General features: G+C 49.2%; 1 protein-coding gene and 1 non-coding gene across 2 annotated transcripts; one reads left to right on the forward strand and one right to left on the reverse strand.

Annotated features, from left to right (window-relative positions):
* Positions 1–5,278: 5,278 nt before the first annotated feature.
* Positions 5,279–42,690, forward strand: WIPF2 (WAS/WASL interacting protein family member 2). The gene is made up of 9 exons (XM_078865984.1): positions 5,279–5,598; positions 26,746–26,938; positions 28,196–28,325; positions 29,365–29,481; positions 30,155–30,851; positions 33,501–33,745; positions 34,537–34,794; positions 36,345–36,449; positions 36,861–42,690. The coding sequence occupies exons 2-9, from the start codon at positions 26,876–26,878 to the stop codon at positions 36,914–36,916; spliced, it is 1,671 nt and encodes a 556-aa protein (XP_078722110.1). The 5' UTR covers positions 5,279–5,598; positions 26,746–26,875; the 3' UTR covers positions 36,917–42,690.
* A 15,761-nt stretch (positions 42,691–58,451) lies between these two features.
* On the reverse strand, positions 58,452–58,524 carry TRNAR-CCU (transfer RNA arginine (anticodon CCU)). Its single transcript has one exon. It is a non-coding gene; the product is annotated as a tRNA-Arg (tRNA).
* Positions 58,525–72,089: the final 13,565 nt, after the last annotated feature.

Below are 72,089 nucleotides of genomic sequence, written 5' to 3' on the forward strand. Positions count from 1 at the left end.
TCTCTATTGACGTGATCCGAAGAAGGGCGTTGACTTAAAACGTCGCCCATTAAATATTTTTTTTGTTTTAAGCCAACAATGTTATTGATGAATGTGTTGAGTTTATTTTATTGATATAATAACCGTGCACCACTTTCAACACGGCAACAGCAGCACTGCCATCTAGCGTGTACTTCTCCACACTGCAAAGGTGGCTGAGCGCAAAGCAGAGGTCGCAACCGGGTACCCGATACCCGTACCCTACCCGATACCCGGCTACCCGTACCCGGCCGGGTACGGGTACCCGTTTGCGACCCTGGTGCGGCCGGGTACGGGTAGGCCGTGAGTCACCGGTGAGTAACCGTTTGTCACTCATTTCGGGTAGGGTACGGGTAGCGTACGGGTACCCGTACCCGGCCGGGTATGGGTACCCGTTTGCGACCCTGGTGCGGCCGGGTACGGGTAAGGACTCAAAACCCGTTTGCGACCTCTGGCGCAAAGGGACAGCTTGGGTTGGCACCGCGATGTTCTGTCCAACATTCGACGTTTAAGGTCCACGTGCTGATTAAGCTGGCCCGGCGCGTGGAGGGAGGGAGGGGGGTGGGGCGAAACGCGACAGCACAAAAAACGTTACGTATTGGAATGTTTTTTGTTGACACTATATTCGATTTAAACAAATTATTTGGTGACGCTGCTCTTGCTGCTTGAGCAGTGGTGCACAAGTACAGATAACAGCGATTACACTCGACGCACTCGTCACTGCGCGTGGCCCGAAAAGCAAAATGACATGACAGGCGACGTTTCGGGCAACGACCCTTCGTCACAGCACGCACGTAGAGAAGCCAAGAGAGAGGGAGGTTAAAATGTACGATCGATAACATGTCACCGAGTGACGGGTAACGCACATCGATATTCAGCAGTTCGCGATTCGCTGGTGAAAATTCCACGTGACCATGACGGGAGCCAGAACAGTAGAACCCCTCTTCACGATCACCCCTGTTCACGACTAATCGATTAACGATTGGCCTCCATAGAGCCCAAATTGTAGTGCATAGTGTAGTGTATAGTAGTGTAGTGTATAGTAGTGTATATTAGGATAGTGTATTGTAGTGTATAGTGTAGTGTATAGTGTAGTGTATAGTAGTGTATAGTGTAGAGTAGAACCCCTCTTAACAAGCAACCTTGTTAATGATTAATCATTTAACGACGGGCCTCCATAGAGCCCCATGTGTTCGCTTACCGACCATTCCCCTGTTAACGACGGGCTGTTGTAGGTACTGTAAATATGAATGAATGCATTGAATAACCGTGCTTATTTTAATATCACGTTTATAATGTTGTCAATATCTTTATGTGTTAATATACATTGTTTAAATATGATCAAGTACGTGTTTTGGGTGAAAAGGGTCGTAATTTTGATGCTATCGCAACGAATTAAGCCTTTAACGTGTATCACCTACTATAATCACCCAGAAATGTCTGTCCGTCCCGCGCGTGACGTCACTCCACATTAGGTTCACCCCCCGCGTGACGTCACTCCACATGAGGCCCACCCCCCCCCCTCATTAATATTCATGAGTGGGTGGAAATTTACACTAACGCACAAGAAGGTGGCGCAATCCACATGCCGCACCCCTCCCCTCATTAATAATCATGAGCGGGTGACGTCACTCCACATGCCGCACCCCTCCCCAATAACCATTAGCGGGTGACGTCACTCCACATGGGGCAACCCCTACTGCAATATACGTCCGTCCTTAGGGGCCGTCCATAAATGACGTCACGCACCTGGGGGGCGTCAGACATTTGTGACGATGTGTGACGAGGGGGGGGGGGGGTTGAGAAATGTGACGTCACATCAAAATGCGCAACTATAAATATAGACAACACGTTCTACTTAATTAAATATACTTTTTAATAAATGTTTTCTCCTACAACATCAGAGTGCAGCGCCACATTAAATACGCACTACAATGACAACAGTTTAACGCGATTTGAAGCATGTTTTATTTGGGGGGGGGCAGAGCTTTGTGACGTCATATTTGAGGAGGGGTCTGACTTTTGTGACGCCGTGTGACGAGGGGGGGGGGTCAAAAATCGTCTAAAATCGCGTGACGAAATTTATGGACGGCCCCCAATATAGTTTCCATGACTTTGCCCTGCCCAAGCCAAACATACATTTTAGATCATTTCATGACCAGGTCGCTAATGAAAAACAAGGCAATGCCTCAGTGGGCTTTTACTGGCAAGATAAAACAATATATAGTTTAGTTTTATTTGTGTGTATATTGTAAGTGATTTCATTACCCTTCCTATACTTTGCACTCCTATCGTGTCTTTGCATTGTTTGTTGTTGTGACGTTCTGACCCGCCCCTCCATTGGGCATCAATGACAAAGAGTTTCATAGCTCATAAGATTTCTCCAGTATAAATATTTTGACTTTAATCCCAAACCGTCTTATGTGATCCAATCCACGTGTCCTCTTTTTCTGTGCTTTTGTGCAATAAACACGTTCCTGAGGAGGGAGCTGGTAGGAACGTTGGGTTGCTCGGTCAATGGCCAGGGTCAACGGCGGCGTGGTGTATTCCGCAAATATGCCCTACTGTGAGAGCGGGCACAAGCCGGCGTGAGTAGGTTAAACGTTGAGTTTTATAAGGGCACCACGGGGTGACCAGCCCCTCCCCACCCAGCCCCACCCCTCCCACCCCCACCCAGCCCACCCTCCCTACCCAGCCCTCCACTAGATATTACACAACTAGGAACGCATACATTTGATACGTAGAGTGTGTGCAAAAAATTACAATTCACAGATGTTTTCTCGCTTATTTGAACTATTTACATCCCAGTGGTGGAAATTCCTCGTTCCTATGACGGGTACCAGTATTGACGGGGGGGGGGGTCTGAAGCCTTCATCCAGCAGTGGATTATTCATGGCTGATTATGAGAAGGTGCATAGTGCAAGTGTATGTTGGACAGACAAATAATAAGATGGCACGCACACACGTTTCACAAGAGAGGTTTAATGCGAGTTGTTCTTAACGACTGCCAAACTTGTAAACTTTTGAGCGTTTATCATAATTGCAATAAGTACGGTGCGTTTCCTTCCTTCAAAAACATCAGATTAAAACTAGAGTCCACTCCCCTCTCCATAATCACTGCGTGACTACGGCCAACCCACCAAATCACTCCTCACCTCTTCCAACCGACTCAACGGACGTGTCATCGGACATGCTGTTCAAGTAAACTTCAATATCCAGAATAATTAAAAGGAAATTTGTGAATATGCGTGTCTGAAATGTTTAGCATACTTCCCAACATGCAACAAACTTGAGATTTGGCATGTGAGTAGCTTCCAGACTGTACACAATGCAAAAAGTATAAAAATTGACTTTTGCATTTTGGGGGGAGGGGGGGGCAATAATGGATATAATGTATTGCACGGCAAGTGAGCGGTGACGTCACATTTGTGACGTCACATCTGTGATGTCACCGCACGCGGTAGCGTTACGCAGTGTGCCTGCTGACGTGTCGTTAAATGTGTCGTCAAACCCGTCACCACCTGACACAGCCAACGAGTAAGGTTTGTCGCGTAAACTAAACGTGCCAATTCGTTACTTCAGCACACCGGTGCGTTTGGAGAGTAAACCCAGAACGTTGACGATTCGAGTTCGACGTTTCGGCGGTGATTACAACAACCAGCTTCATCAGGCGATGAGCCGGAATTGTGAAGAAGTCCTCCTGCTTCGATCTTAAATTAGAGCAAAAAGTAACATTCTTTTTAAACACGCTTTAATGAAATGTACCGTGCTAGTAATGTAAGAACTCCACGACTCCAGGAAGTAGCCCCGAAGCTTGCCATAACGTACGGGACCGTGGGCAATTACAGCCAACGTCAGTTTACCGTGGACAATTAGAGCCAAGCCGAAACATAACATATAAAAAAATGATGTTTAAAATATATATTTTAGTATTGTCATCAGTATGACATAAGTATACCAAGTTTGCAGTCGATACCACATTGGGAAATGGGTTAAAATTTAGTTACAATATTTCAGGATACGACAACAACAAAGCGTGTAATTAAAAAGTAATGTCATCAGTGTGAAGTAGTTCAGGGACTGCTCTACTTACGAACATTTGACTCACGAACTTTCAAAGATACGAACAAAGCTGTCCGTATGTCCAGTTGCCTGTTCGGACCGAGAGTCGTAAGTTCAACCACCGAGCAATAAATTATGGCGGTGGTGGCATCTACATCTTGCAGAACATGAAGGACCAGTGCCATCTATATCTGCAAGACACGAAAAACCAGTGGCATCAACATCTACATATTATACAAACCTTAAACGCCATTCCCAATGTTTTGTGTACATGCCGTACAACCTGTTTGGAATCTACAAAGTTGGACTTACGAAGAAATCGACTTGAGAACAGACCTCTGTAACCTACTCTTAGGTTTTTTTCGGTAAAGTCACGTAGGTAAAAAATAAATAATAATAAATAATATTTTTTATTTTTAGAAATAAAATAACCTAACTCGTTCGTAGGTCGAGGAGTCTGCATCAAGTCATTGGAACGTTTCGTTTCTGTGACAAACCTTACTGATTGGCTGTGCCGGGTGGGTGGCAGGTTTAACAACACATTTTTATTTACGCTAACACCCCCCCCCCCCCCCCCAAAAGAAAAACTTTATTATGGATAATATTGATCGTGAACGCCTTACTATCACTAACTAGCACGTGTTAAACGGGTAAATGAAAAGTAACCTTAACCAAGATGGCCGTCCCTGTGCTTGGGGGCGGGGGTGGGGGCTTTGGGGGGGGTTGGAAGATGGTTAGAGGGTGGGGTGGGGGTTTTGTGGGGTTGGGGTTTGGGGGGTGAGGTGGGGGTTTGGGGGGGTGGGGTGGGGGTTTGAGGGGGGTGGGGTGGGGGTTTGGGGGGGTGGGGTGGAGGTTTGGGGGGGGTGGGGTGGGGGTTTGGGGGGGTGGGGTGGGGGTTTGAGGGGGGTGGGGTGGGGGTTTGGGGGGGTGGGGTGGGGGTTTGGGGGGGGTGGGGTGGAGGTTTGGGGGGTGGGGTGGAGGTTTGGGGGGTGGGGTGGGGGTTTGGGGGGTGAGGTGGGGGTTTGGGGGGATGAGGTGGGGGTTTGGGGGGGAAGTGGGAGGGGGGGTGAGGTGGAGGTTTGGGGGGTGAGGTGGGGGTTTGGGGGGATGAGGTGGGGGTTTGGGGGGGAAGTGGGAGGGGGATGGGGGGTGAGGTGGGGGTTTCGGGGGGAGTGGGGGGTGTTGGAGGGGTGGGGGGCGTCCTCGGCCCCCGGAGCTCTTCCGGGTTCGCGCAGCCGAACCGAACGAGGCAGCGGTTTCGTGTCCACGGGTTCGCGTCCCAGGCTCGGCGTTTATATTTTATTCTTAAAGGTTATTATTTTCTTCAACAATGAAATCGATTAATCATTACAGTTAATCTCGTCGTCGTCACCGCCTTTAAGAATTTGTTTAGGAGGGGTTTTTTTTGCGCGTTTGTTTATCCGTAAAAGGGGTGGTGGTGGAGTTGTTTTCGTTTGTTGAGGCGCGTAGCTGAGGCCGCGCTGATGGTTGACGCCTCCCGCCTAGGCCCGACTTAAGGTGAGTTCACCCACCACGAGCGTTCCAAACAATGCAATGTAAGAAGGAGGAGGATGTTTTATATTTTTTTTATCGCTATTAATCTGCGATTAATAAGCAATTGACGTCGGTTGGCGCTTGCCGTGTCTTTAAGGAGATGCGATGTGGTCAATTTGTGTGCGCGTTCGCCTTGGGAGAAACCCAAGTCGCACTGTTGCACGTTACGGTGTTCGCCTTATAACTATGGCAGTGCTGTTATTATCCACGTGCGAATAGTCGCGTTAAGTTCTCGACGGTACTTGTGTTGAACGCAAGTGATAGAATGTGGTTTTAGCCCCTCTAATGTTTGATGTGTACAGTGCCGTGCGTGGTTTGTGTGGGGAGCGGTGGTGCAGCGGTTAGCGCGCCGCGCTACGAACCTGGCGATCCGTGGTTCGATTCCCACTCACGATCATCTGAACCGGTACTAGGCCTCTAATGAGTACCCCTCGGTGTTTAAACATCACCACCGGGGAGACAAAGGTGGCCGGGCGTTGTGCTGGCCACCCCACCACCACCACCCCCTCGTGTGCCGTGCCGGGCTTCGTAGATATTCAGTAACAGCACTTATTATCATAAACAACACTTGGCCATAGAGTGTGTTACAGGCTACACGTGGCGTCTTCTTGTCTGTTGTTTGTCGATGTGTATAGAGTGTTTACGTGCACGCTGCGTACGTTGTGTGCGCATCATCTCGTGTGTAAACATCGGCACTAGGGAGACGATGCTGACCACCTCGTGTTGTTGACCTTCTTAGGTTCTCGCTAACAGCGCTTGCCCCAATAGTCTGTTCAAGATAAATGTTTATTTGTTTTTATATATATGAATCGACGCATACAACGCACACGTACATTTGTAGCTTTGTGTATATGTGGCCTGCATAGGAGCTCTCTTAACAGCGCTTAACCCCGAGTCTGTTAATACATATGTGTGCTTATGCGGGTATACATTTGCTTGACCTTAACATGTACTAGGTAACAGCACTTGCCATGGCCTACAAGACTCTAATCGGGTTATATATATTCAGTAACAGCACTTGCCATGGCCTACAAGACTCTAATCGGGGTATAGATATTCAGTAACAGCACTTGCCATGGCCTTACAAGACTCTAATCGGGTTATAGATATTCAGTAACAGCACTTGCCATGGCCTACAAGGCTATAATCGGGTTATAGATATTCAGTAACAGCACTTGCCATGGCCTACAAGGCTATAATCGGGTTATAGATATTCAGTAACAGCACTTGCAATGGCTAGAAGGCTCTAATCGGGGTATAGATATTCAGTAACAGCACTTGCCATGGCTACAAGGCTCTAATTGGGTTATAGATATTCAGTAACAGCACTTGCCATGGCCTACAAGACTCTAATCGGGTTATAGATATTCAGTAACAGCACTTGCCATGGCTACAAGGCTCTAATCGGGGTATAGATATTCAGTAACAGCACTTGCCATGGCTACAAGGCTCTAATTGGGTTATAGATATTCAGTAACAGCACTTGCCATGGCCTACAAGACTCTAATCGGGTTATAGATATTCAGTAACAGCACTTGCCATGGCCTACAAGGCTATAATCGGGTTATAGATATTCAGTAACAGCACTTGCAATGGCTACAAGGCTCTAATCGGGGTATAGATATTCAGTAACAGCACTTGCCATGGCTACAAGGCTCTAATTGGGTTATAGATATTCAGTAACAGCACTTGCCATGGCCTACAAGACTCTAATCGGGTTATAGATATTCAGTGACAGCACCTGCCATGGCCTACAAGGCTATAATCGGGTGATAGATATCACTGTGTTCCACATTTTGTTTTGTTCCTGGGTTGTAAGTGTTATTTCCTAATTGCTTATACCTCAAAAGTACAGAACATGGCTATTGTTCCCCACAAAGTTTGCTTTTGTGACCAGGACGCAAAAGCAAAGTTAATAATCCACTATTAATAACACTGTGTAACAAATTAATGTATTTTTTGTTTCTGTGTAGCAAGTGTTATTTCCTTATTGCTTATGCCTCAAAGGTACAGAACGTGGCTTTTATTCCCCACAAACTTTGCTTTTGTGACCAGGACAGTGATATTTTGAAATTTACCTATTTTTCAATGAGAAAACGTGGTGTGCATTTGTGTCATTCCTTCACGTAAAGTCCTGGTCACAAAAGGCAAAGTTTGTGGGGAATAATAGCCATTTTATATTCTTTAGAGGCATAAGCAATTCGAATATAACACTTACTACCAAGGAACAAAAAGAGTTATATAATGTATTCAGTAACAGTACTTGCCATGGCCTACAAGGCTATAATCGTGGGATAGATACTCTGTAACAGAACTTCCCATGGCCATAAAGGCTGTAATCGGTGGGATAAATACTCCGTAACAGCACTTGTCCTGCCCTTCACGGCTATAAACGGTGAATAGGTCGGTAACAACACTTGATTTGGCCTACAAAGCTTTAAACAGGAGATATTACTCGTCTTTGCACCGTGTATTATATTCACGGCTACAGTTTTTTTTAACTTGCATACGTTGCTTTATTGAAATATGTGAGTGCGGATATGTTAGTATCTGTATTTGTCGTGTGCGTGCATTCTGTTGATAATGATTTTGAGATCCTTTGTCAAGCCATTGGTCAAAGAACGACTTCCCCATACCATGCCGCTCGTGGGAGATTGTTTGACCATACTTCGCTAGGCTGGTCAGTGCATGTTGAGCGGGGAGGAGAGGGACCCATGACCGGTTCATCTATCACTCTCTACTGACGTTGAGCCGTGGTTGAGAATTGAACTCACGTGGGCAGTGGTCACAACCCCATTGCCGCGGCTCCACCATTTCCCGTACGGTGCAAACGAAGCTCAACATACATAGCATCGTATGCTAAAAGTTGATTTATTTATGTTGAGGTTCATGAAATATCATTCACGTTCAAAGTGTAGATGTTTTTCCAAACCCGTGAGGGTCCTCTTCTAGGTCGACTCAGCCTAAAATGAGCACCAGGTGATGGCCTCACGAGCCCCTTGCACATTAAGTCTGTGGCTTACCACCACCCCTCAATAGGTGCTCACTAACAACACTTGCTCTAAAAGACTGCTATTCAGGCTCAGCTGCTGTTTGTGTTGTGTACACGATCTTTTAATTACACACGTGCATGTTGATGTTCAGCACATAAAAACTTCGTGTGTGTTGTTTATGAAAGAGTGGTGTTTGTGTTATGTAACTTAGTACATGGGTAAGCGTGTGATATGTGTGTTGGGAAGTAGTGGTCAAAGCGGGTACCTCGGTAGAATTTCTGGCCCTTTGCACAACTGAACAGAAACTTTCTGTATATTAGGGGACACCTCATTTAAGAACTTCAAGTGTCTTTCCCATGAGAGATCTGAATTACGAAAGAAAACCGGCACATTGCATCATTTGGTAGCCCATTCTAGATTTGAAGTTTTCGTGACTGCAAGGATCCATACTCTTTGGTTTTTTCGGTAAAGTCACGTAGGTAGAATATATAAAACAAATTTAAATGAAAAACAAATGAAATCACGACGTTTCGTAAGCAACACAAGCAACCGTCATCAGGCGTTGACTGCTCCAGCAAAATTACTGAGGCGTATGAAGAGAATTATTAAGAGACAACTTGTTTTTTCATTTTAATTCATTTTATATTTTTTATCTACGTGACATTACCGAAAAAAACAAAGTGAATTGGTAGCCCCTTTGTAAATCCACTGCTTGGTGAACTTCTTCCCCAAGCCATGCCGGTCTTGTGGGTGCTATTTGACCATACTTCATGCTTGGTCACTGTAGGTTGGTGGCTTAGATGGGGGGGAGCATAGACATAGAAGCACTGTACAGTACAACAGTTAATATTGCTGCGGTACGGTCTGCTGCCTACCACATCGCCCCACAGTCTCCAACAACCTGCTGTGTGTGATGGCCACCTATTGTCCAAGTGCTTTCCAGACTCTTCAGCTTATCTTCTGATAATCTGATGAGATCGGCCACATTCTGTGATTTTCCTTAGTACAAAGTGGGATCAGCAATAGTGGAAGAATTTTTAAACACAATGTCAAATACCAAAACTATATTTATTGCAGATAACATTTTTCTACACATCAGAATGTTGATAAATTCAATGCTTTTTATATATCAATGGCAAGACTATATGCGGAATTATCCAAAACATGTACTTGGAAATTAAGCCATTTTATCCGTGGCAAGTGGGATGTAAACTGAGCGTTGAGCCTGCTTTAGGTCGACTCAGCCCTGAATAAGGTCACAGGTGCAGTGTATGAACGTGAGCCATTGCAAATACACGGTTGGTCATGTGCTGCGCTGTCCTTTATAGGTGCTTGCTAACTGCCCTTTCTGTCTACAAGTCTGTCGTGTTTCTGAATGTGCGCATATTTGCTTTATGGAATGCTATAGTGTTGAGTGGAATCTGGGGTTGACAGTGAAAGAAAACAAATTCTTTGTTTGAATGCCACAGTTTGATGGAATTTGCGATATTTTGTCCAACAATAGGGGTAATTGCTTTTTTTAACACGTGGGTTGTGACTGCACTTTTTGCTGACTGGCCATTTAAAAACCATTTTGGGTACTATCTGAATGCGCCGTGGCCCGTTAAAGAGAACTGTTTATACCTCGACTAGTTTATCGGTTTATTTAATTGAGAACGGTGTTAATACGTTCATTGTAATGTCTAGTTATTACAGGGGCAGTTGTGTGTTATATGCGAAAGGAACAGGCAACTGAAAAACAAGTAGCCCGTGTAGTTATGTAATCGGACAGTGTGCCCTATGGAACTCTGAATCATGGGAAACAGGACACTAAAATCACAGCCAGGAGGAGGTGGCTGGGTGGCTCAAGAGATCAGAGCACTGAGCTGGCACAACTTTACATTTTGGGTTGAGCAACTGTCGTTAGACCAGGTTTTCAAGTGAAGTGAGTTGCTGTTCCCATCTGTTACCAATGACTGCCACGATTGTGGCCACACAATCCAAACTAAACTATGAACTAAACAATTTTTTTTTTATTTTACCAGGTAAGGCTTACTTAGCTATATAGCTCTTTTTCAGAAGCGACCTGGCCACAAGTGATAGCCCAATTAAGTGGTTTATCACATGGGAATTCATAGCAGCGAGCATAATTTGTTCCAGAAATGTGCTTGTAATCCAAAGCACTCGTATATCAGTTGTGATCACGTGACGCTCGCCAGACAAAACGTACTACTCGTATTGCAAGACCTCACTCGTTTATCAAATTAATATTTATTTAAAATTTTGCTCGTCTTGCAAAACACTCGCAGACCAAGTTTACTCGCAATCCAAGGTTTTACTGTACTCTAAACGCATGTTTCTAAATGTGGAGGGAAAATCCGGAGGACCCAGAGAAAAATCCACGCGACCACGGGGAGAACATGCAAACTTCAAATATACGGGTGTTGGGATCGAACCCACAACCTCCTGTATACCAGGCGATGATCTTTCCCGAAAGCGAAGGACTCTGCTGTTCTGCGAGAGATCCCATTGAATAATTTGTATCGTGACATGACGTAGATGACACATTTTTTTTTCATTGATGAAGATGCAAGCGTTTGCCAGGACAGCCAGGGACACACAAGTAATCTTACTTTCTAATAACCATAAAGCGGTTATTTATTTACCCATAAATATATCACGCTGTCTCAATACTCTGTAGCGGTAGGGTGGGTCCTGCGTAGGAATGCTTAGCCCGTTTTTTAACGAGTGCTGTGCTTGTTGGAGCAAACCAGCGCACGCGAAGCAACCACTTATGTGTCTGCAGACTACGAGTGGATCCCTGGCAAGAATGGATTGTAAAAAGTACCACTGCGCAAAGATGAGCATAAATATAAAAAAAATCCATCACGCACATTCTTCGTCTGGTCTCCTCGCTGCCCCGAGGCTTACATACGCCTGCAAGTCTCGTGTAGTCTTCTTCCATCTGATTTGCGGTACGAGTCGGCCTCATCGACCCTGACGAGAGATTTCGAGACCCGACGAGCTTGGTAGCACGTTCATGGCGACTTTGCTGGCAAGCTGTCAACTCGAAATCTCACGGCTGTGTTGCGCGCTTTCTTCTATTGGTCGGGCATCGTTGTGCCGAGCGGTTTTTGCAATCGAGTCGCTTTGCCTTTGTGTTGTGCCATGGTGGCGATATGATAACTACCTCACCTGACATATAGGAGGTCGTTGGTTCGATCCCGACCCTGACGCCTGTATATTTAGAGGTTGCATGTTCTGCCCGTGGTCGCGTGGATTTTTTCTCCAGGTCCTCCGGTTTTTCCCTCCACATTTAGAATAAATGTTACGTGTTCAGAGTATTTGGCTGCTATATATTTCCACTTCCGTTGAGCTATCATTTGTCATTGCCAGGTGGCTTCAACAAAAATAGCTACAGAGGCTCAGTGGGGCCTAACCTGGTACAATAAAAAAATATTTGTAAATCTTGACTTAAAGCTTTCGTGACTGCAGGAATTCATCTTCTTTGGGTCTTTCGGTAAAGTCACGTAGATAGGTTGAAATTAATAAAAATAAACATAGACCCAAAGAATAAAAATATTTGTAATTAGTAATATACCCGCCCAACTTTGTCTATCTGTGTTGAACATTATGAACGCTTTGAGAGAGAGAGAGAGAACGAGGCGATTCGGTCTTGATTCCCAGAATCGATTCCCCGACATCGATTCCCAGAATCGACTTGGCCCCCACCGATACGACTTTGCCATTTGTTTTGCGATGACGACAATTTCCCATTCTCCCCGCATACGCCATCACAATCAACAAGTCGCAGGGACAGACGTTCGATTGCGTTGGAATCGATCTGCAGACGGCGGTCTTCTCGCACGGCCAGCTCTGTGTCACCTTATCTCGATCCCGCAATCCCAAACAGGTGAAAGTCCGCATCGAACCGAAACCCCCAGCAAGGCCCCATCTACTTAACGACGAGAGAAAATTCACACGAAATGTCGTTTTCAATGAAGTCTTCTAGATGTCAAATGATATAAGCTTTTAATGAAGAAATACAATTCTCTAATTCAAAACATAACACAATTCAAAGATGTTTCATTTCAAAACGGAGCATCGGATGCTTGCGTGAATGCGTCGCGTTGGTGTGCAAATTTTGTGACTTTCCTGGCCGAAGGCCGGAAATGGTTTTGAGGGGCGCTATAGGTGCCCCCAAACAACCGAGTTGTAAACTATTTCAGATGCCGTCCACCACCAGCTCCCACTTTTGCATTAGACGATAAGCCCGGTGTGCCCCGGTGGAACAGTAAGCCCCTCTGGGTATTTGCCGAGTGCTAAAGTGGGCCGATGGCAGCGGGAAGCGGTGGTGCAACGGTTACCGCGCAGAGTTTGAATCCTCTGCAATGGTTAACGTCAGTGGTGACGGCGTATCTGAATCTGTCCTCACCCCCCTCCCCCCGCTGGTATTTTTCCAACCATCACACTGACTCACCGTGGTGAAATATGGTTAAACGACTCATGATGACAAGGCGTGGGGAGGCCTTTGTCCGTCCGCTTGATTGACAAAGGGTTGTAAATCATCACAATTATTGTATATTGTAATGTGAGCCAGCGGACTTGCTGGGCTGGTGAGAAATTATTTTCCGGGAGCGTCACAGTGGCGTTGCTTGTGTTTGGTGACCTCAATGCAAACAGCAAAGCTACAGAAGGGTCCCTTTTGAAAGTCTGGTTGACGGGCTGTATCATTGTACGGTGTTACCACAGACGCGTCTGTTAGGTGTGCGGTTACCACGTACTGAATGCCCCCGTTGCCCTGGGTAGGCGTGCGATGGCAAATATGGAGTTGTTTGTCACATGTTGTCCATTGACCCGGACGTGATGCTTTAGTTTGTTGGTACCACGTGAAGTGGCAAAACTATAGTCTCCGTTAAGTGTCGAGTGTGTGTGGTAGTGTGTGTCGTGGGGAGCGGTAGTGTAGCCGGGAGCGGTAGTGTAGCGGTTAGCGCGCTGCGCTATGAACCCGGCGATCCGGGTTCGATTCCCGCTCACGGCCAAGACCAGTGACGATTATCTGAACCGGTCCTGGGCCTCCCCTCGGTCGACTCAGCCTCAAATGAGTACCTGGTGCGGTGTGTAAACATCGCCACTGGGGAGACAAAGGCGGTCGGGCGTGGTGCTGGCCACCCACCCCCTCGTGTACCGTTCCGGCCTTCATAGGTGCTCGATAACAGCACTTGCCCCAAAAGTCTTACCGGCTATACGGGGCATCTTTGTCTTTGTTAAGTAAAGGGTGATTGTTAGCTAAGTGGTAATAGGTGTGAGTGTTGGTGAGTGCATCAAATGATTGGTAATTGTCTGGTGAGTGAGGAGAGAGTGGTGAATGTCAGGTAAGTGGTTATTTTCAGTGGAGCGTTAGGAAAAATGAGTGAGTGTTACGATTGAGTGCATGGTGAATGACAGGTGAATAGTGAGTGGTGAGTTTTTTTTTCCCGTTATGTGGTGAGTGTCAGTTGAGTGTTGCACCCCTCGTCCATAGGACCGTCTGCCCACGAGTTTACATCGATAATTACCAGACAGCAGCATGACAATGGATTCCTGAATCCATCCACGTGGAGCTTTAAGTGGTGTTCCCTCATGCTCGTAGGTTTTCTCCAGGTTTTCACTCCACTTAACAAACTCCGTTTGAGAGAATTAACCAAACATTCCAATGTGGCAGGACCAGCCTTAAAAATAGATTCGACTCGCTGAGCAAATAAATGCCATTGTTATTGTAATTTAATGAAAACGTGGAAATGTGACCTCTCCCCTTTCCGTATATTAAATGTTCAGTCATGTTAATTAAACTTGGCTAATTAAACCATTGCCGATCAATCAATGCCTTTATTTAACACGAGGCAAGAGTCCATTGAGATGAAACGTCTTCTTTTTCAAAGGAGATCTGACACCGAGCAATGCGTAACATATTTGATAGAAACAAGTGTTTTTTCCCCTCTCTTCGTACGTATGTTGTTGGTGTAGCACAACGACTATAACCTCACGCTGCGGTGTTCGAGCCAGATAATTGCGTCTGGGGTAGCGGAGAAAAAAAAATAGAAGCGTGTTATCACGCACAATTCAAATGTCAGCCGCCTTCTTTCTTTCTCAAGGCCATTGATTGTAATTAGTTGTAAGTAGATTGCCCCCCCCTTCTCTTTTGCATGTCCACGCCACACAATATCTGCATGGGAGTTTCCCGATGGCCTTCTTTCTTAATACTAGAATTATTTTTTTGTAAAATTATCAAAGTGCGTGGGTTCGATCCTGATGCCTGTATATTTGGGGTTTGCACGTCTCTCTTGCTGTGGTCACGTGGATTTCTCTCCAGGTCCTCTGGTTTTTCCACATTTAGAATCAACATGCGAGTCTTTAGCTGCTATACAATTCCACGTGATAATTAACCTGGTTGAGGTATCATTTGTGGCCAGGTCGATTCTGAAAAAGAGCTACATCGCTCAGTGGGCCTTACTTGGTAAATAAAAAAGTTTCTACTTTTTCAGTTGAGCCAGGTTGTCTACAGTTTAACACGTAGGCTTTCGCGACCAGTATTCATAATAAAGGTGTTTTTGGGTTAGATCGCGTTATTTATAAATGTGTCGCAACCCTCCACCACCCGACATGGCCAATCAGCAAAATATGTGTCACGTTGACAAAAGACAAATAGTTCACTAATTTAGCCCACCGGCGTGTTGAATAGTGGATCCATAACATTTACAATTTGAGTAGGACGACTTTTCGCTGGAACGTCATCGGGCGATTTGCCAGAATAGTGAAGCCATCCACCTGCTTCCGGTCTTAGATAGTGCAGGATGACGTGATCATTGTTGAAACCCATCAGGATACGAGATCCGAAGCTGTGGTGTCGGTGGGGGTGTATGCAATTATGTAATAGATCAGTAATCAGCCACTTAGCATGTGACTCACCTGTAATGAATTGCAATGTGTGTTGTGTATTCCTTAATAATACGCTTCCAGGCTGCGCTGAGTTTATAGGGTGGAAGCATGTCACTGGTTAAATCAGTGTTAGTTAAGTTCATTACAGTTTTGTTTTTAAATTGTTCGTTATTATTTGGGACTTGTTTGCTGTGGAATCTGGAGAATTAATCAATTTGCTTAGTTTTAGTTAGATTAAATATACAGTAGAACCTCGGAGATCGAACGCACCAGGACTCTAACAAATTGGTGTTCGAACGATATTTCCGAACATTTATTGCCCCGGCAACCAAACGAAATTCGGAGGTCGAACGGTCAATCGCGACTTGAAAGAACCTGTATGGCAGAGACGCGTATGGCCCAGCGTGCATGACGCTTGCCCAGACCAAGGTTTTACCTCCTCCTCCTCCTCACCACCTTCCACTCAAGCCATCAGCTCTCCTTGCGACAGGTAAAGTGAAGTTCAATGTTCATTTATTTAATTTATTCCATATATTTATTCATTTACTCCATTTATTCATTGTGTTTCTTGTTTTTTAAAATAATTTTATGCATGTAATTACTGTAAACTTCGTGTAAAAATACTTTATAATGAGAGATTTCTTGTGTCTGGAACCAATTAATGTCATTTACATTAAATCTTATGGGGAAAATTAATTTGGTGTTCGAACAAATCGGTGTTCGAATGGCCTTCTGGAACGAAATAAGTTCGATCTCCGGGGTACCACTGTATTATCAACCGAAGTTATCAACAGATCGTATCAATTCCTTATGTGCTAAGTGTTTTTTGGACAGACGGGACGTAACATTAGCGTAAAACGAAAAGAACACCACAGGAATATTAAATTCTCCAAAACACAGCTGTCAGCAGTGGCAGAGCATGCTTGCCAACGAGGACATTCAATTCCTTTTGATAACGTTGAAGTGGTATGCAAAACTAATCATTATTGGCCAAGATTAGTTAGAGAATCAATTGAATTTGAGAAGAATTCAAATAATTTAAATCGCTGTGATATCTATAGACCCAGTGCAGCCTGGAAGCGTGTTATTAAGGAATACACAACACACATTGCAATTCCTTACAGGTGAGTCACATGCTAAGTGGCTGATTACTGATCTTTTATATAATTGCAAACACCCCCACCTACACCCCGACTTCGGATCTCGAATCCTGATGGGCTTCACTATTCTGGCAAATCGCCCGAAGATGCTGGATGTAATTTACAGCGAAACGTCGTCCTACTCAAATTGTAAACGTTGAGGATCCACTATTCAACACAGCAGTGGGCTATATTAGTGAACTATTTGTCTTTTGTCAACGTGACACATTTTTTTACTGATTGGCCATGTCGGGTGGTGGAGGGTTGTGACATATTTATAAATAACGCGATCTAACCAAAAACCCTTATTATGAATGGGTTTTCTACATATTCCTGGTTCTCTCGGTAAAGTCACGTAGAAGGGAAACAATAAAATATAAAACAATAAAATTATCTACAGTTCGCTAAAAACGGACAGTTGCACGCAGCCTTGGCTCAAGCCCCTCGGTTGCTTGAGAGACATCGTCTTGAAGAGAGGGAGAAAAGAACAACAAGCCAGGAGACGAGGTGGTTACTGTGTCGACCGGTGAAGCTGGATCTCAGCGGTGTGTGCGGGCGTGTGATCTTCAGTGGAAGGGTGTGTGTCATTCAAACGCTGATCGATCGTACCAACCGTGTTAATATGCCAAAGGATTACTGACTCCCGATGGAAGAGAGGTCATCGCCCTTTGAGGACGGACTGCGTGATGTACGGTTCAGCAACTTGGAAATATTTCTGCATCGAGTGTACCTTTCACTGTTATGGCTGTGGCGACACATCACGTGGACTACTCGAGTCTAGCTGCGTCCGCGGAAAAGAGACAGTGAGAAATAGAGCCCTGTCAGTATGGTTCAATAAGCACTCGCATTCATATAAGTTTTGTTTTGAGCAACGGGTATGGTTGCTCATACAATACTGATTGGCAGATAATTATTTTAAACTATAAAGGGGTTGCGGTTAGTATGCGGAACGGCAATAATTTTGTGCAGTTGGTGTTTGCGCCATTCATATCGCGCAAGGCTATCACGAAGAAGCTGTGTTTCATGGACACAGTCCGCAGGAGTTTCACAGTTGGGGGCGATGTTGCTCTCTGTAATCTCAAATTTCTCAAAGTTGGACCGTGGAAGCCGTTACGCATTGAAAAGTCTACTCATTTTGAATGACCACCAGCTGATGTTTCACGTCCATTGTGAAACGGACGGCCACGTATTTTGTGGTTAATAAACCCGCGGCAATAACCAGGGTGGGCTGCCGGATTCGAACCTATAGCCTCTGCAACAATCGAGCGAATGCGCTTACCACTGGGGCCACGTCACCTTCCCCGAATTACTTGTGTTGCCGTGCGTAGCATATGGGGGGGGGGGGGGGGGCGCACTTTGTTTCTTGCTTGAGCGTAGTCCAAAACAACACCTCCATGGGAATCCACGCACATGGTGCTGAGTGTGGGGTTGCGTGTGACAACGTTGGAAGGTGGTGTGGCCGTTGTTCGTGGGCGCGTGAAGGGTTTGCCAGCTTGTTCATTGTTTTTGCGCTTTGGCAAGTACTGTATGAGTCAGAGCGGTGAGCATGTTGATGATGATGATGAAACTCGTGATGTGTAATGGCATTAAGAGCGCGTGTGACCTGGGTGTGACCTGAGAGTGCGTGTGATGATCGCTGTGTACCTTGGACCCACGTTTCTCTCAGCAGTGTATTTGACAGCAGTCTGCCAAAGTGCGATACGGAAAGTAAGACTCGTTTCTTATTTGTGTCCGATGTCGGTACATTTAGACAAATCTGGTCACGCAACACACACACACCGACTGTATTATAACACTCATCCCCTCCTCCCCAACTCTTTCCTTAAGATACGGCAAAATAAAAGAAAAAAAACGTCGTTTCATCCGGAGACTTAAGTTATGACTAGTTTTACATGGCTTGTGACCAAATCACCTGGAGAGCACCTGAATTCCTTCAGTCTTGGATATTTCTCAGATTGGGCCGACCACTGCGTTAAACAGGCCTTACACGCTGGGGGGGGGCACGGTGGGGGGAGCTACATTATGTGTGATCAAAAGTAATTGTTACGCTGCCACGTTCACGCTCCTGTTCGCTTTCTCCAGGCCCCCCGCACTCGATGAAGCGTGGTCAAATAACCCCCGTGACCTGCTTGGTGAGGGTATGCCTTCATCCAGCAGTTGACTGACAGGAGGCCTGTTTAGCTTCGGGTTTCTTCTTATCACAGTGATTCTCAATCTTTTGGGGGTGGAATGGTCACCGATGCGTGGATTAATAACGATATGTGCACTGAACCTCGCGTGTGTAAGACATTTTATGTTTTTTAAAATTTGTGTATGTTGTATGGGTGCGTGATGGGTTCACATGGCTCCTGCAGCCACTGGAGGCCACTACGTTAATTCCGCATGTCCAATTGGCACGGTTGGCTACGTACGGTGCAAAATAAGTTCAACATACATACATTCACCATCACGTTAAAGAGAGAATCGATTGTGGACCCGGAACTGTGGCCATGATTTGCAAAATATAATCACTCCTAACATCTGTATAGTGGTCGAGACTAACGACGGAGTTGCAGCCAAAGGAGGAAATGCAGCCGGAATGTTTCAACCACGGAGACGGAGCGATAAAATCAGCTTGTGTGCAGGTCAGGGGTCGGCGACCCAAGTAACAAGAAGAGCCATTTTTTTCTAATTGGGGAAAAAAACCCCCCTCACTATTTCAAGAGCCGCAATGCACGTGAATTCGAGATGGCGGTCCTTAATCACAAGACCGCGAGAGATGGCGATGACTTGGTGGGGGGGGAGGCCTTCAATTGAGCAGTGGATAGATTGTGGCTTATGACGACGGTTATTTTTTGCTCCAAAAGGCAAGCCACACTGTACCATCGCGGGCACGGCATTGTGAGAATGAAGGCGCTCGACTTGCGTAACTCCGCATGGAGCGACACTGAATTCCTCTCGTGTTTGTTTGGCCCTTTGAAATTAAACGTGCATAAACTAAACATCCAGCTGAGCTCGTTTGAGCCCAAAGGCTGTCCTTGTGACAATCGCTGAGAGTGGGCCGTCTGCTTTGAATAGTTTCACCTACAGTACCAAAGATAAAAAAAATGTAAACTAAACTATGAATTAAGCTAAACTATTTTATATTACCAGGTAAATCCCACTGAACTTTACAGCTCTTTTTAGGAAAAGGCCTGGCCACAAATGATAGCTCAACGAAGCGGCTTACGTGGAAATTTATAGCAACCAAATACTCTAAAACTAATTTTTCTAAATGTGGAGGGAAAAATCGGAGGACCTGGAGAAAAATCCACGTGACCATGGGGAGAACATGGAAACTCCAAATATATAAGCGTCAGGGTCGGGATCGAAGCCACGACCTCCTGTATACAGAGTGAGGTAGTTAACATTACGCCAACATCGTGAGATGTTTGATTGGTCTTCTTTCGTGTAACGTACATGTCAATCCACTGCTGAATGAGGGTCTCATGCTGTGTGTCTCACGCAGGGTCATTCGACCATACCATTCTGGACAATGCGGGTTGGTGAAGCTGGGGGAGTGTTAGCGTTGCAGCAAAGTACAATGCAAAAATATTTGTTTTCTCCGCTGTCCTCTCTGAATGAAGTAACAAACTGCCGTTTTAACCTTCCACAGCTCTGGATGGAAGCGTTTATGTGTTAGCACCGTCCGTTCGTCGGTAACTGTTTGTGGCGGGGGGGGGGTGGCGGGGTTACCCATAACTTGTATAGACTCGCTCCAAAGTGAATTAAGCTTTAGTATAAAGCCGTGTTGCTATTAGGGTCTTACCCGAGTGAAAACTGTCCATATTTGCTCCAAAGATGGTTGCTCTAAGCTTGAGAGGCCCGAAAACAGGGCAAAAAAACCCCCCCTACAATTTGCAAACGTGCAAACTAATTTTAAAATCTATTTTACTCTTCGTATTTTACCAGCTAAGACCCCCCCCCCCCAACCTGAGCTGTGTAGCTCTTTTTCAGAAGCGACCTCGCCACAAATGATAGCAGCCCAATGACAAGTGGCTTATTGCGTGGACATTTATAGCGGCAGCCAAATACTCTTAAACGCACAATTCTCTGACGCCCGCCCGTCGGCTTCCGTGCACCGCGAATTAAATACTCGTGGAGAGAAACGCACGTGCCACCATGATCGTTGCGCGCGACCTGTTTGTTTCCTTCATGCGCAAATGCGTCCCGCTTGAGGAACGGCGAAATTTATTTTGGAAACGCATCTGCGTTTTGTGTTTCCCCCCCCTGCCGCCGCAGAGAAACGCGATGCTAATTGTATCGACGGTCGTTTGAACACGTTGCCTTGTTTTGTTCCCAAAATTGCGGGAGTCCCGTTTTTAATTTGACCGTGTGGGTTTGCTTTTTTTTTACCGCGTGGGTTTTATTTATTTTTTGACCGCATAGATTCGCTATTTTTTTTTAAGCGTGGCCGAGGATGGCGGTGGGGTGGTGGTAGGGGAGAGAAAACAGAATGCTGTTTGTGAGCGCAACACAAAGCACGGGCCCCCTCAACAAGGGGAGATCAAATTATTTTCCCGAGTACATTTTGGAATTCTCGCCATTCGTAACGGCGCCACAAAGCCTGTCAACAAAGGCACTGCTGCGTTTCCACGGACGATTACGGTCGGCATTTGTTCGCAGGGCGTCGATATTTGCTCCTTGGCTCGACGCAAATAAGTTATTTCCGGTAGTTGTAGAATTTGCTAAGCGCGTTATTTACATTTGTTTTCAGAATCCGAATATTTATTCATTCTGAAGGAATCCGATGAGCTATAAAGCTCTTTTATTTGGGGCACGTGAGAATGTTTCAACAATAAACAATACAAAAAACTCGACAGCAGCGCAGGAAAGGAAAAAAAATCGCCCAAAGACATGAAAAATAGAACTAAACCATCCCCATCCTACGAGGCAAAGCCCACTGAGGTATTAACTTATTTCTCAGGAAAGGCTCCCTGAGTCCAAAGACCCTCTCTCTTATCCAGGTGGATCCTGCCGAGTAAGGGATGATGTTGCTGCTGCTGGGCAATACCAATCAAGTGTTTTGCTGGCAACGTTTCAGAAACGGGGGATAGTGCTTGGCCAATAACCAGTGACATTCTTTGTTTTATGTTAATTATATGATTTTTGTGTCCCCGTGATGCTGGCACACATGGCCCTTGCTCTCTTTGGGGTCATGCCACGGGATCTTGAATGATGCCTGCTGCGGTGCAGACAGCGGGGGTACGTTTCTGGTGTCATTCCGCCCGCGGTATTAACCGGGGCTGCCGCTATTCTCGAACCAGCAAATCTCCGTAAACAAGCGTCAAATGGGCTCTCAACCGCTCTGCTGTGTCCGCCGCCATTTACTCGATACGCATCGAGTAAAATTCCTGTGTTGCTATCTTTTATGCCTCCATCAGACAAACAAGGAACGTGATGTTTGGTTCCTCTTAATGGCGCATTGCGCGTCAGTTGTAAACATCACTCGCAAACTCGCCAAGCTGCAGCGTGTACAAAATTCTTTGGCTCGTGTCGCGACGGGTACCGCAAGATACGACCGTGTCCGTCCGGTGCTCGTCGAGCTGCATTGGCTTCCGGTTTCCGAGCGAATTCGTTATAATTTCGTCTTCCTCACAGATAAAGTGCTTGTCACGAATGAACCACAATACCTTGCTGATCTAGTGAAGGAGCATAAACCATCACGTGAATTCCGGTCATCCTCGCAACGGCCTTTGGCTCGCCATTGAATAAAGACGGTCACCGCACCGCGCGCTTTCAGATGTGCTTCTGCGGCTATCTGGAACGCTCTTCCTTCTGATATTAGGAAGCCACTGGAGCTATCCACTTTTAAATCATCTAGATTGATAAATCATTTCTTTAGAACTGCTTTTTGTGTTTAGTTTGTTGACCTTCCCCCGCACCTCCGATTAGTAACGGTTGGTTATGTATGGTGCGAAAGAAGTTCAACATACATAAACACTTTGCCTCCACCATTCAGGTTGCATGACCCTGGCATTTATTGTGAGAGTTTGCTACCTCGCACGCACTTCCTGATCAAGAGAAGTGTAGAGGCACAAGCTTAGAATTGCCTTCTCACGACACCACTGCTGACGGAAGGACTTCTACCCTAGAGGGAACGGTGTTTTGGCCTACTCTTTCGCGCCGGCCAGGCGTCATGGAAGAGATGGGAGTTTTCCCCACACTTTGGCCAATCACACGCCACCTGCCGATCGACCAACTGGGATGCACCCATCTATACCGCTGGGGTGGACAGAGGCAGTGGGGGAATAGCAAAAAAATAAATACTTTCACGTTGTAGCAACTGCGGTGGTGGTATCATCAGATAGAATTGAATTGGTAACCTCTGCACTGCAAGTCCAGTGTTCTAACCATTACACCGCACGCGGAAAGAGTGGAACGTCAAACAGAATGTTGTCTAATTTGCATGGGGAAACGAGGGTTGTGTGTTTGCCTGTTATTTTGGTCTGCGAGCCTTTGAATTACATCTCTCTTTATCATCGTCATCATGATCATTATTAGTTAAGAATTGATCTCACACCTTACACAAGTATAAAACAGTTTAACACGTAGGCTTTCGCGACCAGTATTAAACAGGTCGCGAGGTGCCAACGGAGTAAACGAGTACATACCCGTTGGTTCTTTCGGTAAAGTCACGTAGGTAGAAATAAAACAAAATAAATCACGACGTTTCGAACGCAACACAAGCGCCCGTCCTCGGGTGAAAATCGCGATAGCCGCGATGTCTGCAGCGAGCAGCACGTTTAAACGTCGTGATTTATTTTGTTTTCATCTTCTTGGTTCTTTCGGTAAAGTCATGTAGAAGGGAAATAATAAAATAATGAAAATAAAACATAATAAAATTATTCTCACGACGTTTCGGCCACAACGCAAGCAGCCGTCCTCAGGTGAAGAACAGGTCTGTCGGGAAGACAGCGTCTGAATGAACACCACCAGGCTTGGCAGCGTATATTTAAGCTGGGTTGGAGGGGGAAGAGCGCCTTTGCAAAGTAATTTGCATATCAAGAGGAATTTAGCATATTTATGGGAAATGCAGATATGGGATTAGTCACTACTTGTGGAATGCGTAGGAGGTGGGCAGGGGGTTTCAAAGTCATGTTATGCCCGTGCATTATGCAGGATTAGCAGCATCAAAGGGAGGGAGTAGGGTTAGCATTAATAAAGGGAAGGAATGTTAATAGTATAGAGCTGCAGCAACTAAACCACCAAGTAAAAAACTAAAATATAAACTACATCAGTATCATCAGTATACTAAATATACTCACCAATAAGCTGAGCTACTAACAGTAAGTCATACATTACAATTTAATGTTGCAAAAAATATAATATGCCTCCAGCTAAACTTTTTTATCTTACATCACAGGGGTCAAACTTTACCGAAAGAACCAAGAAGATAAATCCCTGCAGTCACGAAAGCTTTGAATCGAAATTATTTTGTTTTATTTCTACCTACGTGAATTTACCGAAAGAACCAAAGAGTATGGATTCCTGCGGTCACGGAAGCTTCAAATCAAGATTAAACGAGAACAGTTGAAGCGAGTTCAACACTCTTGTTTAGATGGAGTGCTCTTGTCAATAATGTCTGACCCGGCAGGCAGTATTTGTTTAACACGCCTGCAATGCCCACAAGGTCGAAAAATGGTCGGGAGTTTACTTGCTTAAACAAATGCTGTCAGATGTCATTGGTCTGTAAAGGCAGTGTTTGTCTGTAAATTCAATTGATCTGGATGGACAATTTATTGGCACAAAGGAGTTCTGCTGGAATGTTTTTACTGTGCTTAGGTAGTAACATTTGAATCTCAAAAAAGTGTTTCAAGACAACCAGTATTTGTTATACACTTCAGTGTATTATCGACTAACACGCAAAACAACTCGTGTATACTGTAGTGACATCCATTGTATAAAAAAACCGGTCCATAGTTTACTGCTGGATGATATTGGTCTGTAGAGCCAAGAGTCCAAAGGACGTTGTAGCGCCAATAGGCCGAAGGACTACACTGCACATACAAAGACGGCCCGTACAGCCTTCGCAGACGATTTGGGCAAGTGCTGTTAGCAAGCACCAGTGAGGGCCGGCACGGCACCCGAGGGGGCGAGTGACCAGCACCACAGCCAGCTGGCTTGGTCTCCCCCATCGCTGCTGTTTACACACCGCACCACTTGCTCATTTAATGCCGAGTCGATAAAGGGGGTGGCCTTGGCCCGGCTCAGCTTTGTCACTGATGTTGGCCGTGGGCGGGAAGCGAACCCGCGCTAACCGCTGCACTACACATCCGCATACGAATTCGCATGCACAGACACACACGTAGACGCACCCAAACGCGCACAGACAGACAAGCATACACATGTAAACAAAGACAAAGATCCCCCATATAGCCTGAACAGACTTTTGGGGAAGGTGCTGTTCTAGAGCACCTATGAAGGCCGGCACGGCACACGAGGGGGGTGGGTGGTCAGCACCACGCCCGACCACCTTTGTCTCTGCAGTGGCGATGTTTTTACGCATGGCACCAGGAACTCATTTGAGTCAGAGTTGACCCAGGGGGAGAGGCCTCAGGACCTGTTCAAATAATCATCGCTGGTGTTGGCCGTGAGCGGGAATCGAACTCGTTTGGCCGGGTTCGTAACGCTACGCTACCGCTCCCCATAGACCAGCGTACACATGCGCGCCTACGCACGCACACACTAACAACACACACATAAACTGTCAAAATGTAGCCCAAGGTGACGGAGAGGGCAGCAGCGTATATGGATTGTTGGGAAAAGATCAATTGGCTGCGAATGTCTACCATGAGAATGTCGTGCGGCAGCATGCCATCCCAGTTGCACGGTTTCCGCGTGCTCCGCGGCAGCGAGGTGTTTGCACGCACGCAGTTTAAATTATTTACTGTGCCGTCGAGTGTAATTCCAGCGCCTCCGAGCTCTCCTCCTCCTCCCTCGTCAGTCGTGCGTCCGTCTGTTTTCCAAGCCGCATCCCGTGCGGTCTCTCAAAACTTCGGTGAAAGCCAAGCGCCGCCGGGAGCGTGTCCGTGCACGCTCGCCTCCTCGCGACTCGGATTGCTCGTTGCGACTTCGATGCTCGTGACTCGGTTGGTGCAATCGACTGGGCTCCCTCGCGTCTGGTTTGCGCCGCGCTGTACGTCCCGTCCGGGTTGCCTGCATCGTCTCGTCCGTACACGGTGTTCCTGTTCGTACTAGAATTAGCATCGGCGCTGCCTCGTCCTTAGATACCGTCCGTCTCGTTAGTGCTCGATGCCTCGTTAGTTTTGTTTCCTCTGTTCAGTGTCTTCTGTGCTGTCTGTCTTGTCTCGTTTATACCGTCTGTTTTATATTCGGTCTTGTTTGTGTTACCTCTGTTTTGTTCCTACTGGCAATCTTGTTTTTCCTGCGATCTCCTTCGTTGTGTCCCATTCATTCTGTCCGTCTCATCTCTTCCCTCCGTCTCTCGTCGATTCTGTTCGTTCAGTCCAGCGACGAGCCCGGAAAGGGAAGAGATCCGTCAGCTTTCCTAAAGCAATGTATGCTCACTAGATTTGGCGCTTTCGTGACTGCAGGAATTACTCTTTCGTTCTTTCGGTAAAGTCACGTAGAAAGAGAAAATAATAAATTAAATGATAGCAAACGACGTTTCGATTGCAACACAAGCAATCATCATCAGGTACAAATGAAAGAGAAAACAAAACCTAGTAAACTTAGAAATGTAATGCAATACAACGCAGAGAGTCAACTAACATAACAGTCAACACCCCACCTGGTTGATTATCTCCGTGTCTGTGTTTTGTCTCTCTCTTAAATTTAGCAATCTTTGGAAGAACGTAACCAACCAGGTAGGGTGTTGACTGTTATGTTAGCCGACTCTCTGCGACTCTCTCCGTATTATTTTATTTTTCTTCGTGACTTTACCGAAAGAACCAAAGATAAATGTATTCTCATGCAGGCGATTTGAATGCGCGGACGGATCACGTATCGATGTTTCGGCCGGTCGCACTCACCTGCCCCCCTCCCCCCCCCAGCTAAACAGAGGTGCCCCCCCCCCCCCGTACTTTCGCTGCCATTCGCAGGTTTGGGCGGGGAGGTGGGGCCGACGATCCGCGAGCGGCATCGGCAGGCGAGAGAGACGCATCCGTACATACCACCACCCCCCCCCAACGGCTCTTGGGTGATTTGCGTTTTAGAAGTCGTAAGCGGACAATGCCAGTCCCTCCCCCACCCCCGCCACCCCCCGCGGCTCCCCCGCCCCCCACCTTCTCGCAGGTAAGCCCGCCAAACGGGTGTCTTCGCGTGCCTCTGGAAGTTTGCAGCCAGAAATAAATAATGAAAACGTCAAGGATTATAACTCGGGAAAACAACAATAACTGTTTTCACCGTACCGGGGTGCTTTGTTTTAAAGCCTTCTAGCAAAGGTGTTGACGGCGTGAATTCATTGGCTTTGTCTGTCTGGCTGTCTGTCTGTCGCTCTGTGTCCATCTCTTCCCTGCTCTTCTTCATCTGTGCATCCGTCTGTCCATATATCTGTCTGTCCGTCTGTCAGTCTGTCAGTCTGTCCTGTCTCTGTGCGTCTGTCTTTGTGCCCGTCTGCCTGTCTCGTCTGCTTTGCGAGGCTAACGATAATCCTGGTGAACGTGATCCATTGTGAATACAGTTTCTTTGCGTAAAGTTGCGTCGCTAATTGGCCTAAAATTGACCAAATGAATTTTTTTCCAAGAACATCGGTAAAAAACCAGCAGTCAGAGCTATTTGCCTTTTTGGCTAACGTGATGATGTCACATTTAGCACGGTGGGGCTATGTATGGTGCATAAAAAAGTTATACGTACATTTCATGCTTGCTCCTCCTCCGCCCTCCCTTCCTGAAGCCATCATCGCAACAGCGTGCAATGTCATCTCGTGTGGCTATTGCTGATTGACTCAATTCCCAGCACCTCGTACGCGTTGTACTTTAGCTGGGGGCCTCCAGGTTTTTTTTATTATGCAGACCGTCCTAAGGTGCGTGATCAAGTTAATTTTTGTTACAAGCATGACCACAAACCGCCCAGAATGCACCTGATTTCTTGATTGCACCGGATCTCGGAAGCTAAGCAGGATTTTGCGCCTGGATAGCGCTTGGTTGCATGCAGTGTGGCGCAGTGGTTGAATTGTAATTTTAATGGTGGGGGGGGGGGGCGGAAGGGGGGGATATCACGCGGCTATGTTAACGACCCTAAAATCTAACTAGAATATTTCTGAAATTGCCGTAAAAAACAACAACTAAAATCTCACACCAAGTCTTCTGTATCAGAAACTAATTCGGATGCAGCCTAGGTGTGTTGGCTACAGCATAAGATGGACACTCCATTGACAAAAAACCTCACCTGTAATATACTTTAGCTTTTTAACGTCGTAACAGAGTTTTTGACGAATGTGGTGAGGTTTTTTTTTAATTATATATCTACTAAATATAAGTTTGTGTCTTCCATGTATATAAAGAACACAGCCCCGGCAATCAGCATGCTTGCTTGCTCATCTGTCTCCAGGCCAACACTGAGCCTCCCAGGCTACCGCGCACGGAGCAGAGGGGCAGGGGAGCGCTGCTCTCCGACATTCAAAGTGGGGCGCGTCTGAAGAAGATCGTGACAAACGACCGCAGCGCACCCCTCCTAGACAGTGAGTGAGTCGGCGCTCGGGGGGGTTGACAGGGCGGGATGGGAAGGTGGGTGGCTGGGATGGAGGGATGGCCGGAGGAATGTACGAGAGAAAGAGGTGAAGGGAGTGAGGGATGGAGGAAGAGGGAGCTAGGGAGAGATGAGGCGAGCCTTTTGGGGGATGGAGACAGGAACAGGGAGAGAGTGTGGGAGGGAGGGATGGATTGAGGGGAGGGATAGGAATGATTGAGGGAGGGACGCGTGCTCCTCCCGGGCTGTGTGTGTTTCTCCTCCGTGTCACGGCATGTTGAGACCATGCGGCGAGGATTTTTGAGCTGCGCGGCGATTTTGCCGAAACACCCTGACTTGCCACGACCGCACGTGCACACGCATGCTTGTACAAGCACGCGTACTCGTACACACACGAGCTTACAGGCCTGTACGTAGACAAAGATCCCCCGTATAGCCTTAGCAGACTGCAGAGACAGTTACTTTGAGGGAGCACCTATGAAGGCCAGATCCAAGCACGAGCGGGAGGTTGGCCAGCACCACAACCGGCCACCTTTATCTCCCCAGTGCTGATATTTACACGCAGCACGAGGTTTTCGTTTTAAGGCTGAGTCAACCTAGTGGACGCCCAACACCGGTTTTAGATATACTTCGTTAGCCTCAGCTGGGAATCGAACTCGGGATGCTGGGTTTTTGTAGCACACTGGCCGATCATCAACCTGAGGTCGTTTCGCAGCCACGGCTAACATCGGTGGCGAGCAATATCTCAACCGGTCGTGGGTGCACAACCGCCTCCACCCGGGTTCACCAACGCCGCACTAATCAGCGCGGTGAAGGATGGGCAAACAACCCCATTATGACCGGCGGGCGAGGGGAGGCCTTTGTCCGCCAGTGGATTAATAAAAGGGCGATAAATTTCACGCTTGCACGCTCGTACACGCATCTCCAGTTGGCACAGAGAAGCCAGTTTGACTTGTTCGCATCCTGTTGAAATTCCGCTGCTGCACTGGCAGTCTGTGCTGACTTGAAACACGGTGGTTTCAACATCGCAGAACCCAAGGGAGGGGGCGGCGGTGGCGGTGGCGGTGGTGGTGGCGGCGGTGGTGTTGGCGGGCTATTTGCCGGTGGCGTCCCTCAACTGCGTCCTACCACAGCACGGGACAATGGAGGTAAGGGTCAGCGTGGTTATGGCACTAGGAGGGCTGTGAGTGTGTTTGTGTGTCCGTGTTTGCGCGTGTCGCTGGGGGGGTCATCACTTGAAAAGAGTAGGCCATTGTGTGCCATCATCTTTCTCCAAATGAGGTTATGCATAGCAACGTCGCCCCCACGACTGCGAAACTACTGCAAGCCTAACGTCTGTGAAACACCGTGCCTTCGTGCGAGATAGCCTTGTGCTATGAGAACGGCGCGAATGGCAAATGGGGATAGTTTATCGTATTCATATTAGAGTAGAACTCCTGTTAACGACCACCCCTGTTAATGACTAATCGCTTAACGACGGGCCTCCATAGAGCCCAATGTGTTCGCTTATCGGCCATTCCCCTGTAAATATGAATTTATGCATTGATTAACCATGTTTCTTAAAATATTGTGTGTTTATAATGTTGTTGCTATATTTATGTATTAATATCCATTGTATAACTATTATAAAGTACGTTTTTTGGGTGAAAAAGGGTAACTTTCAATGCTATCGGAACGAATGAATCCTTTAACGTGTCTTTCCTGTACTCTCTTAACGACCAAATCACTTAACGACCGGTTTTCGTGGCACAAATTACCGTCGTTAAGAGGGGTTCCTACTGTATTACGGACTTTCGCCTCCGCCCTTATCCGTTACCAAAGATTCCGGCAGCATCAGCAGCGGCGGTGCTGGGAGCCGAGGAGCGATGCACCCGCCGCCGGGCGGCCGTCCCGCCGGCATCTCCCTGACGCCACGGCCGTTCTCCAGTGCCGGCAGCAGCAGCAGCGGCACGAGCAGCAGTCGAATGCCGAGCCCTCCTAGCCGCCCCCGCTCCTCGCTGTACAGTAGCAGCGTCGCCACCAACCTGAACGGCCCTGCGCCCGAACCGTCGGTGCTGTCGTCGTCGTCGTCGTCGGCCCACCAGGCGTACGGCGCCGGCAACCCCGCCGGTTACCGTATCGGCGCGGGCCAGAGCAAACCCCACCACGTGGCGCCGCCGCCGCCGCCGCACGGCACCAAGGCCGCATCCCCCGGCGCCCGTCGTCCCTCCTACCCGGCGTCCCCGGCGACGCCCAGGCCCGCCTCGTCGCTCCACTCGTCGTACGCGGGCGCGGGAGGGCAGTACGGCAGCGGCAGCGGCAGCGGCGGTAGCAGCAACAACAACAACAGTCAGCAGCAGCAGCAGCTGCGTCAGAGCAGCCAGCCGCCCCCCATGCAAGGCAGGGACAGACCGCCGCCCCCACACAGGACATCGATGAGGAGGGACGCTCCCCCACCGTACCGGGAGCCTTTGACGCCGTCGGCCCACTCGTACGGAAAGGGGGGCCCCCCCGCGCCACCCCCCCACTACTCGAGCAGGTGAGGGGGCCCGGCCATGGGGGTTTGCAAGCGTCGTGGCCGTTTGTTCATTTACAGAGCGATCGTTGTGTGTGTGTATTTGTGTATCTGTGTGAGGAGACTTTTCATATTTTTTTCTGCTGTGCAACCGAGCCACGCCGGGGAGTGGTGGTGTAGCGGTTAGCGTGCTGAACTACAAACCCGGCGGCCCGAGTTGTATTCTCGCTCACGGCCACCAACACCAGTGACGATTATCTGAATCGGTCCTGGGCCTCCCCTAGATGGACTCGGCCTCAAATGAGTAAATGATGCGGTGTGTAAACATCGCCACTGGGGAGACAAAGGCGGTCGGGCGTGGTGCTTGCCACCCACTCCATCGTGTGCCGTTTCTGTCCTTCATAGGTGCTCGCTAACAGCACTTGCCCCAATAGTCTGTTCAGGCTCTAATGGGGGATCTGGTCTTTGTCTTTGTAGACTTTTATCTCGTTTTCCACTGTACAACCAGGGGTCTGCACACAGACAGCCCGGCGATGTTGTGTGACTGTAATGCCTACTTGAGAAATGATCAGTTTCATGATGGGAAAACCCAATCTAACATTAATAACCAAACAGACCGAAAGAACCAAGAAAACTGAGACCATCAACTTTCTATACTTGCGGGGTAGCACGGTTGACTACGTACAGTGCGAAAGACGTTCAACATACATACATACATGAAAAGCCCAGCTTAGTTATATGCGGCCGAACAAACGCAGGATTAAAAATATTTTTTAATTGTTCACCTTTTTATCCCTTGGCACGTAAAGGTTTTTTCGAGGGTGTCGTGACAATGTGTTTGTTTTCGTTGTTGGTTATTCTACCCCCCCCTCCCCCCAACCCGCTTACGACGCCATGGCGCGGTCGTGTGTTTTTTTTTGCAAAACTGTTAGCTTGCAGAACTGAAATTTTGGCATTCTTCTCCACATTGCCCAGAGCGTGACGAATTGTGAAAACTTTTGTGAACCCCGCCGTACGCAAAATCCGCACGCTTGTCCAGCCGCCGGAGACAAACACACAGCAGCGGCTTGTGAGAGTAACTCCCCCCCCGCTCCCCGGTGGCTTTGTTACGTAACGTTGGCGAATTTTTTTTTTTCATCAGGTGGCAAAGGGGTTGGGATGGAGGCCTCCCCCCCCCCCCCCGGCTTGCACCTCGACTTTTAAATGCCACGTGGCCGCACTGTGTCTTTTTTTGGCACCGTTTCTCACGCATTCCGTGCGCCCTCTCGATCGTCGTGCCCCTTTGATAATTATCTTTGCGTGAACGAAGCAACTCAACCGATTTTGTTTTTGCCAGGTGAGGCACCACTGAGCTGTACAGCTCTTTTTCAGAAGCGACCTAGGCATCACAAATAGTGCTTCTCGTGTGGGAATTTCTAGCAGCAAAATACGCGCACGTTGATTCTAAATGTTGGAGGGAAAAACCGGAGGACCAGGTGAAAAATCCACGGGGAGAAGATGCACACTTCAAATATACAGCAGGCGTCAGGGTCGGTATCGAATCCACGACCTCCTGCATACCAGGCGAGGGAGATAACATCTCGCCACCCTGGCGCTGGCACCACAGACGCCTAAGCGCAGACGACAGCCGTGTTGACGACGCACCGATTTGTCCATTGAAGTCGATCCTTATAGGGTGGCTACACTTTAATCTCACTGATGTATTTGACACAGTCAGTGGGAGTGAAATATCTGAGAAACCCCCCTACTCGTTTCATATGGCTTTTTTGTACAAGTCATTCTTGTTGGCCTGCAGCGTAGTGGTGGTGGTGGTTGGACACAAGTGCGGTGGATGAGACGAAACAGTCAGCGTCTGGTAGAGATCCAGTCCTCCACACGGGTGGAGGAATCAATGAGTCAAGTTCACAGGAACATGGTGGTGGTGGTAGTAGTAGTGGTAGACTAATCATCAAGCGGTGTTTTAACGTGCACATAGTATGTCCAACAATTAGGACTGTGATTCATGTATAAATAATTCGTCCATCGAGTGTGCCAGACTCCACCACTGGAACGGGGTAGAACAATTCAGGGCAGGCTCGCTCTGTCTCTATCTTTTTGCACTTGGCAGGAGCTTTTCTCATAAGATAAGAGAGCATTTTTGTGTTTTGTTTGGGTGGACGCATTGTGAGTTATCCTACAAAGACAAAGATCCCCCATATAGCCTTCGCAGACTTTGGAGCAAGTGCGGCGAGTGAGAAGCTACGAAGGCCGGCACGGCACAATAGGGGAGTGGGTGGCCAGCACCACACCCATAGAGGCGATGTTTACACATTGCACCAGGTACACATTTGAGGCTGAGTCTACCTAGGCAAGGCCCAGAAACGGCGCAGATGAATGGCCACCGTTATTGTTTGAGAGCGGGAATCGAACTCGTGTTGCCGGATTCGTAGCACATGCGTGGCGCTTTGCGCTTCGTGTGTTGACCGGGCCACTTTGCTGCCCGCGACCGCACCCGGCAAATTGGCACAGACGAAGCGATACCCAGCGGTGGGCACGGCTTCACCCCCACCACCACGCGCACGTCGATGTGACGCTGGCGTGACCCTGGCGTGACGCTGGCATGACGCTGGCATGACACCCGGGTGACCGCGCGTTGCCGTCTGCCCCCTCCCCTCCACCGCCACCCGCGCGTAGGAATGGCGCTCCGCCTCCGCCCGCTCACCGGGGAGAGTCGGGCCGTGGCATGGCGCCTCCGCCCCCGCCCAGCCGGCACTCCGTGTCGGACGGCCCGGCACTGCCGCAGAGGCAGAACTCGCTGTACCACCCCTCGGGCGGCGGCGGCGGTGGCACACCGAGGTCGGCGGCGCCCCCTCCTCCGCCTGTGGGCAGCAGCAACAGCCGGCCACCCCCTCCCAGCCGGGAACCTCCACACCGGTCAGGTGAGTCCATGGCGCAGTCATCGTTTTATTCATCCCGGAGGGATGGTGCAGCTGCTGCTCCCCTGGCTCGTTGCTGCTCGTTGTCGTTGATGTTGATGTCATCGTTGTTGACGTCATTGTTGTCTCTGTTATTGTTGTTGCCGTTGTCACTGTTGTCGTCGTCATCGTTGTTGTCGTCATTGGTGTCGTTGTTGTCATTGTGGTCGTTTTTTATCATTGCGTCATTGTTGTCACTGTCGTTGTCATTGTTGTCATCATTATTGTCTTTGTCAATGCTGTTGTTGTCGTCGTTATTATTGTCATCGTTGTCATTGTCGTCATTGTGGTTGTTGTCGTCATGGTTGTCCTTGTTGTCGTTGTTGACGTTGTCATCGTTATTGTCGTTGTTGCTGGGCTGCGGTAGCTTCTGTCCGGGCCTCTGCCCGCCGTGTGGCTCCTCTACGCCGATTCTCACACCCTCACTCCCCCACCTCTTAATTGTAAACTATAAGTTAGACACTTTGTCCCGGGCGGCGAGAAGCGATGGTGTCGCAGCCGCCACGCTACGAAACCTGCCAACATGAGTTCAAACCCCGGCCAGAGCTACCCATCGAGTGAGTGACATCTGAACCGGTGCTCCTGTTTTGGAACCCGTCCCTTCTCCAAGCCACGCTGACCCAACGACCCCCCGCACCCCAACGTGGCAGCGTCCGGCAGATGCTGGGTGGTATTGACTAAAGGAAGCCTGTAAGTTATCGACGGTCCGGCGGTCTGACCCCCCCTCCCCCCCGCCTCTCACGATCGTCCCGTAGGCCCGCCGCCCCCACCTCCGCCGTCGAGGAACGGCGGTGGCGGCGTTACGTTGAGGGGGCCACCGCCGCCGCCCCCGCCTACTTCCGGCCGCTCCCCCTTCACCTCCGAGGCTCCCCCCGGGAGGAGCCGTGGGGGCCCACCGCCGCCCCCTCCATCCAGCCGCCCCACCGGCTTCGGTGCCGCCCCTCCTCCCCCTCCGCACGTCAGGAACGGCCCCCGGGACCCGTTCACCGGCGGCCTCGTGTCGCCCATGGGAGGTGAGACTCGGGAATCCTCTGACCTCTGACCTCGAATCTGATTTTCATCTAATAAACTGTCAAAGTAAAACAGTTTTTTTTTATTTTAGCAGTTAATGCCCACTGAACTTGTATAGCTCTTTTTCAGAAGCGACCCCAAATGATAGCTCTATGCCGTGGCTTATCATCACGAAATATTTTCACGGACAAATACTCTGAACACATGTTGATTCTAAATGCGGAGGGAAAAACTGGAGCATCCGGAGAAAAATGCGCGTGGCTACGGGAAGGATATGAAAACTCGAAATATATAGCAGGCGTCAGGGTCTGGATCGAAATCTATGACCCTCCTGTATACCAAGTGAGGTAGCTAACATCTTGCCACCGTGGCGCCCCTGACTGCACGGTATGATAAAAACGGGTTTTGTGCGAGGATGATGGGGGTGTAACGATGCGTAGATTCGTCAATTTGCATAAATGTTATTGTTTTGTATACACGCTCGCGTTGCGGGCGTCAAATATTACGCGCGAGCATCGATCGTGAGATCTCCCATTAGCGTGGTTGGCTATGTGCGGTGTGGAATTAGTTGAACAAGCGTTACACACGTCTGTGCCGATCATATACGCGCGACTGTTGGTGGGGCAAAAGAAAGTGTACAAACCGAGGAACAGGACAAAAATAACAATGAGGAAAACCGCAAACAAAACGAGACTAAGAACCCATTCTCGAATCAAATCGCGACCCCCCTCCCCCCCCAACTTCCACGAAGACTCGAATGACTGAGCAGGTGAGTCATTGCGCAACCTTGCATGGCTCGCAGCCTCACAGTCGCGCTTCCTTTTACGTTTGCGGGAATTTGCTTTGCGAGAGGGAGAAAATAAATGCTCGGATTGGGGAGAACACAACCGGGTTAATTAGAACAAATTCTCGCCGTAGGGGGACGGTGAAGCGGGCATTGGGGCAGGACACGTCACGGCCAGACGTCACGGAGGGAGCTGGTAGGAACGTTGGGTTGCTCGGTCAATGGCCAGGGTCAACAGCGCCGTGGTGTATTCCGCAAATATGCCCGACTGTGAGGGCGGGCACAAGCCGGCGTGAGTAGGTTAAACGTTGAGTTTTATAAGGGCACCACGGGATGACCAGCCCCTCCCCACCCAGCCCCACCCCTCCCACCCCCCACCCAGCCCCACCCTCCCCACCCAGCCCCTCCCCACCCTCCCCTCCCAGCCCCTCTTCACCCTCAGCTCCCTACCAAGCCCCTCCATCCCCACCCAGCCCCTCCCGGCACGACGGACGGACGGACACAATGATCCCCTGTGGGCTAGTGTAACCAGGAGGTTCCTACTAGTATAATGGACCTCAATGGCAGCCAAAGGATTTGGAAAGCGGTTCGAGAGGTTACGCTCCACCCAGGAGACGGCGAAGTGGATCGATGGTGGCTGATGACGATGAAATTCCATCAGAGTGTGAAGTAATGCCGCCACCCCGCGTGCTATGTTTGTGACCCGTAGAGAGATGTTTGCGGTGGTGTTGTGAAATTTTCTCTGCCCTTCCCCCCTCCTCCCTGCAGACGACTTTGAGTCTCGCTTCTCCTTCCACCCGGTGGAGCACTTCCCACCCCCGGAGCAGTTCCACAACTTCCCCAAGACTTACCCCAGCCACAGCAACCGGCCAAGTGCGGCTCGCACACCGACATCACGCTCGTTTTGTTCGCTCACACGCACACGCTCGCCAACGCGCCCGCCAGACACTCGCACGCTCGCCAACACGCTCGCACGCGATAGGCCACGTTCGTCAAACACTTGCACACTCGCCAACACGCTCGCCAACATGCTCGCCAGACACCCACACACTCACCAACACGCTCGCACACGATAGGCTACGCTCGTCAAGCATGTTTGCACAATCGCAAAAAAGCACTTGCGCGTTTATATGCACACATGCGCGCACAATCGCACGTGCGCGCACTTGCGCCAACGCACAGTCCATTGCCGCTTGGTTACCATGCCCCCTCCCCCCCCCATGCCGCCTCCGCGTGCCCCCCACTGACACTGAACGTCGCCGCCGCTGCTCTTGTTTCTTGCAGATGATTCCATTCCGACGCGGCGAGGGGCGCCCCCACCCATCCCGCCGCTGCGGTGATCCTCAGGTCCTGTCCGTCCAAAGCCACCACGTGGACGGTGGTTTGGGGCGTGGGGGGGGGGGGCGGTTGGTTGGCGCCCTTCATCAATGCAGGAAACTCCTCCGGTCGACCGCAGGAAGCTACAAAAAAATTTTGCTGCACGATTAGTTCTTTTCATGGGTGTCTTTATTCAGTTATTTTCTCTCACCGTCGATTGTATTTTTTTTTTAATGTACAAACAGCGCTGTGCGTCTCTCCCGCGTGTAGTTACGGCGCGGGTGGGGGGCGAAAGGAGGCGTGTCTGTGCTCCGTGTGGATAGGCACGGGGTTGCGCGCGCGACGAGTCTGTAACTTCCCTCTCTTCTCCTCTCTCCGCCGGGGGAGGGCCCTTTCAGGGGCTCTGGCATTCGCGCATAAAGAGGGTCAGTGTTTTGTACTCCTTTGCTCGTTGCGTCGCCGGTAATTTAAGCTTTGTGCGAACCGCGTTTGGGTTCTGGTCGAGGTGCGGAGAGAGACTGTGAGAGGTGGCGCCAATCCACTTGGAGCGATTTTTGTAAAAGAGGCAGGAGGGGAAAAGGGCACGTAACTGTGGACGTAATCATTTGGGGGCCACTCGACAATTCGATGGTTTTGTCGATATTCGTGGCGACGATTGCAAATCCGCGTCGTCGTTGGTGCTGTATATTTGTAGGCCTCGCGGCGCGTGTCGAGTCTGCAGCGGGCATGGATCGATGCGACGACCTCCAAAGGTTTTAAGGTTGTGAACGCGTGCGAATTGTGAATAATTCTCGTGCGAATTGTGAATAATTCTTGTGCGCAGAATGCGATGCACGTATCGTGATTGTGAGGATCGATTTTTGCTTGTTTTATAAATTAAACGTGTTTGTAGTTGGGGAAACAATTGTTGAGGATGAATGGGAAGCATATTCTGTGGATTACAAGATGCTCTCCTCACAAAGTCAAATGTCTATAAAGTTCTGCAGCTCGGGTCTCACACACACACATATCTAGCAGATGATAAGACACATCCCCAACCGTTGCGCTCAGATATAGGCAAATAGACGGAAAGAAAAGCTGCATTTGATTCACAGAGAAAAATCAGTGATACTTGAGAATTGTTTCGGAGTTGAACGCCCCGATCTTGTCAGTGTATTCAGCTCCGTCACTTAATTTTATCGCAGCAAGTTCCACCTTTTGAAACCCACGTTGGCCGTTCCACCATCAGCCGTGTCAGCTATCCCGTAGATTTGTAGCCGAATAAGACCATGAACTTAACAATCATCCACATTTTTCGCTTTTTTGGTGGGAGTGCCATTCCTCATTGATTTTTTTTGTGACAATTGATTCATGATGTGTCCACTGCTGGATGGCTTTTTAGAGGTGAAGTTGGCGGGGCGGAGAGAGAGGTTTATCATCATCATCGTCATGACCAGACGTGTGCCATCCACGGCTGAATGAAAGCCTCCCCAAGTCCGTCGCCACCTGCCCCTCCCCCCCGCCCACAGGGTCACATGATGTTACGGATCAGGTCTGGGCTCCTGCACAAGAGCCCATCCCATCGCTCAATCTCCTCGGTCGCCACCTTTGGCTGCCACTTCGATGAAATGAAGCAATCGAGAAGCCTAGACTGACCACGGAGTTGCTGGTGGTGCGAAAGAGCCGAACGATGAATTGACGTGACGTAACAACTGTTGCTCGTTCGGTGAATATATCTGGCCCGTGCTATGTCAGGGGGACGTGTAAAACGATTCTGCACCTGGCACGGCAACACGCAGTCCACTTCTCGCTGCTACTGGTCACGAGTCACGCGCCACATAGTTCGCGGTTTGACAACGGCGGTGTGTAGCGGTTGGCACGCGGCTGGACTTGCGATCAAGAAGTCGCCGATTCGACGATCTCCTCGAGCGGGGGGGGGCGGAGTGTAGGTGAAACGATGAGGCAAGCTTCTTAAATCCCACCCCGCCACTTGCGTCCACCCAAGCATTGTGAATGTTGTACATGGCACTGGATCGACACGACAGTTCTGCGTGTAGGTGGGGTATAATGTGGGTATGTGGGTAGGGCCGTCCATAGTTTGAGGGGGTGCGGGGCCCAGGACAAATCGCACTTTGTGGGCCGTGCCCCCCCCCTTAAGGGACGGACGGCTACGCTTATTGTTATTATCATCATTGATTTCAATCGACCACCTCTCGTTTGTAGAGCTACCTGTGAGTTGGAGGTCTTTCGGCCAGCGGTGGCATGAACAGGGAGTTGCAGGGGCTGCACTTCTACCTTGTCCAGTCGTTGGTTAGAGGGGGTGTGTGTGTGTGCGTAACGCGCGTTGTGGGAAGCGGTCGTGTTGCGGTCGGCGCGCTGTGCTACGAACCCGGCCGCTCGAGTTCCGTTGCTGCTCACGGCCAACACCAGTAACGATTATTTGAACCGGTCATGGGCCGCCCCGAGGTCTATTCGGCCTCAAATAAGTACAATGGTGCGGTGTGTAAACGTCACCGCTTGGGAGACAAAGGCGACCCGGCCGTGGTGTTGGCCACCCAACCCCCCGAAGTGTGCCGTGCCGGCCTTGAATAGGCGCTACTCGCTAACGGCACTTGCCCCAACTGTGTGGACACGCTATACAGGGGATCATTGTCTTTTTTTGCGTAACGCGTGTTCGTGTGGGTGTAGGCACCGCCTGTGGCCACACGGTGTCACCCTGCGTCAGCGTTTGCACAACGCGCCGTTTTACAACGTGAACTGTGGCCAAAATCCTAGGACGAGACTTTATTCCACGTCGTGTTCTCGTCTTGGACAGACACAAACAGTTATACACAACAGCTTTATATGTTTGCAGCACATTGCAATGTTAACAAAAAAATATTCTATTTTAATACTCCCATTTCCTACGAAGTAATAGTGATGAAAGTAAAACCCCTTTAGTCGATGCCCCCTTGGGACTTTTAAGACCCAGTGTATTCCGGCAGCATTTAGCCGTGCAAACCCTTTGCTGGTTTATTGATTTAATGAGTCTCATCAGCAGTGTGTGGCCCCGCTACACGGTTTATTCATGTAATTTTCATCAACCCCCCCCCCCCCCCCCCCCCCTTTTTGGCGTGATGCGTTTTAGTTCCAGAGTTATCCAGCCTCGGTAAATCAAGAATGTTCATTTCCACATACGTTTTTGCACGTGATCATTTTTTACTTTTTTTTAACACGCGAACTCCCGCAATTGTTTGGACTGTGTTTAATACCGTTCGGCACTCGGCCGCCACCTGTTGCGTATGATGGTCGCAGAGTCCGCAGGTGATGGTGCTGTTGAGGGAACGACGTGCCGCGAAGATAGCCGAGGCAGCCAACTTCCCTACAGGCGAAACAATTAAACTATTTTCTATTTCTTCTTGGTTCTTTCGGTAAAGTCACGTAGAAGGGAAATAATAAAATAATAAAAATGAAACATAATAAAATAATTCTCACGACGTTTCGGCCACAACGCCAGCAGCCGTCGTCCTCAGGTGAAGACCAGGTCTGTCGGGAAGACAGCGTTTGAATGACAGACCTGTTCACCTGAGGACGGCTGCTTGTGTTGTGGCCGAAACGTCGTGAGAATTATTTTGTTTTTTTAAATTATTTTATTATTTCCCTTCTACGTGACTTTACCGAAAGAACCAAGAAGATGAATCCCTGCAATCACGAAAGCTTTAAATCGAAATTTATTTTCTATTCGTTAAATTTGGTGATCATCTACGTCAATATTCCGACAGTGTCCCCATTAGCCGTCCGTGGTGTTACACAGTTCACACGGGACGCGTTTAGTATTTGCGGAAAAAAATCAAATGTAAAACGTACCTAATGGTGTGATTAACGTGTTATTCTCCTCCGGGAGGTTTGCGTGTCAACAGCGTTTAAAAATGTGGGTACAAGCAAGGAGCAGTTGGGGCTCGCGTTATTTTCCAAACCATCCGCGAACCCCTTGCGGTCTTTAAAGATGTACAGTTGTACGCGTGGGCGGTGGGGTTAGACGAGGTGTACATTTCTTTTACCGTATATATTTTTTTTTGGGGGGGGGGAGCAAATGGTTTGATGAAAAGTCAAACAACATTTCGTGTGTCGAGTCGGGTGCGTTTAAGGTGGTTGCGGCGATGAAGATGAATGTATTTCCTTCCTCTTGGATCACAGCTGGACTGTCGGGGGAAAAAAAAATCTCCCCGTCCACGCAGCGCGTTTTGTCGCGGTTTGGCTTTTTTTCAGGTCTGCCGATTATTTTTTTTTCCGACGTCGCCCACCCGCCCGCCACTCGTCACGGTCGCTGGAAGGAGTCGCGACGGGCCGGCAGAAGGGGGGAGACTTGTGAGCAAGTTTGGGCCTTCGGCGAAGGACTCGCGGAGTCGCTGCAAAGTGGCGGCCCCTCCTGATCACGCACGCCATCTCATGCCTGCTCGCTGGACTCGGAACTATTTTTCTACCCCAGCTTTTCCGCCGTCAACGTTTCAGCGTTGCCCCCCCCCCCACCCCCCACACTTCCACGCGCACCCCCCCCCCCCCCTTTTTGTCCATTCCTCCTCGGCGTGTGATCTTACCGTTGAGCGGGACCAGTCTTCTTCCGACCAACAGCCCCCCGAGGACTTCCAACAAAAAAGAATTAAAGCGACTGTGAATGTTTTATTCCAAAATCACTTCATAAATTCCATCAAGGCCGGGTTGGGGGAGGGGGGGACTTTTTTGTGATTATGCAAATTAATAAAACACGGGACTAAAATCCACACGCGTCGTTTCTCACGCCAGCGCACACCTTTTTGCCGTAAGCGTCGTCCTGCCGACGCGTGCCCCTGTGCTGTGCCGGTAATCGTGTCGCCGCTTCCTCCGCCTGTGTAAAACGACGCTGTCAAGTTGTGGTTTTGCTAAGGTTTCTTCTTTTTTTTGTTGCCAACCGCTGCAAATGAGACAGATTATGGGTAGTTTTTGTGTTTTTTTGGCACGGCTGCGTCCGCTCCGTCGACTGACGGCACTCGATGTGAAAGATTTTCAAGGCGGGCCTGTGGATTTTGTAGGAATTAAGTCTTTTCGACACTGCAGGGCATTTGCCTACCAAAGCAAGGGGGTACTCTCTCTCGTTTTGTTCGAATGGTTGTCAAGTTCAGCCGCACGGAAACCGCAGGGAAGTTGGGAGAGAAACAAAACCCGTGTCATCGTTGCGTCAAAATACAATTTTGCGTGTGGGTTAGCATATTTAAACAAATGATTCCAGTACATGGGTTGTTTTGGTCCAAAGTAATTTTTGTTCGCAAAGCGCCAACTCGCATCTGTCCTTAATGAACGCATCTGTCTATTGACTTCATTGGGGAAGCTATTGCCGGGTAATTTCCCCCATTGTTTCTGATTCTCTTTCGAGGAGTTTGGTGTCACTTATTTAACGCGTGCGTCCGTATAGTTTTATTTTTGTCCCGACGGCATAGAGCGGATGCATTTTGTGTGATGCATCAACCACCACGAAATGAAATTTTTTTTTTTTTGCTTGGTCACTGTGCGCATCAACCCGGGGCACCTCTGAAATTGCTTTCGCATACCACAAACACCCACGCGAGGGATTGACGTGATGTTTTGTTTTTTTTGTGCGTAACAAGAAAAAAGATCGTTGCTTTGTTCGTTTCGCTGTACGCCGCTGTTATTTTACTGTAAACACCGCGCGCCGCGGTGAGGTTGTGTACAGGTGTGTGATGTTGTTTTTTTTGTTCTTTACTCCTGCTGTTGTGACAAGGTCTCTCTGTGCTGGAAATCGGCAAAAAGTAATAAATTTGGAAAGTCTGCCGTTACCCCCCCACCCCCCCCCGCGCGCGTCCTTCTTGTCGTGAGCGCCGTCAGTGTGACGCATCGCCCATGAGAAGATTAAAAGTCATTTTTTATATATTTATAATGACGTCAACAGTGTTTAAGCCATAATTACACAGCGCGATAGAAGAAGCGATCGCCTTTCATCTTGATGATATTGCTTTTTTTGTTCGCGAAAAAAATCGCTTAAGGTAACACCGACTGGAAAACGCCAAGATAAGAGATGACGCGTCCCTCCCGATGCGACTTCGGATTGTACCTCCTCGTGTCCGGCACGACGCCCGACGTTTCGCTCCACGTGCTTGTGGAGCGATTTTAAAGGATTCGCCACGTGCTGCTACTGCTGCTTGTGCCGTGTGTGGATGTGGGACGAGCGGTGTTGTTTATTTTCTTCCGGGATAGAAGCCAGAATTCCCGGACACAGCTCTTTATAACTCTCCAATAAGTGTGTCATTGTGGTCATTCAGAGCAGGCCGTGCACTATCACGACGCAATTGCCCCCCCCCCAACCCCCCCCAACCCCCCCATCGACAAATATACGAACGAGACGTCCGCGATAGCACTCCCCTCGCTGCTCCGGACGCGGCTATCTGGCTTGACCACCTGGATGTGAAAGTGCATTTGTTGCTCTGCCATGTTCACATCGGCCAGACGACAAGGAGAGAGAGAGAGAGATCGTCACTCCGCGTGTGCCTGGTGAAAGCGAGGCACCTGGAGACTTTGACTTTTAAACAACTTTTATTGCCGCCAGCAGCAACGGCACTGAAGGCGATTCCGATACGAAACACAGTCACCAGCAAACAAATGAAAACAAACGCTTTAAGTCCACGCGGTGTGGCGCTAAGTTCACCGCGCGCAAGACGAAAGAAAAGTCACGTGGTGGTGGTGGTGGTGGTGGTCATCGCGCACGCCACGGTGACGAGCGAGCGCTTCAGAAGGTGAACACGAGGGTGCCGTCCACGCTGGTACAGAGGAGAGGCTCTCCGTGCAAACGAGGGTGGTGGCACGCGTACCGCAACCCGACAAAACACACACATCAAAGACCAATACACACTAATTAATTGTATGAAAGCATCTGCGTGAATAGGGGACTGCAGAGCTTTGGGCAATTGTTGGTAGCTTGGTTGCTCCTCGGCAATCGTGAGAAGGCAAATGTTGCGTGAACGATGGACGCTGGCGATAAATGGAAGCGTTGCGAGGCACGGATGTGTAAACCAACGTAATCGATATGACCGTTTTGTACAGTGGGAGTTCACACCGACTGTGTCTCTGTTGTATTGCTTGGGTGAATTCCAATGACCGTCTCGCCTGCGATGTGAGGAATTGTTGCTATGCTGGTGTCATCAACAATTTGATGTTCATTTAGAAACGTACGTTTAGAGCGGTGGCTCTTAACCAGCGGTGCGAGATGCCCTTTCTGGGGGTGCGAGACATGCCAGATTTATTTCGAAGGTAAATAATCGAAAAAATTAACCCGTACAAATTAATCCGTAAAAACAAAGTTTTTCACTATAAATCCTTTATATGCGTGGCGGCTAGAGTCCTCTCGTCCTCTGGCTTGAGATGGCTGCCACCTATGGGTGAGATGATTGCCTGCCACCATTAAGCAATTGGTAATTAAATATAATTCATTTTTACCTAAAAAGTGTAAAATTTAGGAAAAAACATTTCAAGAAAATAAATTGTCACGCACAACGAGTCTGTGTGCAAAATGTCAGCTCGATTGGATCACGGGAAGTGGGTTAAAAAACGACTGAAAGATTTGCACGGTCGTAAGCGTGCAAGCAAGCAAGTGAACTTAATATAAAGGATTTAAAAAGACAAATAAAGCACTGGCACGTAAGTAACTCTTGAGTTTAATCGATCCCTATGTGTTTATGAACATTGTTTTAACGATTGAGATCTAAGGGGGAGTGCAGGCTGCAGTAAAGGTTAAGAACCACTGGTTTAGAGAGTGGGCTGCGATGCATTTCCACGTGATGACAAGCCACTTCGTTCAGCTATCATTTGTGAGAGCCAGGTCGCTTCTGAAAAACGAGCTCTCTATACAGCTCAGCGGGGCCCTTGCCCGGTAAAGTAAAATAAACGCGAAGGCTGCCGAGGATTCGCGTGAACCAATTTCTCACGAGATTTCGACTCGGACAAGAATTGAGCCCTTGCGCGTGCAAATTCGATGCGTTCCTTTGCGAGCGTAAGACTCCTTTCAATAACAAGTCCCGGCCACACGCATCTCGGCGTCCGCGAGTCGAGCACGTGCCATGGCCGACGCATTTGGAAGTCGCATCATCGAAGTTTCCTTGACCATGACCTTCTTTTGTGCCGAGGTAAATGCGGCTTCTCAAATGTACGGTGCAGTATTATAATTTTGTGATGTATTTTTTTCCTTCACTTATTTTGTCGCGTTATTACCTGCGTTATTATCTGTCTTGTGTTGTACAATTGAATTGGCGACATATAGGATGTTGTTTATGGGTACAGTTGCAGGGATTAATATTATGAAACACTTTTATGTTCTGCCTTACGTTCAGTCGGACAGGTGAACCTAACCCCCCCCCCCCCCCCCGTTTTCCCTCCAAATATAAACGTCGTAGTCTCGACTTTCGCGCTGATTGTTAAGAACCGAACTCTAGCGAATGCCGATGCCTCACCTCATATCTCGTGAGAGTTTGTCGGCTGAAAATAACTTCAGCAAGGGTTGCGTTTGCAAAGGAGAGGATGCTTACCCATCACAGCAGCGATTCCCATCTCCAGGGCGCCGCGGTGGCTATGAGATGTTAACTACCTCGCCTGGTCTACAGGAGGCCGTGGGTTCGAAACCGACCCTGACGCCTGCTGCTGTATATTTGGAGTTTGCGTGTCTCTCTCTCATCATCACGGTGGCTAGGAGATGTTAACTACCTCGCCTGGTCTACAGGAGGCCTTGGGTTCAAAACCGACCCTGACGCCTGCTGCTGTATATTTGGAGTTTGCGTCTCTCTCTCTCATCATCACGGTGGCTATGAGATGTTAACTACCTCGCCTGGTCTACAGGAGGTCGTGGGTTCGAAACCGACCCTGACGCCTGCTGCTGTATATTTGGAGTTTGCGTGTCTCTCTCTCATCATCACGGTGGCTAGGAGATGTTAACTACCTCGCCTGGTCTACAGGAGGCCGTGGTTTCGATTCCGATCCTGATGCCTGCTGCATATTTGGAGTTTTCGTGGCTTTTTCCCCATGCTCGCGTGGATTTTTTTCCGGGTCCTCCGGTTGTTCCCTCCACATTTATAATCGGCGTGCGTTTCGAGTATTTGGCTACTGCTATGCATTTCCACGTCATATTCGAATTCGTTGAGCTATGATCTGTGGCCAGGTCACTTCTGCAAAAGAGCTCTACAGCTCAGTGGGCCTTACCTGGTAAAATAAAAAAATAGTTTAGTTCAGCTCATCATTTACAACCCTATTACTCCACTGCTAGACGAATGCCTTCCACGCATGGTGTCCGGTCATAGAGGTTCGTTTGGCCATACTTCACCACGCTGGTCAGCTCGGGTTTTGGCGAAATCGTCGTGGTGACGGAGGAAAGCCAGGGCCGGTTTCAGGTAATCCACCCGCCACTGACGTTATCCGTGACCGGCCAGCCAACTCGAGTCACCGGGTTTTTTTCCCACGCAGCGTGCTAACCACTGCGCCACCACTCCCTATAGTTACTAATGGGCAATGATGATATACGGCAAAGTACATTTGTGTGCTTTGTGTGTGTATATATTATAATTTTTAAACCGCCACGCTCCGGATTCATTACCGGGGCCGTCCATCCGTCAAGTTCGCCCATGTGTCACCAAAATGTAAGTCGAGAGTGGTGTTAAGAGCTTTCAGGGAGTCGAGGTGCCTTTCCCCTGTCAGTGCGAATCGTCGATGGATAAATGTCGTCGCCCCCCCCCCCCCCAAAGACTGCGCGCTGCTGCGTTCATTCTGCGCGCGCACTGGGAACAACACCGCGGCGATTTTTGCACACCGCGTTGAACTTCTTTCACACCGTACTTCGCCCACTGCGCTCATCGGGAGACGAGCGTACACGTGGGTTGAGCCGTGTGGGAGAGCCGTGCCCTTGTCAACCGCCATTGGGAGTGGGCACTTTTCCCATTTCCACCGTTGGCTCAGGGCTGTGAAATGTTGACTTTCGTGACTGCAGGGATTCATATTGTTGGTTCTTTCGGTAAAGTCACGTAGATAGAAAATAAAAATGAAATTTATTTTAATAAAAATAATTAAAAGTAAAAGTTAAAAAAAACCACGACGTTTCGATCGCAACACAAGCAGTCATCATCAGGCGGTCTTCATCAAGCGGCTAATGAAGACCGCTTGTGTTGCGATCGAAACGTCGTGGTTTTTTTACTTTTATTTTAATTAGTATTTTTATTTTCTATCTACGTGACTTTTACCGAAAGAACCAAGAATATGGCTCAGGGCTGTCGACGCTGCTTTGAGCAAGAAATCACTTCGGTGTGGATATTTTTATTCTTTGTTGCTCTGTATTATACTTTACAGTGCAGAGAAGTGCTGCCATAATTGCCCTTCGAGTGACCGCAAGTGATGGTTTAGAGTTATACGTGACAGCTTGTAAGGTTTTTTTACCCCCGCTGGAGTCAGAGGTTTTCTTGGCTTTTGTTATGGTTTTGCCCGACTCTGGCATTGTGAGTTGCTGCTGTGCTTTTAATGGCCAGCAACCCGAGTTCGATTCCCGCTCACGGCCACCGCCAGTGACGATATTCTGAACCGGCCCTCTGTGCCTACCCCGAGGTCGACTCATACTCAAATGTGTACCCGGCGTGATGTGTCAACATCGCCGCTGGGAATACAAAGGCGGCCGGGCGTGGTGCAGGCCAACACACACCCCCTCGTGTGCTGTGGCGGCCTTCATTGGTGTTCGCTCGCAGCACTTGACCCCACAGTCTTTTAAGGCTGTATGGGGGATCTTTGTCTTTGTAATGGTGAGCACACTGGCGTGGTGTGAGATCCAAATTTAGTAATTTTTCAGTGTTTGGAGGTTTTGAGGAATACCCAGTTAACGTATGTTTTATATATATATAAACTTATTAAACGATTTTCTCACGTTTAATATTACCCACTGAGCTATGTAGCTCTTAAATTTCGATTTAAAGCTTTCGTGACTGCAGGGATTCATCTTCTTGGTTCTTTCAGTAAAGTCACGTAGAAGGGAAATAATAAAATAATTTTTTTTTATAATAATAATAAAATAATAACAATATTTTGTATTATTATATTGCTCTTTTTCAGAAGCGTTCCGGTCACAAATGATAGCTCAACATGTGGAAATGTATAGCAGCCAAAGAGTCTAAAACGCACGCTACTAAATTGTGCAGGCAAAACATCAGAGGTCCCGGAGAAGAAAAATCCACGCGACCACGGGGGAGAGAGACACTCAAACTCCATATATAGAGCAGGCGTCAGGGTCGGGATCGACCCCGCGACCGCTCTTGTATACCAGGCGAGCTAGTTAACATCTCGCCACCGGAGGAAACGCATGGAGAACATGGGTCGTGAGAGATCGAGAGAGAACATGCAAACCCCCACACAGACACATGGCAGGCACCCGTGTCGCGAATCGAACCGAGGTCCGCAGTTGTCGTGTTTATTTTCTGGGGGGGGGAGGGTGGCGGGGGGAGGGTGGCGAGGTGGGACAGGTGTCAACGACAAAGGCGGCCGTGTTGCCTTTTAATTGGCATCTCTACGTGGTCGCTGTCTGGGGGTTTTTCGATTAAAGTAACAAAACAAATATCCCGAGAGCCGTATCGGGATTCGGTGGTGGGGCGGGGGAGGGTGGGGGGGGGTTGGGGGGGTTGGGGGGGGTCGTCAGTCCGCTGCTTGCCCGGCCGTGTGAGCCCCGCTCTTTTGTTCAGGCCAAGTGGCTCGTGTCTGGCCGCGCTGTCACCTGGTTAAATACGCCGCGGCTCGATGGAAATTGCTGCCTTCTTGTGTGTGCGTGTGTGTGTGCACCTCCGCCCCCCCCCGTCCGTGACGCGCCTGCTGTTGTTGTTCTTGTTGTTGTTCGTGTTGTTGTTCTTGTTGTTGTTCCACGCGGCTGCGGTTGCGTTGAACGACGGCGTGGACGTGACACGGGGAGATGCTCTCAGGAGGCTCGCTCCGAGGCCACAGACAAAGCAGAGCGGCATTGATTTCTGCAATTGGGGGAGGGGGCATTTGGGGGGGGGGGGGAGGTCGTCTTCTCGTTTCGTACGGGGATGCCGATGTAGACGGCAGAGCGACAAACTACAAATTCACATTCGGGTGGTCAAGCCAGCCGGTAGCCAGCGGCGTCAGGAGCGGCGAGCCGAGTGCATCGCTGCGGGATTGTCACATCGCGGTTGGCGGACGTACGGTGCGAAAGAAGTTCAACGTACACGCGTGCATACACACGCATCGCCTTCGTATCTGTGGGCTTCGCGTCCCGAATTGTTGTACACAGGGCCGGATTAAGATTTTGTAGGCCCCTGTGTCACAGGGCATTGTGAGGGCACCCAGTAATATTTTCAAAAGGAAAACAAATCTTGATTTTAAGCTTTCGTGGATGCAGGAATCCATACACTTTGGTTCTTTCGGTTGGTATAACGTCGGTATAACTTACTTTTTGTTTTTTTTTCTTTACCGAAAGAACCAAAGAGTAAGGAAAACAAACTTACGGATTTTATTTTTTTATTTTTTACAAGGCTAACAACAGATAAAATGCATCATTCACAAATGAAATAACTTTTCACTTCGTCCCTGGAGGCCCTCCAGCTGGCTGAGGCTCCTGGGGCTGCAGCCCCCTAAAGCCCCGGTGCCTTAATCCGGCCCTGGATGAGCACAGTCGCACACTACTGGAGATTTGTGTTTTTTTTCTCTCATCATTTTAATTTGTGCATTAGGTATCCGCATTTTGCCATGCTTTTTATTTTGCAGTGGATGTCGTTTTGGGGTGGACCGTGAGCGTTGTGGAAGATCACACGGGAAGATCATTCAAACGTTGGTCCTAATCGTTGGTCATCGTGCAGTCGTGGCAAATCCACTGCTGGATGATTCACCGTCCGTCGTGGCCAATCCACTTCTGGATGAATTCCCATAATCTGGATAATTGACCGTGAGTGGGTGAGTGGGTGAGTGAGTGAGTGAATGAGTGGGTGAGTGAGTGAATGAGTGGGTGAGTGAGTGAATGAGTGGGTGAGTGAGTGGGTGAGTGAGTTAGTGAGTGAGTGAGTTAGTGAGTGAGTGAGTGAATGCGTGGGTGAGTGAGTTAGTGAGTGGGTGAGCGGCTTAGTGCGCGAGTTAACAATGACGTGACTTGACCAATGAACGAGGAGTGAACAAATGAATGAACGAGTGGGTGAGTTGGTGAGTGAGTGGATGGTAGGATTGCGGTAAGGCAGTGGTTAGCGCTCAGCTTCGCTAAGAACCAGCAACCCGAGTTATATTCACGCTCACGGCCAGTGACGATTATCTGAACGGGTCCTGGGCCTCCCCTAGGTCCACTCAGTCTCAAATAAGTACCTGGTGCGGTGTATAAACATCGCCACCGGGGAGACAAAGGCGGCCGGGCGTGGTTCTGCCACACCCAACCCCGTGGTGCGCCTTACCGGCCATCACAAGTGCTCGCTAACAGCACTTGCCCCGACGGTCTCTTGAGGCTATACGGGTGATCTTTGCGCTTTTGTTCGCGCGAGAGACCGGCCTTGTACAGCTGCGTTGACACCGGGAACGAGTTTCGAGTTGCGTCTGACATTGGGGGGGGGGGGGGGGTCTTGTAATCGGGAGACTTCGGGTCATCAAAGTCATCGACGTTTATTGCCCTTCTCCTCCGATGAACGCGATTGGCTACTCGCGAACAGCCCTTGCCCCGACAGTCTGTTAAGGCTGCACGGGGGGCGGGGGATATTTTGTCTTTTGGATGGTGGGGGTTGCCACCCTTCTCCACGGACGCTAACCCAGTCACGTGTCTCGGTCAGCCGAGGTCAAGGGGGTGGGGCAACCTGCGGAACCCGGAGCGGCACGATGCTCTTTAAGGGCACCGGCTTTATCTTCTTGGTTCTTTCGGTAAAGTCACACAGAAGGGAAGTAATAAAATAATAAAAATAAAACATAATAAAATATTTCTCACGACGTTTCGGCCACAACGCAAGCAGCCGTCCTCAGGTGAAGACCAGGTCTGTCGGGGAGACAGCGTCTGAATGAAACACCACCACGCTTGGAGCGTATATATACAAGAAGATGAATCCCTGCAGTCACGAAAGCTTTAATTCGAAACGTAAATGCGTCGTTAAACCCGCCACCTCCCCGACGCAGCTACATTAGCATGATTCTGTCACGTGAACAAAAGGGGGTTGCCAGTTCGTGACTCGTACAGCAACACCGCGTGTGTCTGGAGAGTGAACCCGCGACATTTACGATTCGAGTGCCGTGAAGTTTCCCCGATCTGACCCAAACACCTCTATCGTGCGTCAGTGTTAATTAGTGGTCTTCGCGAAAGTCCTACGTGCCCATTGTTGTTACTTTTTGGTTGCAGACCGCTCGCCTAGGGAATTAAAACACAGCGCCATTACACACGAAGGCACTCACACAGCGTGTGACATTAAACACGTGGAATCAAGTTCGACACCGGTTCCAGGCCAGTGCCGGATTAAGCTAGTGCGGGACCTGTAGCATATGTTATAAAGGGGCCCTAAAAAACATAAATATTAAAACTTTTTTTTACTTGCACAGTAAAGTAATTGTATTTTTTCATTTGCTATACAGACAGATAATACGACAAATCGCTAACCTTAAACACCCAGTCGTTCGTAAAGTTTGAAGGCAGTATAGTACTATAGTAATAGAGCAAGTGCAGACTCACTGAACCTGAATTTATAGCTTGAAAGCATTCAGCGCGGGGCCCTTGAAAGTGCGGGGCCCGTAGCTCCATGTGTAGCTACTTTTGCTACGAGGATCATCCGGCACTGTTCCAGACGTTGGTACAAAATCGCTGTGTTTTTAGCCACCCGGCGCTCCGCTCGTTGTTGTGAGCGTCATTCCTCTGCCCTTTCCGTTGTTGCTGGAGGGCGACTGCCTCCAACTGCCCAGTAGTAGCAGCGTTCTTCACGAGCCTCCTCCACAGAGGCCGATCTTGACACCGCTGGTACCAGGCAAGCCTATCCCCGCACCCATCCACTCACCACCACCACCTTGCAACTGGCTTTACACGTCTAGCGGCTTGCGCACCTAGGAATGTTCACGTGTTGTGTATACAGTACGCCTCCGCGCAAGGCGAGAGATGGGAATGCTATGTCAAAAAAAACAAGTTGTTATTAATATATACATACAAATACATCGAGAGAGAGCTGTTTCTCGAGTGCTGTAAGAGAGAGGGTACAGCAGCCAGATGCAGCAACAGTGGCCAGAACGTCGCTCCCTGGACAGAAGCTCCCCGCATTCTTCTCCACTCTGCTGTCCCGATGCCGGCGAAATCACCGATTCTGGTCTTCAGTTCCTTCAATGAAATGGCGAGCTCACACACACACATACACACACACACATACACACACACACATACACACACACACATACACACACACACATACACACACACACATACACACACACACATACACACACACACATACACACACACACATACACACACACACATACACACACACACATACACACACACACATACACACACACACATACACACACACACATACACACACACACATACACACACACACATACACACACACACATACACACACACATACACACACACACATACACACACGCGGGGCATCTCCTAACTTGACCGCACGCCTTGTAGGGAACTACTGAGGCTTTGAGCTGCGGTGAACCAGCGGTGATGCCGATGCACTCATGTCTGGTATTAGCTGTTGTTCACAATTACACCCAGTACATAAACAAACGAATAACATCGGTGGCGAGTCACATTCGAGCTGTTCGTCGGAATCCACTCCTCGCATTGGCCAGCAGCGTGGTGAAGTATGGTGAAAAAACACGTGCTGGATACATGACGCGGGGGGTGGGGGGGGGGCTGCTTCATCCAGCAGTGGATTGGCAACGAATTGTTTAATTATTATTGTCAGTTTAACACGTAGGCTTTCGCGACCAATATTGTTCATAATCAACGATTTTTGGGTTTAGATCGCGTTATTTATAAATGTGTCGTAACCCTCCACCACCCGAAAGGGAGACACAGCAGAGCCTCACCATTCTGGCGAATTGCCCGATGATGCTGGATGCAATTACCAGCGAAACGTCGTACTCAAATTGTAAATGTTGTGGTTTCACGCTTCAACACACCGGTGGGCTAAAGCAGTGAACTATTTGTCTTTTGTCAACGTGACACTTTTTTACTGATTGGCCGTGTCGGGTGGTGGAGGGTTATGACACATTTATAAATAACGCGATCTAAACCCAAAAATCGTTGATTATGAATTATTATTGTGTTAATTAATTTCTCAAATGTGGTGGTAGGTGATGTTTTAAATGCGTTCGGGAGAGAACGTACAAGCGAAAATTTGAATTTGTGTGCATTTAAACAAGACTCTGGCAACGATATTAATCGGGGTATATGCACTCTGTGCATGCACGAGTGGATGTGTGGGGCGTACGTGTGGATATCAGGGGAGCGGTCGTGTAGCGGTTAGCGCGCAACGCTACGAACCCACAAGTTCGATTCCCGCTCACGGCCAACACCAGCGGCGAATATCTGAACAGGTCGACTCAGCACCATTGGAACCTCATTTGCCAGTAAAAAAAATATGATAATTGTTTTTTTTACCCTTCTATCTGGCAACAAAACTGACACCTTTTTTTTTACAAGGAGTCATGTTTGCATAGACCACAATACCTGCAGTCATAATGCAAACAAAAAACACAACTCTGATAATGTATGCACTGTCCTTGAAGTTGATTGGTCCACACCCGAGACAGCTTTCCTTAGAGCCTAGTCTCACATGGGTTGGACCAGATGACGCCAAAAGGCGCACAACTCAAAGACAATGCACCATCAGAGTATGAGAGCTCGGGGTAAGCATTTACACCATTGGAACATGACTCCTTGTAAAAATAGGTGTCAGTTTTGTTGCCAGATAGAAGGGTAAAAAAACAATTATCAGGTCGACTCAGCCTCAAATAAGTACCCGGCGCGATGTGTAAACATTGGGAAGACAAAGCGGCCGGGTGTGCCCCGCCCGCCTTCGTAGGCGCTCGCTAACAGCACTTGTCCCAACATTCTGTTACAGGCTATACGAGGACCTTTGTCTTTGTACACGCAAGCGTGCGTTCACCCTGCTCCCTCAACTTGGCGCACAACAACAACAACGCCAACAACAACAACGCCAACAACAACAACAACCCATCTCGCAAGCAGCACCACGCACACCACATATATCGTCGTACACCGCGCCGTGGCAATAACCCGACCACAACCCCACGTCATGAGTCAGACCCCCCCCCCCCCGCCGCTGTGAACCACACACGATACGAGAATCAACACACGAGGAATTACAACAATCGCGCCCATTGATCGGCGCAAGCGACAGAGAAGATATTTACAACGAGCCAATGTCACCCCCTTTTTCTCCTCCGTAAATGCTCTTCTTGAAGGGGGGGGGGGGGTCGACTGGTGGTGGCGGTGGTGCTGGTGGTGGTGGCGGTGGTGCTGGTGGTGACGGTGCTGGTGGTGGTGCTGGTGGTGGTGCTGGTGGTGGCGGTGGTGCTGGCGGTGGTGGTGGTGGTGGTGGCGATGGTGGCGATGGTGGTGGTGGTGCTGGTGGTGGTGGTGGCGATGGTGGTGGTGGTGTTGGCGGTGGTGGTGGTGGTAGCGGTGGCGGTGCTGGTAGTGGCGGTGGCAGTGGTGGCGGTGCTGGTGGCGGTGGTGGCGGCGGCGGTGGTTGCGGTGGCGGTGGTTGCGGTGGTGGCGGTGGTGGTGGTGATAGTGCTGGTGGTGGTGCTGGTGGTGACGGTGGTGGTGGTGGCGGTGGTGGCGGTGGTGCTGGCGGTGGTGGTGGCGAGGGCGGTGGTTGTGGTGGCGGTGGTGGCGGCGGCGGCGGTGGTGATGGTGCTGGTGGTGGTGTCGATGGAGGTGGTGGTGCTGGTGGTGCTGGTGGTGGTGCTGGTGGTGCTGGTGGTGGCGGTGGTGGCGGTGGTGCTGGTGGTGGTGCTAGCGGTGGTGGTGGTGGTGCTGGTGGTGGTGGTGTGGGGGGAGAAGATGGCTGGGTGGTTTGTGTGAAGCTTCTGTGGATTAAATCTCATGAATGGAAACGCAATTTAGTTTTGGAGTCGAAGCTATTTACTTCAAAGAGCTCCCTTATTGCTTTTAATGGGCTCCCCCACCGCCCCCCGCACCCCAGCCCCCATCGAGGGGTAATCGATGGCTTCAAGACGATGAGACATTCTCTCTCTTTCTCTCTGCCTTTCTCTGCTGTCCTCTCTCTCTCTCTCCCTCCTCTCTCTCGCTCGCGTTGAAACCCGAGGCAAGTCCGATTCACGCAGAGACGATTTGCGGTAGGGCTTAAACGACGGGGCAATTATTTGTTTAAGGTCGATTTGGAATCAATATGACAATGATGATAACAATAATAAGAGTAAGCCGTCGCCGTTCCTCGGCGGCATTGAGGCGATCGCCCCGGGCCCCGCGCATTTTGGGTGGAGGGGTGGCGCGCACGAGTCGACGTCACGGTGTCAGGCGTAACACTCACCGGTTGAGATTGAAAGCGTCGGTCAGCAGTGCCGGATTATCCTCCTAGTAGCAAAAGTAGTAGCTATATATGTACATATGTAGTAGCTGCTAGCACTTTCAAGGGCCCCGCGCTATCAATTTTGGTTCAGTGATACTGCACTTGCTCCATTACTACAGTACTATACCGCCTTCAACTTTTACGAACGACTGAGTGTTTAAGGTTAGCGATCTGTCCGTATTTTCTGGCTGGATAGCAAATGAAAAAAATGCAATTACTTTACCGTGCAAGTTAAAAATGTGCCTTTTAATATTTACGTGTTTTTATTTATTCCATTATAACGAATGCTACAGGCCCCGCACTGGTCGGTAGGGCTCCACCCGCACCCCCCCCGCCCCCCATTTCAATCTACGGACATCCCACAACAGTCAGAGCGTGCTATGAGTGTCGCTGATGGTGGCGGCGCAACAGCTTCGCACCGCCGCAGTCTGCGACTGCGAACGACAAAAGTCGAACGCGTTTCGATTCCGTCTCCCGGTGCAAGCGTCTTGAATTCCCCCGTCCACCACCACCCTCTATTTTTTCTTTTACGATCCGAGGAAACAAGAAGATGCTCGGTGTAGTCGGCACTTTGCTTCGTTCATCATTTCGTTATTTTTTCAATGCTTTGCTTCATGTGCCCCCCCCCCTCTCCTTCTCCGCCGCCTCTGCTCCACCGATGAGTGCTGTAGTCGTCACCGGGTTAAGCTGCAGTCGATGGAGAGGTCGCGTCTGGCGGGATGGGGGGGGGGGTCACACGCGAGGGTTTACTGCCCAACTCATGCCGGCACGCAGTAGCCAGCGTGACAGAGTGGACCCAGAGCGAGTGGCTCTCTTGGGAACTGCCGTCTCGTGGAGGTCCTTCTGCCGGCAGGGGCCGGAGCCAGACATTTGCAGGGATGCTCCTCTACCCCCCCCCCCCCCGCACCTGATTTGTTGTTGTTGTTGTTGTTGTTGTTGTTTATGAATGGCTCTTATGTGCCACGGGGTTTTTTCAATGGAGCTGCTGAATGCTCGACAGATGAGCACAGAAGTTTGCTCAACTTTTGTCGTCCTGCAAAACTGTGACTCTCTCTCCAACCTCGTTACCCCGTCCCCTCGTTACCCTGTCCCCTCGTTACCCTGCTTCCTCGTTACCCTGTCCCCTCGTTACCCTGTCCCCTCGTTACCCTGTCCCCTCGTTACCCCGTCCCATCGTTACCCTGTCCCCTCGTTACCCTGCCCCCTCGTTACCCTGCTTCCTCGTTACCCTGTCCCCTAGTTACCCTGTCTCCTCGTTACCCTGTCTCCTCGTTACCCTGTCTCCACGTTACCCTGCCCCACGTTACCCCGTCCCATCGTTACCCTGTCTCCTCGTTACCCTGTCCCCTCGTTACCCTGTCCCATCGTTACCCTGTCTCGTTACCCTGTCCCCTCGTTACCCCGTCCCCTCGTTAACCTGTCCCCTCGTTACCCTGTCCCCACGTTACCCCGTCCCCTCGTTACCCCGTCCCCACGTTACCCCGTCCCCTCGTTACCCTGTCCCCACGTTACCGTGTCCCCACGTTACCCTGTCTCGTTACCCCGTCCCCTCGTTACCCTGTCCCCACGTTACCCCGTCCCATCGTTACCCTGTCTCCTCGTTACCCTGTCTCCTCGTTACCCTGTCCCCTCGTTACCCTGTCCCATCGTTACCCCGTCTTTTCGTTACCCTGTCCCCTCGTTACCCTGTCCCCTCGTTACCCTGTCCCATCGTTACCCCGTCTCCTCGTTACCCTGTCCCCTCGTTACCCTGTTCCATCGTTACCCTGTCTCCTCGTTACCCTGTCCAATCGTTACCCCGTCCCCACGTTACCCTGTCCCCTCGTTACCCTGTCCCATCGTTACCCTGTCCCATCGTTACTCTGTCTCCTCGTTACCCTGTCTCGTTACCTTGGCTCCACGTGACCCTGTCCCCTCGTTACCCTGTCCCCACGTTACCTCGTCCCCTCATTACCCTGTCCCCTCGTTAACCCGTTACCCTCTCTCTCCCCGTGGCTTGGACCAGATGACGCCAAAAGGCTTAGAGTTGTGCGCCTTCTGGCGTCATCTGGTCCAACACCATGTGAGACTAGGCTCTAAGAAAAGCTATCTCGGGTGTGGACCAATCAATTTCAAGGACAGTGCATACATTATCAGAGTTGTGTTTTTGTTTGCATTCCGACCGCAGGTATTGTGGTCAATGCAAACATGACTCCTTGTAAAAAAAGGTGTCAGTTTTGTTGCCAGATTAAAGGGTAAAAAAACAATTATCATATTTTGCTACTGGCAAAGGACATTCCAAACCTTACTAATTTGGCTGTATCGGGTGGTGGCGGGTTTAACCACACAATGATATTTACGCGATCTAACGCCTAAAAAATTAAACCGTAAAAACAAAGTTTTTCACTATAAATCCTTTATATGCGTGGCATCGGTTTTATTTTATTATTCATTTCTGTTTTTCTTGAGTAAGAGTTTCATTTTTATCACATTGGGTTTTTAAATTAAATATAAGGAAAGTCGTATATAAGGATTATAAGGTTTTCAGTTTTTGTATGATTGTTTATATTGTACATTTTTGTTGTTTTCTTGAATAATTTTCTGTGTTTAGGAAAAATATATGATTGTGTTAGTGACATTTTTTTTTCCTAAAAAGTGGAAAATTTTGGAAAAACATTTTTCACGAAAATAAATTGTCACGCACAACGAGTCTGTGTGCAAAATGTCAGCTCGATTGGATCACGGGAAGTGGGTTTAAAAACGACGAAAGATTTGCACGGTCGTAAGCGCGCAAGCAAGCAAGCAGGTTAACTTAATATAAATGATTAAATAAAGGATTTAAAAATGGATATGTATTTCCCCCTTTCGTCCCCTCTGCTTTATCAATGTTGATTCCTGTCACCAAAGTACACTGATTTCAAACTCTCTTCGATCGGCACAGTACCACCTTCGCTTCTAATCGTCAGATTCATAAACTTGACGTCTACAAAATGAACAACATTTTCTCAGCTACCCCAGGTGGGACTCCAACCCACAATCCCTGGCTTAGGAGGCCAGTGCCTTATCCATTAGGCCACTGGGGCTACATGTAGCATGATGAAAACCTGGCTTATGTACAGACTTCTTAAATAAACTCACAATAAAAAAGATATGTTTTTCCCCTTTCGTCCCCTCTGTTTCATTCATGTTGATAATTGTTTTTTTCCTAAAAAGTGTAAAATTTTGGAAAAAAAATTTCACGAAAATAAATTGTCACGCACAATGAGTCTGTGTGCAAAATGTCTGCTCGATTGGATCACGGGAAGTGGGTTAAAAAACGACCGAAATATTTTCACGGTCGTAAGGGCGCAAGCAAGTGAACTTAATATAAAGGATTTTAAAAAACCCTCGATTATGGATCGTTCTGTAACATCTGCTTCTGAAGACAGCTGATCCTTATGGCGGTACCCCGGGGAATACCAAATAATACTAAATTTCCGTGGCAATTACATATTTTATTTCTGGGACACATTTTTTCCCCAGGGGTGTACTTATCTCCGCAACTGGGGTACCAATCAATCCGACATCAGTGCCACACTCCGCGATGTCGAAACGCAGCGAGGACGATTGCGCTGAAACCCTGAACGCTCGCACGTGGCACCGTAGTGGTGGTGCATCGTGAGTACAGCTCCTCGAGATGAGTCGATTGCCGCATCGCCGACCATCAACAGACTAAAAGTGACTGCATCACGGACATTATGCGAGAGCCGGGGTACTATGGCGGTAACGTTCAATTCTCTAACACAACGGGAGGTCGGGGGGTGGGGAGTTTTATAGAATAATTTCGTTCCAGGAATGCCGTGTTTACCCCCATACTATCCTATATTCTTTAAAGTACGACACGTTAAATAAGCAGGCAATCCTCTCCTTTTACAAACCCGTCTCTCCATGTCAAAAAAATATTCTTTACACAATCCATCAGCTTCCCCCCCCCACTCCTACCCAGCCTCCTGGGAGTGAATACTTTTAGCACCATTGCTATAAATGTGTTCGTATGATTATAGGATAATAGGGTACAACAATATAGGACTATTATGGATAGGCGTGCCTTGTACTCTAGTGGTAGTGCCTTACGCCGATAACCTCGACTCCCAAGTCAGACATGAAGCCCTGCCTGTATCTCATTTTCTCTTCGGACGAAAACACAAAAACGTGTCTTTTTTGTTGTGATGCACGCGTAACATATATACGTAAATATAAACATAACAACCGTTCTGTATCCAATGTAAGAGAGAGGGAGACCGAGAGAGATGATGGAACAGACTTTGACTTTTATACAACTTTTATTGCCGCCAGCAGCAACAGCACTGGAGGCGATTTCAATGTGAAATACGCAAAGTCACCAGCAAACAAATGAAAACAAACGCTACAAATCGACGCGCTGTGGCGCTAAAAGCACCGCGCACAACACGAAATAAAATTCACGTGGTGGTGGTTGTGGTGTCATCGCGCACGCCACGGTGACGAGCGAGCGCTTCAGAAGGTGAACACGAGGGTGCCGTGCACGCTGGTACGGAGGGCTTGTCCGGCTCCCCAGCGTTCGATGAAGCGAAAAAGATAAAGACACAGAGAGCGATACAGATAGAGAGACACATAGACAGACACATAGGCTGAACGGCTCAGAGGGAGCGACACACACAGACAGAGTTGCACACAGATACACATAGAGACAGCGACACAGAGACACACACAGAGACATTGCGACAGCGAGAGACCCACACAAAGGTTGAGCGATACACACAGACAGAGCTACACGCAGAGAGACACACACACACAGAGCGACGAGACACACAGAGGTGGATCGACAAAGAGAGAGAGACACAAACAGAGCAACAGACATAGACACACACACACAGACAGAGGTACACAGAGAGAGAGACACACTGAGACAGAGCGAAATAAAAAAGACCCAAGGTAAGAAGAGAAAGAGACCCAATTGGTGCACCCTGAGTGTCATTTCGGTGTCACGAACAATCGCTCCAAGCGCCTCGCTCGGAGCATGAGCCGGGCCCGCTCGAGGAGTGGGAGGAGAGAGGGGAGGGAGTGGGAGGGGAGGGGAGGGGTAGGGGGAGGGGAGGGGTAGGGAGTGGGAGGGGAGGGGGGAGGGGAATCGTCCGCGAAACGTCGGACAATAATTGTAAAATGTTGGTCGCTTTTCACCGTAACCGGGTTTGGGGGGGGGGGGGGTTGGGGATCCAATGGCCACATTTGTTCACGTGACGACCTGCTTTGCACGAGCAAAACTATACAAATGAAGAATAAAAACGTACAGAAGCATACGTACAAAAGATGTTTACAAAAATATATACTAGGTATGAAGAAGGGGACATTGCCCAAAACGTCGCCTGTTTTATATATATACTGTATATGGATTTTTTTTTTTGGGAAAATAATGTTTAGGCTACAAAATGTGATTATTGACCGGAGACGTTTTGGATGCCGTTATTAATTGAGCGTGTGCACAACTACTAACGTAGCAACATCATCATCAGCAGCAGCAGCATCAGCAGCAGCATCATCAGCAGCATCAGCAGCAGTAGCATCAGCATCATCATCAACAGCTGGATCATCATCAACAGCAGCATAATCTGCAGCATCATCTGCAGCAGAATCAGCAGCAGCATCATCATCAGCATCATCATCAGCAGCTGGATCATCATCAACAGCAGCATAATCTGCAGCATCATCTGCAGCAGAATCAGCAGCAGCATCATCATCAGCATCATCATCAGCAGCTGGATCATTATCAACAGCAGCATCATCTGCAGCATCATCTGCAGCAGAATCATTATCAGCAGCAGCAGCATCATCATCAGCAGCACAGCATCGTTTTCCAACAGGGTTGGGTCCCTAACAGCAGAGCGAACTTGAGACTCAAGTTGCGTTCACATCGGAGCCGGCAGACGCAGCTGCACACAAACGCACGGGGCCTTCTGATGACACTGGTCAACACACTTTTTCTGGCATAAGGTATTCCAACCGTTTTAAGGTAATTTTGGGGTGCTGATTCCAAATCTGGTATCAGGTTTTTGAGATATAAAATATTGCATTTTCAATAAAAACTGCAGAAGAAAAATATTACATAAATGTGGATATCTACATAAAATGATATTATAAACACACCGTCCTAAAAATACAGCACCGTATTTTAACACTAAAGCAGTCACTGACTCGCAACAACTTGCAATCATAAGTGACAGAGTTAATTTCGGGTAAAATCAATGAAAATGGGGTATGCCGATAGCGTACAAATTAGATGTGATAGAGCAAATCTGAGATCAGATTTGGAATCAGCACCCTGAAATTAGTCTAAAACAGCTGCAAAAGTCCAGGCCAGAAAAAAAAGTTTTTTTTTGTTGACCAGTGTTATCCATAAATGGGGGAATCTGTAAACGCTGAGAAAGTCTTAAACGGATGTTGTAAGAGCTACGCGCCCGCAGGCTCCGTGCCATGTTGTGTCTCTTTGTGTAAAACGTGTTTATTGTTATTATCGCTTCTATCCTCCACCCCCACAAATCGTTACAAGTCTTGTGGAGATTGACAGAGCTGTTGGGGGGTGGTGAGTTTCTAGAGGTGAGGGTTACGGGGGGTTAGGGTGAGGTGCGCGGGGTGGGAAGACGGGAGCGGGGAGCGGTGGAGTGGAGGGAGGGGGTGTGTGAGTGTTTTTGTACGTGTGTATGTTGAACTTCTTTCGCACCGTACGTAGCCAACCGCGCTCATCGGAGGTGTGGGGAGAGGGGCAATACACGTCGACGACTTTGATTGACCCGGAGTCTCCCGATGATTAGACGCCCCCCAATGTCAGACGCACCTCAAACCTCGTGAACAAAAGCGCAAAGATCACCCGTATAGCCTCAACAGACCGGCGGGGCAAGCGCTGTTAGCGTGCACCTATGAAGGCAGGCACGGCGCACGAGTGGGTGGGTGGTCTGCACCACGCCCGACCGCCTTTGTCTCCCCAGTGACGATGTTTACACACCGCACCAGGTACTCATTTGAGGCTGAGTCGACCTAGGGGAGGGCCCAGGACCGGTTCAAATAATCGTCACTGGGTTCGTAGCACAGCGCGCTAACCACTGCGCCACCGCTACCACACACACACAATCAACAACCGCCATTCGCCACTAAATGACGGTGACGTCACCACGACGCTTGTGCCAGGCTATGTGCACCTTGAGGCCACACACACTCACACACATTTACATGGCACCCACTGGATTATACAGACGGTCAGCAACGCATTCGTCAATAACATTGTGTGGCCTTGAAATAAAATGTACACAATATTGGACGTTTCGGGCCATGACCCTTCTTCGTAGCACATACATACAGAGGCGAGAGAGATAGAGGAGACAAGGGTTGGGGTTGGGCGACCGGATTATAAGACGCACACCCCTACCCCCCCCCACAACGTCTACTTTAAAATGCACGTGGGCAAGATTCGTCTTTGATCCGGATAAATCGATGCTACACTAATAGGGTTTTCCCCCTTTTTTCTGGCAACAAACTGACACCTTTTGCAAGGAATCATGTTTACATTAACCACAATACTTGCAGTCAAATGCAAACAAAAAACAATACTCTGATAATGTATGCATTGTCTTTGAAACTGATTGGTCCACACCAGAGACAGCTTTCTTTGGAGCCTCGTCTCATATGGTGTTCGACCTTTTGGCGTCATCTGGTCGAACACCATATGAGACGAGGCTCCAAAGAAAGCTGTCTCTGGTGTGGACCAATCAGTTTCAAGGACAATGCATACATTATCAGAGTATTGTTTTTTGTTTGCATTTGACTGCAAGTATTGTGGTTAATGTAAACATGATTCCTTGCAAAAGGTGTCAGTTTGTTGCCAGAAAAAAGGGGGAAAACCCTATTAGTATATTTTGGTACTGGCAAAAGAGGTCCCATGATGTAGCAAATCGATGCTAGTTGACTTAAGGGTAAAGGGGAGATGCAATTCGGATGATTTCGAAGCTCGCCAATCAAAGATTAGGGGCCGTCCATAAATGACGTCACGCGATTTTGTACGATTTTTGACCCCCCTCTCCTCCCCCCTTCGTCACACGGCGTCACAAAAAGTCAGACCCCCCCCCTCAAATATGACGTCACAAAACTCTGCCCCCCCCCCCCCCCCCCAAAAAAGACATGCTTCAAATCGCTTTAAACTATTGTCATTGTAATGTGGCGCTGCACTCTGATGTTGAAGGGGAAAACATTTATTAAAAAGTTTATTTAATTAAGTAGAACGTGTTGACTATCTATAATCAAAGTTACGCATTTTGATGTGACGTCACATTTCTCAAACCCCCCCCCCTCGTCACACATCGTCACAAATGTCTGACCGCTCCCCCCCCCCCTAGCTGCGTGACGTCATTTATGGACGGCCCCTTAGTACAATGGATAGGAGTATACCTCTAGAGGTAGTGCCTTACGCCAACAACCCCTCGCTAAGACAGCCGAGCAACCCACCGTTCTATCACGCGTGCACACCACAGCGCTGTTAGCGAGCACCTGTTGAAGCCGGCACGTGTGAGGGTCGAGATGATGGTGCAGCGGTTCAGCTCACGGCGCTACCAACTCGGCCACCGCTGGTTCGATTCGACATCAGTGACGATTATTTTGAACCGGTCTTGGGGACTCCCCTGGGTCGACTCAGCCTCGAATGAGTGCCCGGTGCCAACATGTAAACGTCGCCACTGGGGAGACAAAGGCGGCCGGGCGCGGTGCCGGCCCGCCCCACCCCCTCGTGTGCCGTGTCGTCCTTCATCAGGTGCTGCTCGCTAACAGCACTTGCCCCAACAGTCTGGTCAAGGGCATCTTTGTCTTTGTCTTTGGCGGTGGTGGCGCAAGTTGGGTTCTGGGTAGAAGCCTAGCGAGGTAGACGGACGGATCACGCGTGACGGCGGAGCTGGTGATTGTGGATTTATCAGAGACAATGCCGGACTTTGCGAGATCAAAACAGCTTTGTGTCATAATTATCCTTCACAAAGCCGTCATTTACGCACAGATACCATCTCGAGCTCCCATCGCTCGGAGGCACAGGGGGGTGGGGGAGTGGAGGCAGTCGATGGGTCTCGGCAAGACGTACGTCGAGATGACCCCCACCTCCATCACCTCCTCCCTACCCTCCCTTCTCCCTTCTCCCTCCCCTCCTTCATCTTTCACGCAAACTCTCAACGCAGCCTTTGAAGCGATGGAATGTCTCATTCAGAGTTTTCGCCACCACCCCCTCCACCCCCCCTTCCATCTATTTACAAAACATTCCCGGGGCTGTTCTTTACCCCCGTCGTCGTTGTTGTTGTTGTTGTTCCACTTGTTTACCCAAGAAAGGTTCACTTGAGTCTCATGGCTCCTTGTCAGGAGGGTAGTGCCAGTATTTGGGGTGGGCCGGTGGAGGGGGGGGGGTGTGATTGGTTGCTGTGTACAATCCCAATCGAGTGATTTTGCCGTGTAAAACTAAAACTATAAACGGTCAACTTTGTTTGGTATTTTACCAGGTAAGGCTCACTAAGCTGTATTGCTCCTTTTCAGAAGCGACCTGGCCACAAATCATTGCTCAACGAAGTGGCTTGTCACTTTTGGGAAATGTATAGCAGCCAAATACTCTAAACGCGCGATGTTGATTCTAAATGTGGGGAGAAAAACCCGGAGGACCCGGAGAAAACAAAATCCACGCGACCACGGAGAGAGAGAGAGAGACACGCAAACTCCAAATATACAACAGGCGCCAGGGTCGGGTTTCGAATACCAGGTGAGGTTAGTTCGCGTCTCAACACCGCGGCGACTTAATTACAGCGGGTGCAGCAATGATCCGATGCATCACACACGCAGGGAGTGCTCCTGCCAACAACATCTGCCGATCAAGCCCAGAAGACACTGCATAGCAGGCCTCATGACGACAGCGCCGGGGGTAATGAAACAAACGCAAGTGAAATCATGTGTTTGGTGAAGGGGCTTACTGCGGCGTTGGCACGGGGTGCACAAGCACACTTAACAACAACAGCACTGGGCACGGTCCGCGTCAATCGCTCTCTGTGACCATGAAAACGAACGGAACGGGTGGCTGTCGCCTGATGAAGCTGGTTGTAATTACTGGCGAAACGTCGTTACTCAGATTGTAAATGTCGTGGCTTGGCTCTCCAACACACCGGTTAGTGCTGTACTAATATACTACACTATACACTACACTATACACTAGTGCTGTACTAGTGACGAATTGGCCACGTTCTGTTTACGTGGCAACCCTTACTAGTTGGCTGTGCCGGGTGGTGGCGAGTTTAACGACACATTTATATATTTACGCGATCTAACCTTTAAAAAAAAACCTATATTATGGATGATACTGGTCGCGAAAGCGTCCTACGCGTAAAACCCCCATTAAAAAAAAACATCTATATATAAGATAGGCGACGTTTTGGGCAATATCCCTCCTTCATCGTGCCGTGATGTGAACACGAGCCATTGGTAAAGAGTTCGAGTTGACGAGGGTTAGGGTTGGGTTCATTGGCTCCGAAGCGCCGTGAGTAAAGGCGCATCCCTGCAATCGCCTGCAACCGCCGCTGCTGGCGGAAGGGAGCTCCACTGGAGGGAGCTCTAAGCGAGGGGGGCACTTGAGTAGTTCCTCACCCACGCTGAGCGGACACGCGTTGGAAGAGGAGGTGGGGGCGTACCCACACTTTACCCCACCACAACCACCACCACAAGTACAACCACCACCATCACAACCACCACCACCACAAGCGACCTGCCGATAATCGTAGACTTTGCTGTGGTGTGGTGGCGCAACCCATTTACGTTGCGAGTCAGAAATTTGTATTTAGACTCCAGCGGATGAAGCGGAGCCGGAGTCGCCGGCCACGATCTCGGTGTGCAGCTCTCACTTGAGCCAGCAGGTGGCGAGGTCGTTCCTTCACTCACCCGCCCTCCACCAACTCTCGCTGGACCCGTGCCCTCTCGCACCAAAAACATTAGAGACTAGTTCATTTATTTTAAACTTAAAGCTTTCGTGACTGCAGGAATTCATATTATTTGGGTCGTTCGGTAAAGTCACGGAGATGGAAAATAAAAATAATACAAACAAGCCATCGTCATCTCTCCTCCTGATGACGATCTCTTGTGTTGTGATCGAAACGTCGTGAGCTTTTTGTTTTTATTTTACTTTAATTATTTTTTCTTTTATTTTCTATCTACGTGACTTTACCGACAGAACCAAAGAATTTGATTTATTTTATATATTTGTTTTTAATCAGTTAAGGCCCCCAACGGAGCTATGTTGTTGCGATCTGGTTATCACGAATGATAAACGCAACGAAGTGGCTTATCACGTGGACATTTCTCGCAGCCACATACTCTGCACGCGTGAAGTCGATTCTAAATGTGGAAGGGGGAGGAGGGGGGGGGGAGCGGAGGACCCGGAGAACAATCCACGCAACCACGGGGGAAGAGACAGAGTGAGAGAGACGCAAACTCCAAATATACAGCAGCAGGCGGCAAGGTCGGCATCCAACCCACGACGTCCTGTATACCAAGCGAGGTAGTTAACATCTCTACAGGGACATGATCTAACCCACGACCTCCTGTATACCAGGCGAGGTAGTTAACATCTCTACAGGGACATGATGTAACCCAAGACCTCCTGTATACCAGGCGAAGTAGTTAACATCTCTACAGGGACATGATCTAACCCAAGACCTCCTGTATACCAGGCGAGGTAGTTAACATCTCTACAGGGACATGATCTAACCCAAGACCTCCTGTATACCAGGCGAGGTAGTTAACATCTCTACAGGGACATGATCTAACCCAAGACCTCCTGTATACCAGGCGAGGTAGTTAACATCTCTACAGGGACATGATCTAACCCAAGACCTCTTGTATACCAGGCGAGGTAGTTAACATCTTCTATCCACTGCGCTTGCTTCATGTGGTCGTTTGTTGAGGCTGCAGCAAACGTCCTCCCCTACACGTCAATCAATCACCCTCACTCACTCGCTTTCCTTCTTCCCTTGACGCTCACTGTCAATCCCTCGCTTCACCCCAACTCCCCATTTCCCCAAACATTCCCCATCACGAGTTACTATCCCTCGTCCCAACTTGCCTGCCCACTCATCGCACTCACTCACTCATTCAGCCATAAGTCAGCCACTTCTCACATTCATCGCCGTTTATTTCACTCATCGTCATTTTCACCCCCACACTACGATCCTTCACATCATCATCATCCCACACTACGATCCTTCACATCATCATCATCCCACACTACCACCCTTCACATCATCATCATCACACACTACCATCATTAGCATCATCATCATCATCCCACACTACCACCCCTCACATCACCATCATCATCATTATCCCACACTACCATCATTCACATCATCATCATCATCATCCCACACTACCATCCTTCACATCATCATCATCCCCCCCACACTACCATCCTTCACATCATCAGCATCATCATCCCACACTGCCATAATTCACATCATCATCATCGTCATCATCATCCCACACTACCATCATTCACATCATCATCACCGTCATCATCATCCCACACTACCATCCTTCACATCATCATCATCATCCCCCCCACACTACCATCCTTCACATCATCATCATCATCATCATCCCACACTACCACCCTTTACATCATCATCATCCCACACTACAATCCTTCACATCATCATCATCATCATCACACACTGCCACCCTTCACATCATCATCAGCTCACATCATCCATCGCACGGTTGTTGCCGTACCATCGCCAATTTTTCTTCCTGTTCAACGCCCGGGTTAAAGCGCTCTGTTAATTAGAGTGAGATAAGATAAGCCCATTTGTATGGCATAATTTTTGCTGTGCTCCGGTCCATTCTTAATGTTTATTAAATATATGCGTGTTTGATGATTGAACGTGTTCAATACCCGTTTAACGTGTCCGTGACGGAGGGTATATCTTATAAGTGCGTTGCGTTATTGTTACACATCGAGGGTATTTTAACACAAGGTTACTGACGAATGCACGGCACTCTTCATGAAGAATCATCAAATGCGACAACAGACGCCGCGCCACGCGTTGTTGGCGAACCCGCTGCTCGGATAGAGAGTGGCCCCGAGCAGTGCGGATAGCGGTGGGGGTGGGGGTGGAGTGGGGGGTGGGGTGGGGTGGGGGTGGGGGGTGTAGTCGTCCCGCCATACTTCACCACGATGGGACAACATCGACTTCTGGTGTGACGCTGCGTGGGAGAAATCCGTCGCTGTGAGATTTCGCGTTTCCCCCACCCACCCACCCACCCACGGGAGAACAGACGTCAAACCCCGGCATACTAACGTGGAATTTGCCGTTAGTGGAGCCGAGCACCGCGACCTATGCGCGCATTTGAGCAGGAGGGGGGGGGCGACTTGAGTTTCATCAGCAGCATCATCATCATCATCATCAGCTATAAACTATCCACTGTTAGATGAAGGCCTCTCAAAGCCTCGTCGGTTGTGGGGATTGTTTGACCATACATCGCCAGTCTGTGCATTGCGGGTTGATGCGGTGGGGTGGAGGATTGAAGGAAAGAGGAACCACGACCAATTCAGATATGACTCGCCACTGACGGTAGCCGTGGCTGGGAATCGAACTGAGGTCATCGGAGTCTCGATCATGGCACAGTGCGCTCACCACTACCCCACCGCTCTCCCCATATATACGGTACACGGACATGGTATGCTCAGTGAGCCACAAGGCGTATCCAGTAGAAACCTGCTCAAGATGTTTGACCAGATCTACCATCGCCATTTAAGTAAAGTAGTGGAAAATGTGACCTATGGTGTCGAACCATCACCACGCTGGTGTCCAATTCACCAAGAGATGATCGAGTGAGTGATGAACATTCTAACGATGTTCTAGAAGGGCGATATAGCTGAGTGAGTGATGGACATTCTAATGATGTTCTAGAAGGGCTAGAGAGCCGAGTGAGTGATGGGCATTATAATGATGTTCAGGAAGGGCTAGAGAGCTGAGTGAGTAGCGCGATGAAAGTGCCATTGAAACGAAACGTCGGCTCCTTTATATACATAATCTCTACTTTTAAGGCCGCGCAATGTTGCTGACTAACGTGTTGTTTGCGTATTGTTGTTGTTGTTAATTGTGCTTGTGCGTCACTGCCAACGCAGCGGCATCGCCAAAACAATTAGTTTAGCGAAACAAAAGATAAAGATTCCCCCGTTGAGTCTTCGCAGACTGTTGTGGGGCACGAGCGCTTGGCTAGCAGCGACTGCGTGAAGGCGGCACCACGATGGGGTGGGTGGGCCGGCACCACGATGGGGTGGGTGGGCCGGCACCACGATGGGGTGGGTGGGCCGGCACCACGATGGGGTGGGTGGGCCGGAACCACGCCCGCCGCCTTTGTCTCTCCCATGTGGCGACGTTGACGACCCCTGCTCCAAGGTCCACTCGTGCGAGGCCTCCGACCTCGCTTTGCAGACGCTGCGTGACGATCTAGCCACTGATGGATGAATGCATCTCTCTCTCTCACGCACACACGCTCAGCCGTGGCCATCTCTCTCTCTCACGGTCCCGACGAGCTAACAATCCGCCCGTGTAGTCGCGCGCCATCCCAAAACAGCGGTCGGGAAACGAACGAAACGAATTGACCGAAACGAAAATACATTTTTAAAAAAATGCCCATCGTCTCCGATGGACGGCCTGAGATCATTTCTGCGGTTGAAATTCCAACTCACCCCGGGGCGGGAGACAGGCAACAATCCCCGTGGTGTTTACCGCCGTTCGAGAGTAACGTCGAGGTAGTAGTATCATCATCATCGTCGTCGTCGTTATTATTAATTGATGCTAAGCGACTCAGAGAGTGAGGAGCGTCTTCGTCACGCGGCGCCATCGGCCCCTGACGCCTGCGCGCTGAGTCACGGCTCGGTGTGTGTGTCTGTGTGTGTAGGTGTGTGTCTGTGTGTGTAGGTGTGTGTGTGTAGGTGTATGTCTGTGTGTGTAGGTGTGTGTCTGTGTGTGTGTCTGTGTGTGTGTAGGTGTGTGTCTGTGTGTGTAGGTGTGTGTATGTGTGTGTGTGTCTGTGTGTGTGTGTTTGTGTGTGTGTCTGTGTGTGTGTGTAGGTGTGTGTTGGTGTGTGTGTGTGTGTCTGTGTGTGAAGGTGTGTGTGTGTCTGTGTGTAGGTGTGTGTAGGTGTGTGTAGGTGTGTGTGTGTAGGTGTGTGTATGTGTGTGTTTGTGTGTGTAGGTGTGTGTTTGTGTGTGTAGGTGTGCGTGTAGGTGTGTGTAGGTGTGCGTGTAGGTGTGTGTGTAGGTGTGTGTCTGTGTGTGTAGGTGTGTGTCTGTGTGTGTGTGTATGTGTGTGTCTGTGTGTGTGTAGGTGTGTAATTCGTAGTTTAGTGGTGGTTAATTGAAGGTGGAGGGGTTACCAGCCCCTCGCACCCATCCAGAGCCCCCGTTTAGCCACTGTGGTGGTCACAGACGCCATGAGGGGAGAGGCCAATAGGCATTGGCCCTCCCCCCACAGCACTGCCCACGACAGTGTTGCCCGTCCAGCACCGCGAGGAGGTAGGAGGTTGTTTTGCCGTCTGCTACAGCAGAGGTGTAGGGAATTCCAAAAAGACCTATATCTCTGCTTTATTGACCTGGTCAAGGCCTATGATACCATCAGTAGGACTGGGCTCTGGGTTGTTCTTCGTGCTTTCGGAGTCCCTGACCCTCTGCTCACGATCATTAAGGACCTTCATGATGGTGAGCGGGCCCGGGTAAAACTACGTGGCCGGGAGTCGGAGCCTTTCCCTGTACACCTTGGGGTGCGACAGGGATGTCCTCTGGCTCCCACATTATTTAACATCTATTTCGACTGCGTAGTTCGTGAAGCCTTCAATAGCTGTACCGGGGGAATTTCCATTTGGTACAAATATAATGGGAGGCTGATCGACGCCCGGGTGCGATCAAGGGATGGCTCCCTATTGGTCAACCACGTTATGTATGCCGATGATTTGGTAATAGCTGCTCATTCAGAAGAGGAGTTGGAGACGCTGCTGCTGAGACTGGAGCATGCCACTAAGAGGTGGGGCCTTACCATCAGCCCCACCAAAACTAAGCACCTGCCTGGGTGTTTTGTACCATCGGACACTCCACCCCCACAACTCCCAATTGGTGATGGGGCAGTTGTGGAGAGAGTGGAGAGTTTCCCATACCTGGGCAGTGTGCTTATGACCGGCTCCAGTTTATCAGCAGAGGTCTCACTCCGAATCAGTCGAGCGGCAATATATTTTCATCGGTTGCGTAACGCTGTGTGGAAGCTACCTGGTCTGTCGCTCCGCACGAAGCTTCAGGTCTTCTCGGCCACGGTCATTCCCTCCCTTCTCTACGCTTGCGAAACGTGGACCCCCCTAGTGGAGCATCTTCGCCGGTTGGAAACATTTAGGCTGGCCTGCCTACGATCCATCCTGGGTTTAACCAGGCTGGATTGTGTGAGGAGCTCACAAGTCCTTGAAAGATCTGGGCAAAGTCCCATCAGTGAGCTCCTCCGGCAGGCAAGGCTGCGTTGGCTGGGTCATGTAGCCCGCATGCCCAGCCACCGCATGCCTAAACAGCTTTTGTTCGGCCGGA

The sequence above is a fragment of the Lampetra fluviatilis genome, chromosome 21 (assembly GCF_964198595.1).
Source record: "Lampetra fluviatilis chromosome 21, kcLamFluv1.1, whole genome shotgun sequence".
Lineage (NCBI taxonomy): Eukaryota > Metazoa > Chordata > Hyperoartia > Petromyzontiformes > Petromyzontidae > Lampetra > Lampetra fluviatilis.

Bases quoted from the DNA above. Each gene is read 5' to 3' on its own strand.
- WIPF2 (XM_078865984.1), top strand. From the start codon at position 26,876: ATGCCAGTCCCTCCCCCACCCCCGCCACCCCCCGCGGCTCCCCCGCCC. The intron at 33,746-34,536 runs GTGAGTCCATGG...ATCGTCCCGTAG, and splicing joins GGAACCTCCACACCGGTCAG to GCCCGCCGCCCCCACCTCCG. The intron at 36,450-36,860 runs GTGCGGCTCGCA...TGTTTCTTGCAG, and splicing joins CAGCCACAGCAACCGGCCAA to ATGATTCCATTCCGACGCGG.